The sequence below is a fragment of the Cottoperca gobio genome, chromosome 5 (assembly GCF_900634415.1).
Source record: "Cottoperca gobio chromosome 5, fCotGob3.1, whole genome shotgun sequence".
Lineage (NCBI taxonomy): Eukaryota > Metazoa > Chordata > Actinopteri > Perciformes > Bovichtidae > Cottoperca > Cottoperca gobio.
The window spans coordinates 5,576,970-5,649,058 of record NC_041359.1 but is presented as its reverse complement, the minus strand read 5'-3'; the positions used below and the strand labels follow the sequence as shown (position 1 = coordinate 5,649,058).

General features: G+C 40.7%; 5 protein-coding genes across 5 annotated transcripts; all 5 read left to right on the top strand.

Annotated features, from left to right (window-relative positions):
- The first annotated feature begins 29,197 nt into the window (after positions 1-29,197).
- LOC115008866 (NXPE family member 3-like) lies at positions 29,198-30,261 on the top strand. Its single transcript, XM_029432727.1, has 2 exons — positions 29,198-29,258; positions 29,708-30,261. The coding sequence occupies exons 1-2, from the start codon at positions 29,198-29,200 to the stop codon at positions 30,259-30,261; spliced, it is 615 nt and encodes a 204-aa protein (XP_029288587.1).
- Positions 30,262-31,409: 1,148 nt separating this feature from the next.
- On the top strand, positions 31,410-36,516 carry LOC115008610 (NXPE family member 3-like). Its single transcript, XM_029432307.1, has 6 exons — positions 31,410-31,677; positions 31,905-32,360; positions 34,313-34,617; positions 35,485-35,555; positions 35,686-35,889; positions 35,963-36,516. The coding sequence occupies exons 1-6, from the start codon at positions 31,672-31,674 to the stop codon at positions 36,514-36,516; spliced, it is 1,596 nt and encodes a 531-aa protein (XP_029288167.1). The 5' UTR covers positions 31,410-31,671.
- An 8,714-nt stretch (positions 36,517-45,230) lies between these two features.
- Positions 45,231-50,167, top strand: LOC115008633 (NXPE family member 3-like). The gene is made up of 5 exons (XM_029432344.1): positions 45,231-45,319; positions 45,547-46,002; positions 47,931-48,235; positions 49,093-49,163; positions 49,614-50,167. The coding sequence occupies exons 1-5, from the start codon at positions 45,314-45,316 to the stop codon at positions 50,165-50,167; spliced, it is 1,392 nt and encodes a 463-aa protein (XP_029288204.1). The 5' UTR covers positions 45,231-45,313.
- A 1,148-nt stretch (positions 50,168-51,315) lies between these two features.
- On the top strand, positions 51,316-57,384 carry LOC115008586 (NXPE family member 3-like). Its single transcript, XM_029432276.1, has 6 exons — positions 51,316-51,583; positions 51,811-52,266; positions 54,211-54,515; positions 55,344-55,414; positions 56,515-56,718; positions 56,793-57,384. Exons 1-6 carry the CDS (start codon positions 51,578-51,580, stop codon positions 57,344-57,346), a joined length of 1,596 nt encoding a protein of 531 aa, XP_029288136.1. The 5' UTR covers positions 51,316-51,577; the 3' UTR covers positions 57,347-57,384.
- Positions 57,385-58,494: 1,110 nt separating this feature from the next.
- LOC115008598 (NXPE family member 3-like) lies at positions 58,495-64,291 on the top strand. The gene is given in 7 exon segments (XM_029432290.1): positions 58,495-58,762; positions 58,990-59,445; positions 61,390-61,694; positions 62,345-62,415; positions 63,434-63,637; positions 63,712-64,085; positions 64,087-64,291. Coding segments are annotated over 7 exon segments (1,596 nt in total). The 5' UTR covers positions 58,495-58,756; the 3' UTR covers positions 64,267-64,291.
- Positions 64,292-72,089: the final 7,798 nt, after the last annotated feature.

The window sequence follows — 72,089 nt, the reverse complement described above, 5'->3', positions numbered from 1 at the left end:
AGACTTATCAACGCGAGCAAGTATGTGTGTGCAATTATGGATGTTATTCATGAGGATACTGCATGCATGCATGTAGCTCACAGCCCAATGATTAAAGACCTAGTGTGCCATTCACTCCTCTCAGAACTCTGAATTTCACCTGCCGCAGGGCAAGGCTATTACCTCTAATACTCTGTCTTCTCTCCAGATGATAATAGGACTTCCTGCCTTTTTGTCAGTGTCACTTTAATGGCTCTTTTCGTATTCATCAGACTCCCTTCCTCCCACGTAGAACTCCTGAGTACAGCGTCCACCTTACAGCTTCTCCCTGCCCGCCTTCGCTCACATCGTCTCCTGAAAAAGACTGTGATGTGTTTATTTATGTTCTGCAGGAGTAGAGTGCTCTTCAAGTATTTATTTCATATTCAGATCCATGCCTATAGAGCAGTAAGTCATGGACAGCTCAGCACATTGACCTACAGATACTGGTTCTCATCAACAAAAGATCTTAGGATGCAAATAAAAACAAAATTGAATTAGAAAAGCAGGAATAACATTGTTATATTCAGATTAATGCATATCCCCCTGTACGGCTCTCTGTTGGCTTATTACATTTATGTGACTCTTAATTCTATCAGAGGGCATCGATTAGATGCAAGGTAAAATCACATGTTTCATGCAAGCTCTGCTGCTAATAAGGCGGTTATTTGAGCTTGCTTCAATTGAATTATAGGACATGACAGGGATTCCATTTAATTAACCCAGCCTGGCTGCTAATGTAGTTCAATAATGATGACACTAGGCCCTAGTGACTAGGGGATCTGTTTGTGCTCCGATGTATTTAGTCTTGATGTCTACAGAGTAGTTTGTTGAAAAATACACACACACGCATTTTTCTGCCTTTGTTTAATCTCACATCATATTTTATGCTTTTACTTTATCAATCTGTGTAGGGTGGTCAGTTGTGAGAATATTTTTAAAGCCTGTTGACTTATCAATAGTCCATATGACATTTTTTATATTGTTTTGTTAATATTTACTGAGATTATATTACTTACTGTTCTGCCAAAACAACACCAGTGAGGTGATTTCCCTATAGTTCTTATGGAGTCTAAATGCTAGAGTACTCAATGTGAAATGTACTTTATGTTATTAGAGCCACATGAAAACATTGTCACGTTGGGAAAAAGGTGAGGACCCAAATGCAAGACGGCAGACGAGGAGATTAACTAAAAGAGGGCTTTATTCCAAAAAGCTTACTAAAGTACAAAATAAGGCAAAAAGTAAAACTTTAAACACAACGGAAAATAATATGTAATTGAAATAATAAAGTAAGCTGTCTAGCTTTTGATGTCTCCCAGCTGATGTCGTCCTTCACCTCTTTTAATTCTACCTCCAAGAATTGTATTTCTAATTCCCAGCTGAATTGTTTTTCAGCCAGGGTTTTGAAAAACTTGACTTCCATCAGCTTGATTTTGGTCTCCCAGCTGAACTGTTTTTCAGCCAGGTCCTTGGAGAACTTGTCCTCCAGGTTCTTGGAGAACTTGTTCTCCCGCTCTTTGTTCTCAACCTCCATCAGCATGATTTTGGTCTCCCAGCTGTGGTGTGTCTCAGCCAGGTGCTTGGAGAACTTCTCCTCCGGGTCTTTCTTCTCTGTCTCCATCTTTCTCACTTTCGTCTCACAGACCTGTTCTTTCTCATCCAACTCCTTCCTGAACTTCTCCACCAGGTTGGTGTATTTTTCCTTTGAAGCCTTCTCGTTCTGGATGTCGTCCTTCTCTTTGGACGTTCTGAGACTTTTTGTTTCTCTTCCTGGAGAGTTTTTGTCAAGCATGCTGCGCTGCGCGTTGGTTGTTGATCTCCCACATGATGCTGTTCTGTTCCTTCTGGAACTTGAGGCTTTTATCATGTCTGACTCGTGCTTGGAGATGATCTGCTGGCTCTTTGTGTCTCCAGCGATACACTCCTTCACCTGGGTCTCTAGAACCTCATTGAGGCCTTTTATTTCCAGTTGATCTTCCTGGCATTTCTTACGTTATTCTGCATTTTCCCACAGTATTTTATACTTCTGCTTCGTCAGCCCATTTACCTGTACCTTCAGGCGATGAATTTCCTGGTAAGCTAAATTAAGATCATTTAGCAGATGGATGACTTTATAAGCAGAATAAATATCTTTGCTTTAAATACTCTACAGATACAGTGTGAATATGTTTGGGAGACCCTGAGCACCAGGAGAAAACCCTAAAGTAATATGAGTTCATATTTCTGTCATCATTTCATTTTTAAGCTATTAATTTGGAAACAATTTAGAGTTTCCAATGACCCTAAAGTTTAGAATGTTCTGCTGTAATTATTGGGGAACTTTACCTGTTTGAGCCGGAAGGCCAGTGGTGCTGATAAAGCAAGTGACCCCGAACTTCCTCTCTGTCTGTCAGTTTAACCGACTGTGGACAGGAGTCGTCCACAACTGGCGCCTGAACAGGAACATGACAGAGGAGGGAGCTCCGCAAAGTTCGCTGGGGCTGGTCCTCCAGCGTCTGGCGGCGATGCAGGAGGGCACCGCTGCCCTATAGATCGTGTGCATGTGACGTCGCGCTTATTTCCCAACCCGGAAGTCAACCATGTTGGGTTGGTATACACAACCAAGATGGCGGCTGTTCACGTGTGCGTTGCTGCAATGCTTCGTAATTTTCTTAATATTTAAACGTCTAAGATTGAAAGAAAATGCCAATCTTGTGCGCAGTGTATAATTGTGGTAATAACGCTACTCGTGACCCAGAGAAACGGTTCTTTAGATTTCCTAAAATCATCCAAAACAACGATCCACAAAAGAGGGATGAATTACTGTCTACCGAACGCCGTAAGCTGTGGTTTAGCTACATAAATAGTAAGGATTTAACAGAAGAAGCACAATTCACCCGTGTGTGTGGCGTCTACTTTATATCTGGTAAGATATATGCTAAAGCTATGTTTTCAATGTTTACGTTAAACATTTGCGCTTATGATATACCCGAACACTGTAAGACCTCGACCACTGTATCTCGAGCTCTTTGAGAATGATTTACACGGGCATGGACCCTGTCATCTTTAACTGGTTTGGTAAGAAGACTACCAACCCAGCCAGAAACAAATACATTATAAGCATCTAAGCTCTTGTATGTCTTCATTTGTGCGTTGGTTGTTCACAATATCCGGATATTCAATCAGCGGTAATGACTCTAAATCCTCAATATAATCCGATGGCTTTAGCGTGTATGGGTCACGCCCGCAATTTTGGACACACATCCAACCAGCGCCCACCAGACAGAGTTATGACCAGCTCAGGAGGGCTGTCCTGGACCGGCTGGGCAGCACCCCGGAGGGGCACCGCCAGCGGCTCCGGAGTCTGCACTTCGAGGACACTGGCCGCCCGTTCGGCTTCGCTCAGCAGTTCCTCGAACCAACGTCGTCAGGCAGGTGCCAATGGAGTAGTTCATCGGCCGACTGCCAGCTTCCTCGGCAAACTGGGTCCAGTGCCACCGACCGGCCAACCTCGAAGCTGCCGTCGTCCTCACGGAGGACAGCGTCGCTGTTATGACTGGTAATGACCAAAATAAACACAATAGTAAACATATACAGATTGGTAGACAGTAGGCTATGCAGAGAAACCATTTTTTTTAATGTGCAAGGAAAAAATAAAACTGTCTACATAACTGTTCTAAAAAAACTTGCCCCTCATATAGGCTGAATTTAAAGTGATGGGGTCGTCCCTCTGAGAGGCCTGCGGATTGCAGGTCCAATGCAATTTGAGTTTTCAATTTTCAGCCTGCGGATTGCAGGTCCAATGCAATTTGAGTTTTCAATTTTCAGCCAAAAAGGATATTCTACAAAGCGACATGAGAGCATAGCACAGAGAAGCACAGAGCAGGGAGGATCTTTCTCTCTCTCTCAGTCAATGTGAATCAAATGAATGCTTAATGGCGATTTCAAGAGCATCACAAGGGGGCAGAGTGGTGCAAAGCATGAAGTGTACTATTAACAACACATAGAATGAGGAAGCGCAGGGAACATCAATGTGGAAATTCAAATGGAAAAATCATAAATGGTAATAGCTTTGCTCATGAAGTATGGCAAACAAACTATAAGACAAAATGACATTGGAACAGTAAAGTAAGGACGAATGCATTTCCATTCCTCAGCCAACACAGATGTTAAACCGGTGCCTCAGCAGACAGGACACGTTATTAAAAAAGCTCATAATACAACTATCCACTATTATGTGGACCAGTGTGTCCACATAATCCTCTTTTATCAGACCATTTTTTAATAAGTCCTGTTACTGGACTACAAGCCAGTAGGCAAAATATCCTACGCTCGATGTCTATCTGAAAGTGCTGTGACTAAATTTAAGGAAGTGATTCCATCAGCACTTAATTCAATACCAGGACTCAATATCAATATAATGGAGGACTTCAATGCTAACTTTAGTCGCTCCCAAATTAATCATCTTGTTGATAGCGCTGCAGCCTCACTGCGAATAACACTCGACTCTGTCGCTCCTCCATGGCTTAATTTACAAATCCGCAAACTAAAACAAAAGTCGAGAAATCTTGAAAGTAAATGGCGTTCCACTAAATTGGAAGAATCTCGTTTAGTCTGGTTAGATCATCTTAAAACGTATAAGAAGGCTCTCCGTAATGCCAGAGCAGCTTATTACTCTTCCTTAATAGAAGAAAAGAAGAACAATCCCAGGTTTCTTTTCAGCACTGTAGCCAGGCTGACAGAGAGCCACAGCTCTACAGAGCCTTCTGTTCCTATATCTCTCAGTAGTGACGACTTCATGAGCTTCTTTAACGATAAACTTATAATTATTAGAGACAAAATTAATCTCCTCCTGACCTCAATTGGTAATGACTTAACTTCAACTGCCTGAATTTTAAAAACATCTGTAACTCCTGAAATATATGTAGACTGTTTTACTCCAATCAACCTTAACCAACTAACTTCAACAATCTCATCATCTAAGCCATCAACCTGTCTTTTAGACCCGATTCCAACTAAACTGTTTAAAGAAGTTTTACCCTTAATTAACACCTCGTTATTAAATATGATCAACCTGTCTCTATTTTCTGGCTACGTACCAAAATCCTTTAAAGTAGCTGTAATAAAACCACTTCTTAAAAAGCCTAGTCTTGATCCAGAGGTTTTAGCCAACTATAGGCCGATATCTAACCTACCCTTTCTCGCTAAAATCCTTGAGAAAGCAATTGCAAAACAGTTATGTGATTTTTTACATAATAATAGTTTATTTGAGGTTTTTCAATCTGGATTTAGAGTTCATCATAGCACAGAGACGGCACTGGCGAAAGTTACCAATGACCTTCTAATGGCATTAGACAAAGGACTTGTCTCTGTTCTTGTCTTGTTAGACCTCAGTGCTGCTTTCGACACTGTTGATCTTGACATTCTACTACAGAGACTGGAACATTATGTTGGCATAAAAGGAACCGCACTAAGCTGGTTCAAGTCCTATTTATCTGAGCGATCTCAATTTGTACTTGTTAACGATAAATCCTCCATGACAGCCAAAGTCAGTCTTGGAGTTCCGCAGGGTTCTGTACTTGGACTGATTCTATTCACCTTATATATGCTTCCTTTGGGCAATATTATAAGGAACCACTCTCTAAACTTTCATTGTTATGCGGATGATACCCAATTATATCTATCAATTAAACCAGATGAAACCAATCAATTGGCTAAACTTCAAGCATGCCTTAAGGACATAAAAACTTGGATGTCTAGCAACTTTTTGATGTTAAACACAGACAAAACTGAAGTTATTATACTTGGCCCTAAACGCCTCCGAAACGCATTTTCTAATGACATAGAAGCTCTGGATGGCATTAACTTGGCCTCCAGCACCACTGTAAGGAATCTTGGCGTCATCTTTGAACAAGATCTGTCGTTTAACTCCCACATAAAACAAATCTCAAGAACTGCCTTCTTTCATCTACGTAACATTGCAAAAATAAGACACATCCTGTCTCAAAACTAGTCCATGCATTTATTACTTCAAGGCTGGATTACTGCAACTCATTGTTATCAGGTTGTCCCAAAAAGTCGCTTAAGACTCCAAAATGCAGCGGCACGTGTATTGACAAGAACAAGGAAACGGGATCATATTACTCCTGTATTAGCTGCTCTGCACTGGCTCCCGGTAAAATACAGAATAGAATTCAAAATCCTTCTCCTGACTTACAAATAAAATTAATAATCAGGCTCCAGCATATCTTAAAGATCTCATAGTACCTTATAAACCAACTAGAGCATTACGCTCCCAGACTGCAGGGTTACTTGTGGTTCCTAGAGTCTCTAAGAGTACAATGGGAGCCAGAGCCTTCAGCTATCAAGCTCCTCTGCAGTTGAACCAGCTTCCACTTTGTGTTCGGGAGGCAGACACACTCTCCACATTTAAGAGTAGGCTAAAGACTTTCCTTTTTGATAAACCTTATAGTTAGGGCTGGCTCAGGTTTGCCCTGGATCAGCCCCTAGTTATGCTGCTATAGGCTTAGACTGCCGGGGGACACCTCCCTGCTCTCTTCCTTCTCTTCCTCTCTCCTCCCCTCCCTCTCTTCTTCTCCCTCTCTATCTGTATGCATTTATGTAAATGTATGTTACTAACTCACCATCCGGGGCATCATCCCCGGAGTGTCTGTCTCTCATGTGGCAGGTTGCCACTGATAAAGTTTACGTCAGGCTCATGAATCGTTGCTGCACCTGCTGCCCTGGTCCTGCTGGACACTAAAGGGTGGTAAAAGTTGAAGAACTCGGAGCTTGAATGTCGAATCAAAACAGCAATCTTCTAGTTCAATCGATATATTTATTAACGTGATAAGTCAAACATAGAAAATACTCTCAGCTGAGGACACAATTCGCATCGCCGTTTCCACAGACTGCATGGCTCAAAGACCCCCATGTTGCTGTCTCACGGCTCCGCTCCAGTGTGTACAAAGAGTCGCAAAACATGTGGCTACATAGAAGGAGTAGGCGTTGACCTTCTCCTCATTGATCCCAGTTTGGCGCCAACACGCTCCTCCGTCAGCAGTCAGGAAGTGATGGTTTGTTGACCTGTTCTCTTAAAGGGGAAGTGCCCCTATTATGTTTGTAATACACTCAGTGCAGAAAATACATAATTGCGCAGAAACATATTCGTAGTGTAGCAATATATATTGATTGAGGTAGACAAATACATATGATAGTCTTTCCAATGTGGATTAATACAATTAGGATTAATTTACCTCACAACACCGGGAAGCCTTTTTGACATTTTCCTGGATTCATCCATACTTTCTATTTCTGTCAAATATTGTATTTGTACTATGTTGTTTATCCTGTACACACGACATCTATTGCACGTCTGTCCGTCCTGGGAGAGGGATCCCTCCTCAGTTGCTCTCCCTGAGGTTTCTTCCATTTTTCCCCCTTTAATTGTGGGGTTTCTTTTAGGAAGTTTTTCCTTGTGCGATGCGAGGGTCTAAGGACAGAGGGTGTCGTAACCTGTACAGTCTGTAAAGCACACTGAGACAAATGTATAATTTGTGATATTAGGTCATACAAATAAATTTGATTTGATTTGATTTGAACTATGTGATCCAGATCCAGATCCTACTGGATTAGTAGTGTCAGGCCTAATGCCACAAAGAGTCAGGGCTTCAACCCTTGAAGTTAATGTAAGAGTTTTATTTTATATGCTATTTATCTAAGTAAATGTGTTTTTTAAACTTGTACCTTGTTGCAAAGATTGTATAGAAGTCTATGAGAAAATATCATCTCACTTGATTTATTACCTCAGTATACATTTTCCTAAAGAGTGTATCGTCTCAATTGCTAATTTGAAGTCTACAGCATGACGTCCCATTAAGAGTAAAATAATAAATAAATAAAGTTGGTAATGCTTTAGTGCGTGTCTGCCTTGTGATTGACGGCGACCTGTCAATCCGGATGGCACCGTGTATATGGCCTAAGAATGTCTTGTTCAGCCCCCTGCCAGGCCTCGCTACTCCCTAGCTCCACCCTATCATCCAAATATTGTCACTTCTGGCTCCAAAAAACAAGATTGGGATGGTCAAAATGCTAAACTCCAGGCTTGAAAAATGGTAGTCCACAAACCAATGCATGATGTCACAATGGCTACATCTATTTCCTCTATAAAGTTGAGTATAGTAAAGCATAGTGTAGCAAGAATAGCATAGTAGGCTCTAGCATAGTAAAGTATAATACAATATAGCATAGTTTAGCATAGTACAGCATAGTATAACAACAAATAGCATAGTGTAGTATAGAATATAATAGTTGATATAATATATTATAAGAATATAATGTTTTTAAGTATTTAAGTGTTGTATTTTGGTCATTCATATTGTATTACTATCGTTGGGTTGCTTTGCCCTTTTGCTCCAAATGCTAGTGTTTGTTGTTTGTTCCTGTTGTTCACAAAAAAAAGAGCAGACTGAGACTGTCTGTGGGTCGAGAGTTTGTTTTCAAAACAGAACTTGGGCTATAAACTGAGCACCTGCTGGAGTCTTAAACAACAACTATATGAATATGTTCACAGATGATTTTGTTCTTCAAACCGTGACAGTATACATCTATCTTTTACCACCTGTCAATTATTCTTCCTCCTGTTCATATCCAACAACTCAACTGCTTCTTTGTTATGCCTCCCTGTCTTCACTCGACTGTGTTAGTTTGCTGCATAGCTTGTTTGTTCTCTCATTGTTGTTTGGACAATCATTCCTTCTTTGTCTTTGTATTTGTTTTTAGTGATTTATTCATAGACACTTGTTAAATAGACTTCAGTCTCAGGAGAATTGCTTTGTGAAGAAAAAGCGTGAATAAACAAAAACGTCTCCATGATGCAACATTGTGACACAGAACAGCAGATTTACTACAAATGTACTTGCTTTTTCTCATCCTAATAACTAATGTATTTATCAATCAAGTTCTGCCATAGCTTCTCAAATATTGTGGGAAATGTTTTTACATATTCTTGGATCGTGAATTTCTTTTTATTGGCTCAACATCCTACTCTTGCCTTCAGTGTGCGATTACATTGTTCTTGGCTGATTCCCATCTCCTGGGCTGTAAAGTGGTGTAGATACAGAGGAATGACCAGGAGGCATGACTACAATCCCTTGCACATCACTTCTCTGTCTGGTGCTGTGCCAACAACTGGCCCTTTGTGATAGTCAGCATCCTGGCTGCACATTTCACTGCAAGAGGGGAAAATGAGATGATATGGAGGAGCGATTCCCTACATCCTCTGGGGGTTTGTGCAGTGTAGTGAGTGCAGACCGAGATAGAAGATCGGTGTGAAGCTTAATGTGCATTTGTGGTCAGTTTTTCTGTTTGCTAAAGTCGAGCTAAGCTTACTATCTTTATCAAAATAAACTACTTTCTACGATTTTTTGCTGACTCATCTGTTCCTCTTTGGTTTAACGTCACCTACAGTCACTGGTATTATGTAGCATAGTTGTTGCTCTCTCACATATGATGATTTTTGTGCACACTTTAATTGTAATTTGTATCTCACCTGTCTGCATCGATATTGCCATGGTTCTCAGAGTAGTTTTTTTGCCACGCTAGCAGGTCTAGCTATGTCTGCTCTTGCAAACTACACATTCTTGCATTTTCACAATTCTGATAATGTGAAGTTAGATTTCCCTCAGAAAGACGAAAGCTCTTCCAGACACAGTGTGTTCAGAATAGAAACTGAAATATTTTATTAACTGTATAGGTCGAATTGCTCTTGTGTGAGTACTAGAGAAGAGCAGCAAAAGAGACATTTAATTGGAAGTATAGCTTCCAGATTATTACTTTAATATCTTGCTAAGGGGCTGTAGATGAAAACCTGGATGCTTATTGTAGCATATTTTGAAGAATTGTACAGGGATTGTTTCATGGGCTTTTTTGTTATAATAAACATTAAATTACCTAAATAGCCTAAAGTCTACAAGAGAATGGGTATTTGAGATTCTTGGTGTTGCAGGAAAGCTCAGAGAACATTGTGTCAAGATTTCTCAAGGACTCCCTCTCTCACCTGGAAGAGCAGTCATACAATTGGGCCTCGCTCTCCCTCTCTCTCCATCTCTGTACACACCTCGAACGCACTTTCGTGTGGGCAATGAGCCAGAGCTGTGAGTCACTCAAAATATTCCTTTGGCTTCCCAGGATCCTGTGCTGCTTCATCTTGTCTGCCTCCAAGGTATCTTGGGAAGGCGTTGGCGTCAGCACGGCTAATTGACTGGAGGATTTGTCATTGGCGAGCACTAACGGCAACCCTCCATGTAACACAGACACAAATGAACCCCGTTGTGGACCCTCTTGTCCAAAGTCAGGGATAATGATGACAGAGAGGAGGTGTAGTGTCACACACACAGCTTTATTTGCACACAGGTAAGCTTATATCACAGGCACTCAAACGCCCGCTGGCACGGCTCCGTCCACTGGACCGGATCTGAAGCACCCCCCGGAATGAACCGACGATAGTAGCAGGCCAGCCCCATAAACCTCCTGACCTCTTTTTTCATCTTAGGCGCCGAGCAATGGGGGCAGTCTTTTCCAGCTGAGGCCGCACCTGCCCGCCACCCAAGTGGTACCCCAGATACCGTACCTCCCTCCGCCCAACCGCACACTTCTTCGGGTTGGCTGTGAGGCATTGGGTACGCGTCGAATTTGGACACCAAGCACTGCTGGACTCTTCTATTACTCCCATTTCCAGCATGGCCTGAAGCTCCGCCTGAACAATTTTCCTCTTGTGTTCAGGCAGCCGATAGGGTCGTGACAGTACCGTCACGCCCGGGGGCGTCTCTATGTGGTGGTGTGCGAGAGTGGTGAGCCCGGGCAGGGGGGAGAACACATCGGCAAAAAGCCTTTGGAACGTGGCAACGTCCGCTCTCTGACCCGTTGAAAGCTGGCTGTCACAAAAGGCCGGGGCTGATTTTACCGTTTTTAATACCTCCGGTCCCAGCTCATCTTTCTACCATTACCGTAGTAGCCAGAGAGACAGAGGCCACCTCTCTCCAGTCTTTTAAGAGATTGAGGTGGTAAATTTGTGTGCGAACAACAGAGGGTTCTAACCACTTATCCCAATTGTGACTATCTTCGTGAACGAACTTACGAACCATGTTTTTCAGCGTTTTGTTGTCTGTCTGCGGGTGGTACACACTAGTCCTAATGGAGCGGACGCCGAGTAGCCCGTAAAGCTCGCGTAAAGTGCGTGACATAAAGGACGTGCCCTGGTCAGTCAAGATCTCTTTCGGGATCCCAACTCGGGAGATAACATGGAACATTGCCTGCGCCCCACTCTTTGCCGAGATGTTATGCAGCGGCACTGCTTCCGGATATCGCGTTGCATAATCCACTAGGACCAACACAAAGCGATATCCCCGGGCGCTCCGGTCTAATGGCCCGATGAGGTCCATACCAATTCTGTCTAATGGCAATGGGCGCAACGGCGCTCTTGGAGTTGCCGGCGGGTCAACCGGCTGACATTCACGGCAGGACGCACACCACCGCTTCACGTCCGAGCGAATGCCAGGCCAATAAAATCGGACTATGATCCGGTTGAGTGTCTTGTCGTACCCTAGATGACCGGACATGGGGTTATGATGAGCCGTTTCCCGGCGGCTTTTCGAAACCAACAACTGGGTATTTAACTCTCCTGTCTTTGTGTCACGGCTCACACGGTACAGTCTGTCCCTAATCACCGCAAAGTGGGGGTGTGTCAGTGAGGCGTTCGGGTGTAGTGGGGAACCATCCACACACACTACTTGCTCGAACGCGTGACGGAGGGTCTCATCTCGAGACTGCTCGAGGGGAAAGTCCTCCACCGGACGTAACGGTGGAAGCTCATCACCAGCCTCCTCCGGCCCCGCTCTCCCCTCACCGGCATTCGCCACCTCCGTCTCCCCATTGAACACCGCACATAACTCACATTTCCCTACCGCACGTGAACGCACCCCCCCATTCAAACCCCGGCCGATTTGTTCCCAGTATCAGGGGGTGCGTGAGGCGAGTACTAACTCCAGCCTTAACTCTATGCTTTTTCCCCCTAAATGAAATTACCAGGGTCACCACCCGGTACTCCTGAATATCCCCATGCACACACCTCACCTTCACTCCAGCAACGCCCCGGGCCGAACCAAGCGCTGGTGGATCATGGTCTGCGTACATCCCGAGTCCCACAGAGCTTGGTGAATACCCCCCTGTATGCATAGCGGTACACGGTACATCCCTTCCGGACCGGGGGAGGAGTCTGGTGGTGCCACAATCCGGACCAATCCGGACCACCTCCATGACTGGACAGTCCCGCCGGGTGACCAGACGCGTAGGCTGGGTCCTGTGGAGGAGAAAATAAAGAAATCTGGGGGTTAGGAAGCGGCTGGGGTCCAGCTGTCCCAGGGTTGTAGGCAGGACCCACGGAGGATGGCGTAGTGCCGGGGCCAGCGGCCCCCATGGCAGACCGGAACCTCATCGGGGCTGGAACGGGCTGGAGCTGTGGAGGAGAGATGGCCCGGGCTTCGGCCCCCAGGCTCCGCTTCAAGGCTGGCCGGACGGTGACACTGGACCCAGTTCGCCGAAGAGAGTGGGAGTCCTGCGATGAATTGCTCAAGGGCCACCTGCCCGACGATGTCCTCAACATAGTTGACTCCTGGCTGGAGCCAGCGCCTAGCCGAGTCGAGGAGCTGCTGGGCGAAGGCGAAGGGTCGGCCAGCGTCTTCAAAGGCGGTGATGGCCCTCGGTTAGGCTGCCCGGCTGGTCCAGGATCGCCCTCCGGAGTTGGTCGTAGCCTATCTGGAGGCCGCGGGTAGGCTATGGGCGGCCTGCTGGGCTTCCCCGGTCCGCCTTCTGGTACGCCACCAGGTCTACAAGCGTCTGGTTCTGCTGTTGCTGAAGGCCAGCGGTGCCCTCGTGCATGGCCGCCAGACGCTGGAGGACCAGCCCTAGCGGGCTCTGCGCAGCTACCTCCTCCGTCATGTCCCTGTTCAGGCGCCAGTTGTGGACCCTCTTGTCCACAGTCAGGGATAATGATGACAGAGAGGAGGTGTAGTGTCACACACACAGCTTTATTCGCACACAGGTATGGTGATATCACAGGCACAGCTGACAGGTCGCTCTCTTGTCGGTCGCTCTGCTGTCCGCTGCTCTCCAGGCTGCGCTGCGTCGTGGCTGCAGAAGCGTCTCCGTCCAATCTGGAACCCAGCCTACTGCAAGAGACCAGAACCAGGCCCTCACCATACATTTATTATGTCACTGATTACCTGATTCCGTTCAGCTGTCTGGCCTCCAGCTGGGACACTCCTGTCTCTCCCCAGCAGCCGGCGCCCTAAGTGGAGGTGAAGTGAGACTATGAACAAAGGGGGGTGATGCACAATTAGACTTTAATGCCAGACACCAGAGTTTTGCTTCCTGTAACAGACCTTTAACTAACATTTGTGTTTTTATGAAATGTAACCACAATCTTTGCCCAAACTCAACCAAGTGTTCAACCACACATTCAATCTATCCATATTACATTTACCAAAATGTAACCGTGCTCTTTTCTCTAATCTTGTCTGTTCTACAGCTACCATGTACATATAGAAAGCAAGAAAAAACCATGGCCCTGTACGTAAAGAAACGCTGAACGTAATCTAGAGTTTTTGCAAAATAATGCAATGAAGAGTGTCCACCATTGTTTTGCGATAGGGTTGATTTTAAAGCTTTCACTTTGTCACAAAAATATTTTTTATGGAGAAGCACAATATACCTTTTTATTGATATATTATTTATTTATTTCAAGTTAACTAATTTTCCTTCTTGAAAACTCTACAGCAGTGGTCTTAAGAACAGGCGAGTTTTTAAGAAAAATGAAATGTTACAAAAATGAAATACAAACTGTGTTTCCATCAACTGGTTTAAACTTGACTACCCAAAGAGTAGTTTTGTCATAAATTGGTGGTATAGGCCAGGGGTTCCCAAACTTTCTGTGGCCAAGGCACACCAAAGACCAAGCCAAAATCTCAAGGCACACCTGTGTTCATATCCGGGCAAAATCCCTCCATAACACATAGTGTCACCGTTATCACTCTGTGAACATTTATTTAGCCTAGTCCTTGTAAGATAGATATTCTCTTTCACACTAGCAGAGAGCCTTTGATGTGTCACACTCTAATATTTCCCACCATGCGCAAATGACTAAAACGGGTTCGCTTTGACAGATTTTTTTAATTTTTTAATTATTATTGTTTTATTTATATTTAGGCCAAAGCACATAAGACCTATTGTTTCTATATTGTGAAATAAGTGTGTAGGACAAAGTATCGATACAGTACAGTGTTTCCCTGCGCTGCGCCCCCCCCACCCCTCCCCCCCTGAAATTCAAGACGTTTTTTTGTGTTTGTTTTTATATATTCACAACTCACTTTTCACATTGAACAGGTGCTCTTTTATTAAATAAACTAAACGCTTATGTCATTTATCTCATTTATGTGCACATTTCAGTTGCTTTGCATATTTACATTCTCTCCTCTGCTCTGCTTCGTGAAGGGCGGAGCTCCGCTTCCAAACCCATACACACATGCGCGCGCGAGCGTAAACACTTACAGCCAGAGACCGACCAGAGAAAAATTAAGGAGAGAACTTAAAAAATCTGCGCCACGCACGGACCTGATCCAGCCCAGGCAGCACCCCGCAGAGCAGTAAACCTAGGGTACTACTGAAGTAAATAAAAATCATTCATAACCTTCTGTACAGTTAAATGCAATAGGCCTAATTGTTTCAAAATCCCATGGCACACCGGGATTTGTCTCACGGCACACCAGTGTGTCGCGGCACACCATTTGGGAACCACTGGTATAGGCTACACTTTACGCATGGCTGTAATCAGCAAGGTTGTACTGGGGAAAAATACGGTGGCAAAGGAGAGAGGTCTTCAGGAATGTTTCATCTGGGCAAGTTTTAATTGTTCTTTCATGTCAACTAGTATTTGACATGTGTTACGTTGTCTGGAGACAGAGACAACGCCGACAGCGAAAATTGCAGGTCAGTCATGTGAATTAAATGTTCCCTAAGTAAGAACATACTCAGCAAAGGTATTTCCATATTCCATTTAGCGCATCAACTCTTTTTCGGCCAAATCCACCTCAAGCAAGCATCAAAACAATTTTGTGCATTTAAGTTTTATCGAATTTGACGGTTTCAGACAGTGTGAATAGGCCTTTATTGTTTCCTTTAGTATTCATATTAGGTTATGCATGTCAAATGTGATATACGTATAATGACATGTATGTGCGCAAAAGAATATCTGCCAAATAATGACAGGAGCTTGAGAACTGAGGTTGTGTTTGAATGCTTTGTCACAGTGGGGTTCATGTGAGGAGATGGAGAAGCTCCTCTGTGGCTGCCACACACACACCTGGATCCCATCCTCCAGGAAACTGAAGGACTTTTTAAACATTTATCACAAAGTGACACTCACTTTCTCTGTTAAATATCATCTGACATTACCCTGCAACACTGATCCTCAAGCAACCTCTACTACACTAGCATCTACTCGACAGTGAAGCTCCCTGCCTGACACAAACACTGCCAACCAGGATTAAATGTTTGATTCGCTGCCACGCTAAAAAGTCAAGCTCTCACATAACTGGGAGGCACTTTGAATAAAAGCAACCACCAAATGGTAGTGTGTTATATTATATCCACATCAAAGAGAGGAACAGCAGCCGGTGTGTTGCATATTTACTCTTTGGATATTCCACGTCTCCTTAATTGACTTGGTTTTCACAGCTTGCCTCACAGCTCCAGCTGCAACTGACAGAGACTGCCACCACCTCCATATATGGCATCCGCATGCACGCGTTATCGCACGAGTTATCATGCATGAGATGAGTGCATAAGTGTGCTGCTTATAGTTTCCATGCATGTATGTGTTTCACATTTGTAATGCCAGTGGTGGCTGATTGCACCTCAGAGGCAGTTCAGAGAAGCAGAAGGCTGGGACCAGCACAGAGAGAGAGGCAGGGAGAAAGGCGGAGAGAAGGAGAAAAAAATAGGAATTTTGACTCCAGGCAACAGATGCCCAATTAACATATCCCCATAATGAGGAGGATGTGGAAGGATGAGGATAAAGATGTAAGGCAAGATCTGTTGTCCATCTCCTCTGAATATTCATTTGACATTTTTATGATTTAAATTTCTCGCCACACACGACGATGCTGCTATGTTCACTGATTACAGGACCTTGCTGGTTATGTTCATTAAAGCTGAAGGGGATCTTATTAGTGGTAAAGGGGCCACCAGTTGCTATATAAGGGATTGTATTGTGCAGTGATGAAACACAAAAAAAGCAAATCACCACAAAACAGAAAAAGCTTTGTCGCGGGAATATACCGTACCATCACTACACAGTTACATGTTTGCATTTTGTAAATATTTAGCTCATTACATTTTTAATTCCCCCTACTGCAATATATGTAATATGTGCAAATGTGTGCAAATGTATGTGCCAGAGTTTTAAGCATTTGTAATACTATTGTTAAATGAAATTATTCTCCAGAACAGGGACTGTGATCTTTAGCACATACAGTGGAGAATAATGGAGAACGAAAGGAGTCGACTACAAGCTCCAAATAGCTGTCAGCTTAGCAGCGGAGAACGGAGCAGTGCTGCACTCACTCCTCCGTCTTTGTCAGGAACTTCTGCTCCAGTAACTCCATCCAGCACAGCAATCAAGCTTTTCTTTGTGCCCTCGTGACGCAGTGGCCGTCTACTTCAACTTCCAGATCAATTATTTAGATGGCTCTCTTATAAATATCAGTCTGTTAAAGGGAGGAGATACCACACATCTCCATATTCTGTGTGTGCTAAACTTAAACCCACTATTTCATGTCAGGGGTTAAATTAAATGTATTTAATCTATTGCATGACATATGGCTTTTTGACAGCCAACATTTAAAATTCATTACATTTAAGTTGTGAACGCTAAAGGAGTAGAGTCATTCTTCCAATAGTTAATGTTGTGTTCTCACTGTTATATTTAAAATAGGCTAATCAGACCAATGCAATAACATCCCTAATCATCGAAGCCTTTTGCATTGTATCTTGAAGCAGAAGGTACGCGCATGGTTAACGCTGTTACACGCTACTCAGTGGCGTAGCGTGGTGAAGTTATATCGCACGTCATTGTGACAGGCCGATTAAGCACATCAGTGCTCTGAACTAAATGCTAACATCAACATGCTAAAATGCTTGCAATGGTAATGCTAACATGCTGAAGTTCTGCAGATATATTTTCTAATAGTTGCTAATTAGCTCTGATACTGATGGGAATGTTCTAAGTTTTATTTGGTCGTAAACCAAAATATTACACACAAAATATTATGCCTGATGGTGACACTAGAGGAAAAGCTAGGGGATTATAATCATATAAATCAAGCAGCACAGAGCTGCACAGGCCTATGTGTGACAAGTTAAAGGAGAAATCTGAATAACTGATCAAAGAAACATAAAAAACGCAGATGTGTCCATAAAGGGTCACTAAGTGATTCTCAACTCAATTGAATAACTGTGGGAATATCTTTTGGATGAATGGTGTTCATCGTTTTAAGTTCCAGAGACTTGAAGTATCTGTGACAAGAAGCATTATGGTGGCTCAACACAATAGTATCATACTTTCTGTAGGTTTGTCTTTTCCTTACCTTTCTCACGGCACATATTTCGACTTGTCAAAGTAGGAAAAGCACAGCTGTAACTAATAACACTAACGATGGCTCTGTGCTATTCAAGTGTCCCAGTGAGCCAGCATTCACAATACCACGACTCTGAAATCAAAGCAGCTAAGAGGATTAGAGCTTTAATTAATTAGAATATTTACACCTGTGCTTTTCCTACTGTGACAAGTCAACATTTCTTCTATGAAGTTACATCAAAACAGGGTATCTATGTTCCCCAGCTCAATATCCTCTTAATATGACACATTGAGTGGAAATTTAAAGGGTTTTATGTTTATCCAAATGTTAAATGTATGTTTCCTTTGGTCAATATGTTGGAATCAGCCATCTAGAGTTTATAGCTTGATATCTCCACAGTGGCTGAACAGATTTTTGCCATTCAAACTGCATTTGAAACATCCATCTCCATTTATTACTTTGCGATTCCAACAGTGAAACTACTAATCTCTCACATTATTCGTTTATATCAAGAACATACGACCCTTGGAACATAAAGATGACCCCCGAAGGGACTACCTTTATGTTCCGACGATAAAAAGAGGATGTTTTTTGTACCTATAGTAGCATGCAGTCTGACCGGTTCATCTTGGGATATTGGAGTTGAGAAATCTCTACAGAATTAAATCTTGTAGTAAGCAGTAACTCTCTTTGGCCATGTTGCCCTACATATACATAATCAAAGATGTTGAAATAAGTGTGAAGTCCCTATTCATATCATGTCATGTTTACATAATTAGGTATAATGCAACATCACTGCAAGTCTATTTTCAATTTTTTGGACAGTTTTTTATGTGGCTAGCTGTAGTTCAGATATTCCCAGCAACACAAGCATGCAACAGGCGGCAGACAGAAGTGACACTACCTCTACTGGTGAGAAAAGGAAGGACAGGATCTATCTAAAGAGCCTCCTGCAGACAGAAGCCTGGAGTGTCTGATGTCGACCATCAGCTGAAGACAAGTGCCTGTCAGGTCAGCTGGTGCTGAAACGGAGCGCTGACTTTGAATAACTTGCTCTGTCACACAGAGACAGACTTGAGGAATCATTAGTGGCACTCTAACAGTGTTAGGGGGATTTTCTACTCAAATATTCACAGGCTGTTTGATATTACGGTTTGATGATGAGGCATGGATCTATTCAGTGAGTTTGTGGAGCCTCAAAAAATGGCGCTGCAAAAACTCTGAGCCATCTGACAGCAGCTCTGCTTTATGCCAGAATGCTGTCAACAGACTCATAAGTGGTGCATAATGCTAATTAACACGCCAATTAGACATCTGCTGTGTTTCCAAGGCTATCTTGAGAATAATGTGTTTACAATTAAGAAGAGAGCTCAAATGAGCAAAGAGGCCACACATCATCCCCTTGATGGCCAACGTCCAACAGGATGCCGGACTCGGGTGCGACAGGTCTGCCCAGTCGCCTGTGATTGTTTTGTAAGTGATGGCCCGGGCAGCTTGTCATATCTGATTATGTGGAGGGAGATGCAGGGGCAAAATGAGCAGGATGGTGTAGCAAGCACCAGGAGCGACACATTACCACTGGGTGTCACCACTGATCACATCATATCATCACTCCGCTCAACCCCTGACAACTCAATCAATGGCCTAATTGACTGGGACTCAGGGAATAGTCCCGCTGCAGCACTGATTTATACTGGGATTAAGAAAATGGTTCATAGCTCAGAAGCATGGCTGGAGTTCAAGGGAAACTCTTGTTTAACCACAAGATGGCGGAGTTGGACTATAAAACGTAAAAAGGCTGCTCTTTTTTTTCCTGCTGGTTGTTTTTTCTGCCTTTGTTTTAACTTGCATCATAAAGGTTTTACTATTTTCCATTCATCTGTGTAGGGTGTTGATGATATTTTAAAGCCTGTAGGCTTAAATCAATAGTTCTATATGTCGACATCATGCCTGAAGAAAAGCAGAGATTTGTGTTTGTCTCTTATTGTGGACAAGCATTTCTTCACTATAAGTTAAGTTATTTCCCTTCAGTTCTGAATTGCATTTTGACTTAAGTGTTCTCTATATGAACTGTATGTTATTAGAGCAAAGAGTCCACATGAAAACCTTGTATCTCCAGTTCATCCTTGACCTTGAAAACATAAATTAATGAATTTTTAATTCCTAAATTTACAGCCAACATGGACAAGAAGTCCGCAAAGTGCTCAAATAAGTCACATACCAAGGTTTATATGATGGCAGCATTGGACTATAAAAAGGAAAAAGGCTGCTCTTTCTGTTCCTACTGGATATTTTTCTGCCTTTGTTTAATCTCACATCATATTTTATGCATTTACTTTATCAATCTGTGTAGGGTGCTCAGTTGTGGGAATATTTTAAAGCCTGTGGACTTATCAATAGTCCTATATGACATCATGCCTGAAGCATGAGAAAAGCATTTGTTATATTGTTTTGTTAATATTCAGATTATATTACTGCTGTTCTGCCAAAACAACACGAGCGATAAGAACCCTATAGTTCTTATGGAGTCTAAATGCTAGAGTACTCAATGTGAAATGTGTGGTTTGAAATGTACTTTATTTTATTAGAGCAAATAGTCCACATGAAAACCTTGCATCTCCAGTTCACCATTGACCTTGGAACCATAAATGAAGGAACTTTCAATTTAAAATTCTAAGCCAACTTGAAAGAAAAGTCCTCTGAGTGCTCAAAAATTCTAATTTGAGACGGGCAACAATCTGCTCAGGATGATTGTGCCATATGATTTACAGAACAGCCAATTTCCATCAATAATTTTGCCAATTTTCCGACTTTAAAATTAACTGAAATTGTAAATGTTTTTGTATTGACTAACACAATTTTCCCCTAATAAAAACCAGATTTTGTCAAAGGTGGACTGACCCAATGTGAGTCCTACAGTGAATTATTTTGTAAAAATATATTTTTCCAAACCTCTTAATCAATAAAACGGTTTACTTAGAAAATGTGTGCTTAAAATCAAACTGTTTATAGTGGCATGTTCATTGCTAGTATATTGCAAGGAGAATCTGGCTCTGGTTGCAGAGTGAATGTGTTTCCAGCTCTCCTGCTGTGCGTTCAAGAAGGAGCCTGGATTTCCACTGGTTGGCGGTGAAACAGATACACGGTATTTGACAGATTGAGCCTTTCCTGAGTCTGTCTGCATCATCCTTGGAAGCTCGATGGTCAGAGTTCTGCCAACAAAGTCACGTTCAAGGAAAACTCCCCATCTGTCAGGTATTCTATCTGGGTAATGCATATGTTCATCTCTTTAATAATGGCCAAAACCAAAACATAGACACAAAGCACATGCAGGCACACACACAACTGAACGTCTACAAATCCACTTTGTACATTTTTTATTTAAAAAAAAATGTGTGTATATCATGATCATAAGTGCTTATTGCAGTTGTGTTGCAGGGTAACCTATTATAAATAAATAAATAAATATATACCTAACTTGTGTTTGTTAATTATTATAACACTCAATATATAGAAAGTACATTTGTCAATATATAAATCAAATAGATAGACTACATACCCCAGGTCGAGTTCAGGATCAGGGAATTCATTTGTTGGTTTTCCTTGCATGAAATGCTCACTGCAAATCCGCGAAGATTTCTTGGGCTCCCAAGTCTTCCCATTGTAATCCTGTCTCTTTACAGCTTTGGTCCATGCTAGCCTTCTATCATCGTTCTTTAGTGCTGTTGGAAATGGAAATAGTTCGAACGATAGCTTGCAGTCGCAATTTTTCATCAAACGAGTGCAATCGTGAAGCTCACAATGAGATTCTGCCCATTTATTTAGCTTTCTCCCACTGTTTGAACATCCTTTCACCACACAATGTCGGTGTCCAAATCCCATAACTAGAAGAGCGATGATTACACACTAAAAACTAACCAAATACAATGTAAACACGCAGAGAAGAAATCCAATATGGCGTCGCTTGTAGAGTTGGTGCTCACTTTTCTAGGCTTGCCACACCAGCATGCATTGCGATTCCACCGGAAGCCCAAAACTCCGATTCCATGTATACATCAGATGTATCCTGCAAATCTGGCAAAAGAAGACCGCATTTGTCGGCTGCATTTGAAGGAGTCGCCAAAATGGGACACCCCTGTCGCGGCCGCTATGACGTAATCGGTCTACAAATACAGCCTGCGCAGGCTGCAGCCAATGCCGTCTCTCCCCAGCAGCCTGCGTCCTAACCACACCTGTCTTCCTGCTTTCAACATTGTTTACAACTGAAGATGCAAGCGCCGCAGGGTTTCTTTTAAAAATCCTTGCCACTATATGATCATGATATATCATGATAGCTTATAATGAGTGTAAGTGTAAGTATAGAATACAATAACTTCTTAGAAACCAGTAAATCACTGTTTAGAGGTAAATGTGTGCGGTACTCATCCCAGGTTTTCCAAACATGTGTGATTTATCTTTTTGGAAAGATTATAAGATTAATAATCAGTACAATTTCAGCTGTCACAAGTTCCACACTGAAACTTATAAGAGGAGACACTACAGGTGAATAGGGTCAAAATATTAACTAATAGATATCACCATGACACTTCTCCAGATGATCAATCTCTTAATAAACCTATGCTAATTTGTATACAGAAAATCTAAACAGTGTATAAAGCCAGAATAAAAATTCTTGTTTCATGTTGTTGATTTTTACAGAGGGAATGTTGGATATCTTTTTGTATCACTCCATAAATCCAAAAAACAACCATGAAAAATATGTTTTGAGTAGTACAATGTTAATAAATCAGGCTATGAATGATATATGAACAAACCCCCTAGTAAAAAAGCTTCAGAATATAAATAGAAAGGAAACTGGAAAGTTTGGTGTATGCAAGTGATACCGAAGTGGAGATTTCTGGCTCAGACTATGAGAAACAAAATCATCTAATTTTGAAAAAATGGATATGTATTGTAAAATTCCAGACACTACAAGCGAATAGGGTGCAAACAGTTAACTAATAGATATCACAATGAAACTTTCCCAGTTGATTTATGATCTGATTTTTGTATCACAAGTTTTCTGAATCATTTAAATATGTAAATTAGGCATAATTTAATGCTAACTTATTGATAATTTAGGAGAAATATATAGACGCAAATAGACATAATAAGTTAAATGAACGCCTACATTTGTATTTTGAATGTTTTCTTTCCACTAGTCTGAAAGCAAAATAGCCTAAACTCTCAAAATTGACCAGTGTATTAAAAAACAATGATCACCAAAGCATTAATCAAAGACAAACATTTGCAATATTCATTAACAGCCATTAAACAAGTAGTAACAGTATCAGCAGTCTTAAACCATGCATTTCTTTCTCACCCGCTTCTGTGCAAAACTATCCACCACCTTATTATTAAATTCCAGGGAAAGGGTGCGTGTTCCACCAAATATTATCTGCTTCATCCATACTTATGTTTTACTAAGAAGTCTACTTCTGGTTCTCATACCTTCACCATGGCTCCACTTCATCTTCCTCTCCCCTGACTTCACTAGGCTGTGCAACCGCGGTTATTAGGAGCACAGTTTAAATGGATGGCGCAGCCCACACAGTTTGGTCCAATTAATAATTAAGCAGGGAGAATATAATACAGTTCACATACTTAAAACATGGAGTTCAGTGAGTAGGTCAAGAATGATTACACACTGTCGGCTGACAGCCAGCGAGAAACCATTTGTTTGGCGTAATTAGCCTAAATTGCTAAAAGTAATGCACTCCAATTAAGGGAGAGGAGAATACAACTGCAGATTAGCCGAAACTACACAGGCAGCAGCACAGATTGAGGATGTATTCACATGAGGAAGACATCATCTCCTCAATTCTGTTTACTTTTGAGGCTGAGAAACAACACTGATTCATATGTCTTCTGATCTGATAAAGAAACTACACTCAAAACCTGCGGCAGACAATCATGTTTAATGTCTAAATCAGGGGTGGTCAACCCTCGGCTCTCTTCAGTTCATATCGAATTTTATTTGTGTGTGTGTGAGTGTGTACGTGTGTGTATGTGTGGTGTCAGTATGAGAGCATGACAGCGCGTCTAATTTTGATGTGGCCCAAGAGCCAATAACAAAAAAATTCCTGCGATGCAGTGAACCGATCTCCTTTGAGGGGGGGGAAACCTATCGTTGAATAAACACTATCTGACCATCTGAGTTCGATCCTAAAATGGCAGGGAAAAAATGCACAGCTAAGCGAAAATATGAAGTGCTGTGTCATCTGGACAGACTGAACCTGGATCTGCAGGGAAAGTAAGAAATGCTGCCTGACCTAGTGCAAATTGTATTTGCGTTTGTTAACAAACTGAAACTGTTTAAGACACTTCTTCAAAAGGGAGAATTAGCGCAATTTCCCTCTCTGCTAAAAGCAAGCGGACAAGCGGTGGCCCAGTTGGAGATGATTGAACTTTCTGAGGAAGACTGAAACCTGTTCTGAGGGAAGGGACCCTTGAGTTCTGGAAAACTGTGTCAATGGAAAAATATCAAGTCAAACGGGCTGCGCTCAAGCTACTATCAATGTTTGGGTCAACATACGTCTGTGAGTCGGTGTTTTCTACCCTGAAACACGTGAAATCAAAGTATTGATCTATTCTGACCACAACATAATACAAGCCAGATTTGAGGAGGATTGTTCAAGGCAAGGAATGTCAGAAGTCCCACTAATTTAAGGAAGCAACATGCATAGGAAGATAAAACACTTACTGACTGACAGTTTGTGTGTGAGAGTGCACACAATGTTCATTGTTGATAATAACTGGCCTCTGAATACTGGTAGGAGAGGTTTAATTCAATTTCTGTCAATATTATGATGTGTGTGACATTTACAATAAATCTGTCTGAGCAGAGCTGTGTGTGTCTGTCTGTGTGAGGGTGTGTGTGTCTTTGGGAGGGAGGGTCTTTGAGTGTGTGTGTGTGTGTGTGTGTGTGTGTGTGTGTGTGTGTGTGTGTGTGTGTGTGTGTGTAAAGTTTTCGATTTTCATTTTGTCTGTGTGTGAGAGAGAGAGGAAGAGAGTGTGGGAGCACAGAAAAAGGCTGAGAACAAAAGAGAGAAGGAGAGGGGGGGTGCGCATCTGTGACTGTGTGTATGATGTGGCTCTTTGCAGTAACATAGTAACATGCTTGGCTCTTAACCTCTGACTGGTTGGCCACCCCTAGTCTAAATGGTGTCAGAAAACAGTGAGGAGGCCCTGAGGACAAGCTGTGACAGATATCAGAGGCTGAGTTTCTGACCTCAAGGTATAACTGCTTTACGAGCCTCTCACGGCTCCTAGGTTCATCAATAATTTACTGTACTGTCGGTCATGTTAACACTATCCTTAACCGCACTCATTATTTACCTCACACCAACATTTAACGTGTAGTCACAGATTCAGATAGAAAAAAAAACAGATAGCCTATAGTGATGTGAAGTTATAAAACAATCCTCATTATCTCGTATTAACCGTTGAGCTGCAGATAATAATGAAGAGGGCATTAGCGCTCTCTCAATGCAGCACATTTACAATGAGTTAAAAAAATTAAATGTATTTATGTAGCCCAATATCACAAATTACACATTTGTCTTTTTGCTTCAGGCTAAATACCTTTCTCTTTGATAAAGCTTATAGTTAAGGCTGGCACAGGCTTGCCTTGGACCAACCCCTAGTAATGCTTAGACTGCCGGGGGACTTACACCTCTCTCCTCCCCTCCCATATCTTTCTCTTCTCCTCTCCCTCTCTATCTGTATGCATTCATGCTCCTTAAATGCATGCAGCATCCGGGGCATCATCACCAAAGTTTCTGTGTCTCTCATCTGGCAGGTTGCCACTATTAAAGGTTACGTCTGGATCAAAAATCGTGGCTGTGCCTGTTGCCCTGGTCCTGCCTGACGTTTTTTTTTTTTTTTTTTTTTAATGGCAACATGCATTGGATTTACTGAAATGAATGCTTGTTTTTATGTATTACTCTCTTGGAACAAAATAGAAAGAAAATATGCAGCATCTGTAGGCTAAGCAGAAGAAAAAAACAGTCCTCCGACAGAGCGGCTGGAAAAATGGAAGTTCTTCAACAGAGATTTACTTTTCCACTTTATGAGCACAGAGGCTGCTGCTCAATAAATACTTTATCATTGTGCTTTTATTTGGAGATCCCAGCAGCAGACCAAACCAATTAGCTTTAATTCACAACATTAACACGTATTTAATACTGCAACCATTTTACTATTATTTTATGTAAATGTAGGTATTTATGCTACTTTGACACTTTAACACATTTTGTGTACCCAGGTGGAGGACTTTTGATCTGAGGTGTTGGCTGAGCATATTGTGCGTTGGAAGCCTGTTGTTGTCCAGCTACCTTTTTGGGTGATCCCACGTGTTGAAGCCCCATACTAGAAGTAGTGAGTAGACTCACACGGCCAAAATGCATAATTTGATGATAGCATGGTGAGTCCTGTCATTCCCTGTTTTCCCTTTGTAGGTTTACCTGCTGCTGTTTTGTTACTGCTGGTTTTCCTGATTTTGAGCTTTGTCAAGTGTTCCATATTGTTGTAGAACCAACTGGTATGATTTGTATCCTGGTTTGGAGTTTTTATTTCTGTAATTTAGTGGAGCTGAGTGCCAGTCCACTGGGGGGGCTAGTCGCCCTGGGTGAGGTCCCTTCGGTGTTTGCTGTGGTTTAAGTCACCAGGTGCTTCACTAGTAAAATAGAGAATACTTTTTCCAACCACTCATCCCTTCATATGGTGTTTTTCAGTATTAACTACTACTTTGTATCTTTCTGCAACATTTGCTTGTTACCTTATTCAATTGCAGTAAATATATGTTTTTGTTTTTTTCAAACAATGTTCACGCAGTAAGCAAATGTGTGCTATGTCTAATTGTCAACTGAGTATGACACTCTAAGCATTACATGGTTAACGCCTGTCCTGCTCACTCACTCTTTATCAGATTGTAATATGATTAATGCAAAACTCTCCAGCACTTCCTTCCGGACTATTTTCCTTCAAGTTCAACAAGACAGGCCAGTGTTCAGCGTCTGTGGACCAGAACACAACTCTTGACTTGACTGGAGAACGGTACGGAGAAATACTGCCACTGCAAAGTTTTTACAGGATATGCACTATATGCAGGCATTGTTGCTTTAAATACATCAAAATCCTCAGCAAAGTTACCTGTTACAACCACAATTAAATAAAAGGTTTTCTGTGTTCTACATGTAACAACCAATTATAAGAATGCAACACTTAAATTGAATTATGAGCCATCGTTCTTATTTTGCATGCAATGATGACCTCATTTAACACAAGTACAAACTAAATGTGTTTCATTTCAATTACATTTTACATGTCTTCCAACATCAGAAATTATAAAAAAATGAATCTCCAAATGTAGAAACACCTGGATGCACAGGAGACGACAGACAGACACACAAGAGATCGGAGGCACAGAGTGTGGAGGCAGAGACAACCCGGGGCGCAACTGCTCCTGTGTCAAAAGTTCCACCTTGGTGCCGCTTACATTTAACATCTCTTCACAAAACATATGAAAATGTAAAATGACTTGATTGTCACTTACATTAATAGGGATAATATCAGGCCTGGGAAATCCATGAAATTGACTGTTCAGCTCACTAAATTAAATGAACACAAAATGGTTGCACAGTTTTGGTTGTGGGCCACACATTGTAAAAGTTGAGTTAAAGTAACAAGTAGCCCATTAAGAAAGAAAGGTCTACTAATACTTAAATTCTAATAAATTCAAAGGTTTTGTTGTGAATTATATGCCCAAACGCTACAGCGTAGTTGTAGGCAATGAAAATCTTAAGTCCCAGGCTCCTTCAACAATGCAACAAACAGTATATTTAAAACAAAAAAAATAAAGAAATAAAGAAAATTGTGCAAGAGACATAATGGAGTAAAATGCAGGAATACTAATATAAAAATAAAATATATACATATAAAATAGAATTAGATAAAACAGGATGTAACATTAAAATACTGTATAGTAGAATAAATACGGTATATTGTAATACTATATACAATTGTGGATGTGTGAATTAGGGTGAAGAAGGAGTCCTTCCGGGTTATGTTATCCGGGAGGACTCTGGAAACAGTTGCAGGGTACCGACGGACTCGAAGGGTGACAGCCTCTGCCGTGTCAGAGGCAAAGCAGTGGGTGTGGGAGAAGTTCGGAGAAGCTATGGAGAAGGATTTTTGGTCGGCACCAAGGTGCTTCTGGAAAACCGTCCGGAACCTCAGGAGGGGGAAGCGGGAAACCATCGAAGCTGTGTACAGCAAGGGTGGGACCCTGCTGACTTCGACTGAGAAGGTTATCGGGCGGTGGAAGGAGCACTTTGAGGAACTCATGAATCCGACTAACACGCCCTCTATGGTAGAGGCAGAGCTGGAAGCTGATTGGGGACCATCGTCAATTTCCCTGTTGGAAGTCACTGAAGTAGTCAAACAACTCCACAGTGGAAAAGCCGCAGGTCCTGAAAGATGATTTTATTCTGAGTTTGATCCCAGATACAGATATTGTCAACATATTTTCTAGATAAAGATAAAATACATATCTGACCGTTTTGAGACAACAAAAAAATCATACACGGTCATTCCTGTAATGCAGCAACATTTCAGCATCATAACTTTTCCATTTGTTTTTCTTCATGTGTTTTGTATTATATAAGAATAGGGCAGGGGTTGGGGAGAGCCATAAAAGCCAAATATTTTTTTATGTTGCTCTTTTATTAAATAACTAAACGCTTACGTTATTTAGTTTACGTGAGTACGTTACATCTCATTTATGTGCACGTTTCAGTGTTTACTGCACGGGTGTCAAACTCAAGGCAATTATATCCGGCCCGCGAGAAAATATCATATGTCTGTCATAACTGGCCCGCCGGTTTTGGTAATTAAATCAATGCATGGCACAACCACGGGAAAAGACATTTGAGGAAGAATCTAAATGTGTGAATGAAATGAAAAGTTTTTGGAAAGCAAAGGGAAACACACCACAGATCTCTGGGACAAAAGTGGCGATGTGAGCTGGCCTTTGTGTGCGACATAACGAAGCATCTCACTGTTAAACCTGCAGCTTCAGGCCGTGTGATCACGGACATGTGTGATGCAGTGAGAGCTTTCTAAGCCAAGCTGCCTGTGGGAGACTCTGATGCAGCAGGAAACTTTGTTCACTACGTGTTTCCAAACACTGACAACCATCTCCACTGCTGTGTTCCCGATAGCATTCTGCTGAGAAACTGAACGCATTTGCTGACTTTGCTGCTCAGAAATTAAAATTGAACTGCTGACATACAACAGGTTCTTCAGTAAAGTACTGATCCTTTTGATGAGCAAGTATGACACTCTTAGCATTACATGGTTAACACCTCTCCTGCTCACTCACTCTTTAACAGATTATAATGTGATTAATGCAAAACTCTCCATCCAGTAAGTGTGTGTGTGTGTTCGTTCTATTCAGTGGTGTCAACATGAAAGTCTTCATTGGGGCTTCAGGACCTGACAACGTCACCGTGTTGCCAAAAAACAAAGGTAAAGCATGATTTTACTACTGCCACCACTGTATTTTAATATGAATTCAGAACTGAATGTGCTACAGACAATAAGAATTAAACAAAACAAAAAACATTGGAAAGAACATACCACTTTCTTGCGGGTAGTGTTCTCCTGCAGAGAGATGTCTTCAGCCCAATTTGAGAAGAGAGGATGGAGCACTAGACTCCATGTTCATGAACGTGGCACCAACTGTTAGCAGTGTGTCTAGTCTCTTGGCAGTAAAGATAGCTCATAATATGTTCATACAATCACTTAATACCAGCTGTTATTCCCAAAAATAAGGAGGAGTTGCAACTGCTTACTTGATTTTAGCATGAAGCTGGTTTGTTTCTCAGAACTGTGTGGAGGGAGGTAGCTGATTCACATCATTTCTGGCAACTGTGTGATTTTTGTATTGACATCTGATCCTACTGTAATACTTATAGGTATTAAGCAGTTCGATCTTCAAGAAGATAAGGATTTTGGACCCTTTATGGCCGTGGACCATGCAAACAACATCCTGGTGACGTATCGCTACCACGGTCCTCCCATCTTTTATAACAATTTACCAACCAGCAAGCTGCGGTACATTGCCAATGAACTAGATGACTTAACTGGAGGAGCCAACACTGTCGTAGCTTTTGGCATCTGGGCTCACTTCACCCATTTCCCAATGGAGGTCTACATCCGGAGGCTGCTGGGCATCCGCAGGGCGGTGATGCGGCTGCTGGACAGAGCTCCACGCACGCTGGTCATCATCCGGACCGGGAACCCCAGATCTTTGACACTTCATTATTCGCTAATCCATAGTGACTGGTACTCAATGCAGCGTAATAAGGTGCTCAGAGCCCTGTTCACAGGACTGAATGTTCATTGGATCGATGCCTGGGAGATGGCCGTTGCTCACCACCTGCCACACAGCCTCCACCCACAGACTGCCATTGTTATGAATATGATTGACATTCTCCTGTCCCACATTTGCCCCAAAAAGAGTGGCTAGATGTGTAAATCTATACAAATTAGGAATGCTGTGATTCAATGATAACTTACAACTCCCATTGATGTTGTTCACAACATTATTTTAATTGAATCAATGAGTTGAACACAACAATAATACAGTTAATAAATCATTAAAACTTAATAATGAATAATTCATACTATAAAGTCTTAACAAATGTCACAAAAATTTCATTTTGAAAAAGTCACAATATTGCATGCTATATAAACCAATGAAATGTCATGACAATCCAGTTTAACAGGTTTCAGGTGATCCTTCGCAGCTTGTGAAGTTGGAAAATGTCACATGACATACCGCCCCCGCCCCCTAAGCACACGTGTGAACACACCTTAACTATAGTCAGAGACAAAGCGGAGGATAGAGAGGGGAGAACTAAAAACAAAATGTCAGCTCAAAATTGTCTGTGAGCCATATTGCGTTATCGAAAGAGCCATAGGTTCCCGACCCCTTGAATAGGGACATGTTATTAAGTAAGGTAAACAAATTTGCCAATTTCAATCATAATAATTCTTATGGACGACGTGGTTTATATTGGTTTATAGACCTGAAATGATTATCTACCAAAGGGCAGGGATAGGTGTCGGATTACATACAACAGGTTCTTCAGTAAAGTACTGATCCTTTTGATGAGGAAGTATGACACTCTTAGCATTACATGGATTAACACCTCTCCTGCTCACTCACTCTTTAACAGATTGTAATATGATTAATGCAAAACTCTCCAGCACTTCCTTCCGGACTATTTTCCTGCTGCCAACATCTGCACAGGTTTCTATAATATCCTTGTTTTCTAATATTTAAACTCAAAGACATAAAGCTATGTTGTTGTTGTGTGAGTGTAAGAACACAATGATTGGTGGTAGAAGTGGCTGCAACGTAAAGGGCACCAGCTAAAATCTTTGCTAGTGCTTGTGTCTGCCAATTTATGCTCATAAATACACGTTAAAGCTAGACTTTATCTCAACTTAGACGTGTTGAGTCACGATGATTCATTTTGTAGTGTTGATGTAAGTCTTAAGTTAATAGTGTTATTACTAATTTAATTGAATACCTTGTACTTAACAAGACAAACATTTTGTTTTAATTTATATTGTATTTACATGTTTTGAATAAGTCTCAAGTTTAGTCGATCTGCTTTAAACTTGATTGTGAGAAACGTGTTAAGATACCCTCCAAACAGGAATAACCGGAGTTAAACAAGACAGGCCAGTGTTCAGTATCTGTGCACCAGAACACAACTCTGTTTGAAGCTGAGCTCTGACTTTTAATCATAATCTGACTATCATTTAGGTCAGCGCATGTCCAAAAAAGAAGTTCTTCTTTGCCTTAATCCTCTGTCTGGTTGGGGCTGTCATAATCTTTGTGCTACATAACAAGGAGGACCTGGAGGTGATGGAGGTGAGAACATGTTTTTAGGGTGGGTGGCAGTAGCTCAGTCTGTAGAGACTTGTCTTGGGAAGCGGAGGGTTGCCGATTTTAGTCGCCAAATGGACAAAGTACGGGGTGTGGACTGGTACTTGGAAAGCGTTAAAATTCAGGATATTGTTTTCAATTTTTTTGTTGGATTTAGTTAATTTGCTTTTAGTGCATTTGTTTGATGTATCTTTGTCACCATGTCTCTCTAGACTCCCTGGCATATTCAGCAGAAAGTGAGCTCCCCCAACATCGTATCGACAGTTTCCACTGACCCTGACATGCATCACAGCTTCTGTACCTTCCAGCCACTGACCCCTAAGGAGGCTCTAGAGGAACGCGTCCTACTAGACTCCATTGCTTGGCCTGAAATTCCACCTTTGCCAGCTCCTATTTCCATAGAGCACACCAGTGATCCAGCTCACAGCACCTTCACCATTCTCCCAAGGAGGGGAGGAGGAAAGTGGCAAGTAGGGGATCAGCTGGAGGTTATGATCAAAATGTCTGACTTCCAGGGCCGTCCCAAGACATCTCCGGGAGACTTCCTACTCGCGCGGATGCACAACCAGAAGCTTGGTGCAGGTGTGGCTGGGAAAGTGGTGGATCATCTCAATGGGAGCTACTCTGCTGTATTCTCTTTACTCTGGGATGGAGAGGCACATGTTGAGGTAATAATACAAACTATCATCACAAATATAATGTTACTGTAGGTGTTTGATCAGTCTTCTAAACAATTGTTTTTGAAGCCTTAGTTCTCCCTTAGTAACTCCCTTAGTTACTGCTTCTTGTAATGACAACTCAAAATTCTTAGTCACTCTAGAAACAGTGGAACTTTTTAATTCCAGACTAAAGCAGAAGTTAAAGTAAAAGTACCATTAGCTCCAGGAGTTGGGATAACTTTGTGTCGTTGTCAGCTGACAACACCTTTTTAAAAATGAGTCTAAAGCTGATGTAGGAAATTTATTTTAGAGCACTTTTTTGTTCACCGCAACGACAATCAAACAAATCTAACTCTGACAAAACAACAAGAAAAGAAAATCGACAATAATCTAAAACTGTACTTGCTCCTGTACATTTGGGAAATACTACTCACTAAATCTAGATTACTACTGTAGGTAGTAAAGGCCCTGTCAAACATATCCGTATGGCGGAAATGTATATGGAAAACAGCCCACAATCAGTCCAAATACGTCAAACTTTTCAACGGATCAGAAAGGTGAACATTTACAGATACGCATGTCTAACCTGTTGATAGCGCATCACTTACTAATACAAAATGTATCAGACAAATGCCTAACGAATGCATAACTTATACAAAAATATTGCGTATACAAAATATTGGCAACACGCTGGTTTACGTTGATGTAAGGTAAGGCATAAGTAGTATTCGTTAAGAGCTTGCTGTGTTACGCTGGGGTGCGTTGTTGAACGCTGATGTTTTGAGCATGTTCAAAATTACCGGACGTACCCAACATGTGTTTTCTAGTTATGCAGACGTTACATATAAGTTACGTGACGTTAGACATACGTGAATACGGAATACGTACGGGAATACTTACCTAAGTAAATACAGTACGTGAATAAGTACGTGAATACCAACGTAAATAAATTAGAGGTACAGAGATATAGGCTTCGTTGGCTGACGGTGAGCCCTACAGCCAATTTATTGATAACGAGTGGACAACGTATTTGTAACCTATGTTAAGATTATGCCCGACGACGGAATAATTTATTAAACGTGTTTCTACAGTACAGCTAGCGCTAGCTAGCGTTTTGGGAGCTAATTGGGGTTTGAATATAGTATATAGGTTTAGGGTTAAACGCTGAACATGAACTAAACTATAATATAAATACATGACATAACATTAAATAATCTGACGGGACATAACATAGTATCAGTAATTCCTTTTTCACCAGTAAGAATAATGACTGCAGTACATCATTACACATCTACAATTGAAAAAGGATTTTCACTAATGGAGATGTCATTTCCATTCCAAAAAATATTATTTGGAAATTACCATATTCATTTTGGATATGTACGTATGTCATTGAAGCTACAATGATTGATTTTGACAAAAGGAGCTTCCTTTTTTTTTATATCTAAAACTCAATTCTGAAATTCAGACTGAAATGCTATTCTATATATGTGCAATTACATTTTTACTAATTACAATTCCAAGCCAACAAATCAAAAATTTAAATTTGACGAGTCAGAATTTAATGTTACACATCTAGAATTCCATTTATGATATCTGCAATGTAAGAACAATTGTAGATTTCTATAATAAAGATTGCCACTAGTAAGATTAGAGTTGTAGAGCAGTCAAAATTACATGATGGACATGTCGACTTGGAATTATAACACATCAAAATTGAGATATAGTTATCTGTAATTGAGTTTGAATAGAAGTCGATGGTAAAAGGAACTAAATGTAATTAAGTTATACTAGTAAAACATTTATTGTTAAATCAACATTTTGTCTGGTGAAAATACATTCTAGATATCTATAATTAGAATTGTATAAATTGGAATTATATTTTGTTATTAAAAAGCTGTCGACATCCACAATTGCTATTACCGCAGTATTTACTTACCACTGATTCTCTATCCAATCAGGTGACACTGGTTCACCCTGGTGAGGCTATCGCAGTGCTGATAAGGATGAACAAGGAAGAGCCTGACAGGGTTAAGTATAATAGCGTCTTCCGCTCAGGCTCACTATCTGAAAGTACCATCTGTGACGTCTGCCTACGTCCAACGCAGCAGCCGCTGTGCAACTTCACTGACTTTCGTACAGGCGATTCTTGGTTCTGCTACAAGCCACAGAATCTGAGCTGTGATACCAGGATCATCCACAATAGGATTGTCAACCCAGATATCATAAGAATATTCAAGCCCAAGGAGGATATGCTCTTTAAAAGGTGAGGGGACAAGGAGATCAGAAGGCAACCTCCCAGGTGACTCCACAGTTTGCACAAAGAAGTCGGATTGTATAGAAGTCTGAGAGAATGATGATTCTAATGGCTTGTGACTGACAGGGATCGTAAACATTTTTAAAACATTAGGTAATAATTTTTTCAATAAAAAATTATGAAGCTAAAATCAAGAGATTCTTTTATTTACAATATACAGTTTTTCTGCAAAAAGTAAACATCCAGAGAGCCTCTGTCTTACTTTGGTTGTAGTCTTTTCAGAAAAATATATTTTGCCACTTTTGCTCAAAACAGTTATAAACATAACATCACTTGACTTAAGGTTTATATGAGTGTTAGCAATTAGTGGCCTATTTACATCCAGTGGACATTGAGCAACATTAAAATGCATTTGGAGTTGTGTTAATGTGAAATGCCCAAAAGTCATATTTTAGCTCTAGTTTGGTCTTTGAAAACAAATATCTGAGCTACTTGCAAACTTTGTCTGTCTACTGACTAGCATCAGGTAATGCACAATTGGTTAATCAGAGCTACCTTTTATAAAAAACAAAAAACAAAACAGCTGAATCTAATATAATATGTTGATGAGAGCGCTGTGGCTCAACCAAAACGGTTCAGTAAAATAAAAACAACATGCTGAAAAAGGCTACAACGTTCTGGAGAGTTGAGGGGAACTGCAAACGTGGGTATTAATTATCTGTGGCTTCATGGTTTTGCGAACGACACCTTGCACGTCAGTCATTGGACCCATTTATTTATTTTTGCAGATTTACATTGTATGTGTGTGTGTGTGTGTGTGTGTGTGTGTGTGTGTGTGTGTGTGTGTGTGTGTGTGTGTGTGTTCGTTCTATTCAGTGGTGTCAACATGAAAGTCTTCATTGGGGCTTCAGGACCTGACAACGTCACCGTGTTGCCAAAAAACAAAGGTAAAGCATGATTTTTACTACTGCCACCACTGTATTTTAATATGAATTCAGAACTGAATGTGCTACAGACAATAAGAATTAAACAGAATATAGCATAATAATCTCGTCCTTTTCCTTAACTTCCTCTCAGATCACCCAGAGGTGAAGAGCATCAGTGTGACATCTGCACCCTCCGGCTATTACTACCAGGGTCTGTGGCGAGCACTAGGTAACACTAGAGTTCGCCAAATCAACATGTCTGCCGCCAGTCAGTGTCTGAAACACAAGCTGGTCCACCTATATGGAGACTCCACCATCAGGCAGTGGTTTGAATTCTTCATGAGAACCCTACCAGGTAGCTTATTCACATCATTTCTGGCAACTGTGTGATTTTGTATTGACATCTGATCCTACTGTAATACTTATAGGTATTAAGCAGTTCGATCTTCAAGAAGATAAGCTTGTTGGACCCTTTATGGCCGTGGACCATGCAAACAACATCCTGATGACGTACCACTACCACGGTCCTCCCCTCTTTTTTGCCAATGTCCCAATCAGCAAGATGCGCTACATTGCCAATGAACTAGATGAGTTAACTGGAGGAGCCAACACTGTCGTAGTTATTGGTGTCTGGGCTCACTTCACCTTTTTCCCAATGAAGGTCTACATCCGGAGGCTGCTGGGCATCCGCAGGGCGGTGATGCGGCTGCTGGACAGGGCTCCACGTACTCTGGTCATCATCCGGACCGGGAACCCCAGACCTTTGACACTTTATTATTCCCTAATCCAAAGTGACTGGTACATAATGCAGCGCAATAAGGTGCTCAGAGCCCTGTTCAAAGGACTGAATGTTCATTGGATCGATGCCTGGGAGATGGTCCTTGCTCACCACTTGCCACACGACCTCCACCCACCGACTCCCATTATTATGAATATGATTGACATTCTCTTGTCCCACATTTGCCCCAAAAAGAGTGGCTAGATGTGTAAATCTATACAAATTAGGAATGCTGTGATTCAATGATAACTTGCAACTCCCATTGATGTTGTTCACAACATTAATTTAATATAATCAATGTGTTAAACAGTAAAAATGATGGATGGATATATCTCAAGCTTGTTAAACAAATAAGTTATTGGGCTTGTTAACACATCAACTAACGTTAGTTAGAAAATGTTATCAACTTTAATTGACTGAATTTATTAACAAATGTAGCTTATTAACATGAACACTGTGTAATATATGTTTTAACTCCTATAATGCGAACAGCGTTGCACTCAGTGGGAGCAGTGATGCTTTGGACTGAAGGATGCTGCAGGTCAGGAGTAAGTTTGGTGTTTGAGATACGAAGGACATCACAGAGATGCTGTCACTCATTTTGGTTCTCAATCTGCTTTTGTTCAGAGTTAACAGAACATGTTTGCTCACATATGAGCCGAACACACTCATCATTCTTTGTGTGTGGCGTCTCATCAGAGGAAACCTTTCCAAGCTCCAGTAGAAGTCGGGGAGGGAGAGAAGCTGATGTTGATTCTTCAGGGAATTATCGTATACAATTATTATTATATAAGTTTATATAGTTGCAGACTCTCTTAAACTTCTTTTGCATTAATCAGCTCGATTTATTTCTCAACAATAGAAAAATCTTGGAAGTGCTGACTGAATTCTGTCATGAGACGTGACATGAGATGAGAGACGTGATCACAGACACATATTTCCCCTTGTTCTCAGAAAGGTTGGCCTTTGGAAAAGCACATTTGATTTCGGACAGCGTGGGGAAGTGCGCAACATTGAAGTTGAGTAGTTGTGTCTCAAAGAGACGGAGCTTCACACAGAATGCTTTCATGTGCGCAGTCGGCTCTTGTTCAGTGTTGAGATGACCAGTAAGATCAAGTAATAATGGCAGGTCTGCCAAACATGGAGAGTCTCTCAGCTCATGAAGAGGTCGCTCCTTCTCTTTCAAAACAGATCGATTTCTGATCTCAGGGAATAAAACCGCTGCAGCACGGAGCCGGGACTCAGCCAGCGCACAACAGAACTGTGGAGTGCGTCCCCGTATTCAGCATCGACTTCAGACAGGAAAGCTTGAAATTCTCTGTGGGAAAGTCCTCGTGCTCGACTTATGTTGTGCCTTTTAGACTCCTAAGACCAAGCAGCTCTTCCGTAACGCAAAAGTGATCATCAACTCCCCATAAAAGAAATGAACAGCTGTGCGGTGTCTGTCGCATCTGTGCTCTCATCACATGCAATCAGTAAAAACCTAAAGCACAAGCTTTATCTGACACTTGATGTTTTAAGTTAGCTGACAAGTCAAAACTGTGTTTCTGTGTTAGAACCAAGAAGCGCAAACATTCAAGCGCAAGTTTCTATCTGGGCCATATTCCATTATACTTTTAGAATTTGCTGCGGGCCAATTAAAAATGGGCCGCGGGCCGCAGTTGGCAAATGTCACATGACTCATATATTCATAGGATATTTATTAACCCTTTGATACACAAGCTATGCAAACCCCTTCTAATGCGCAACATGGGTCCAAATGGACCCGTATTCGTTTCCTATGTTACTTCATGCATGGGTGTGTTTCTTTGCTATATTTTTGGAAATGTATTTATTTAATCATTTAATATTCCAAATATTCATTAAATATCTTGTTTTTGATTACCACACATCATTATTTCCATTCCCACTTTCTTAATTTATGAACTAAAATAATTTAATATTTGAAATCGTTATTTGTCACACTCACACATAACATACATCATACAGCCGATAACACTGAGATATTGAACTGTAAGTGTATCTGTATTGTAACTTTATTGAACTGTGGTGAATGTATAACATGATTACTGAAAAGAAAACTGATCAAATAAAAACATATGGGTACAGCGCAAACTGCCATCTCAGTGTATACATGCCTCACAGATGTCACATGTCTGTGCTTATTGCACTCGGGGCTGGTGCACCTTTTCAGTCTTTGGCAGCTGTGCAGATCTTCCTCTTCACTTGGCCCTCCTGTTGCTGTGTGGTGGCTACGTTGTTTTTTTAGCCCACATCTTTCCTTTGCCCCTGTAATGTGCTTTTGGAGGTGGGGCGTGCCCTCCATGCACCTCTTCATGTGTGGCATGATAAGCTCTTTGCCCAGCTCCTTGATAAATAGCCGCCGTGCATTGGTCACACCACCCATGTAATCCGGGTATTGTGCAGTGAAGTTGGTATAGGCATTGAGGGTGGCAACATCCAGAACATTGTGCCAGAGCACCATGAGCCACCTGCATGTTCTCCACTTACATGTGTAGGTGCGAACCATCTGATCCATTGTGTCCACTCCTGATTTTGTTTTGTTATGATACTGGATCACTTCTGGTTTCTTCTTCACACTGTTGTCATCCACTGCTCTGTCATCATGCATGGTGCTCAGGAGGACAACAGCCTTCCCCTTCTTCGGCACATAGCTCACCATGGTCATGTTGCCACTGAATCCAAATTCTGAGCTATGCTTCTCCCTCGATTTGGATGGCTTCATGGTGGTGATGGCCTAGTGGTACACCTTCCAAACAGGCTGAGAAGGTTGTGAATTCAATACCAGGGCTGCCACCATTGTACCCCTGAGCAAGGTACTTCACCCTGAGCTGCTCCAGGAGGACTGTCCCTGTAGTTAGTTCACTGTAAGTCGCTCTGGATAAGAGCGTCTGCTAAATGACCTGTAATAATAATAATAATAATAATAATAATAATTATAATAATAATATTAGTATTATTAATAATAATAATAATAATAATAATAATTATAATTATAATTATAATATTAGTAATAATATTAATAATAATAATAATGACAGGCGGCATGTCTGGCTTGTTCTGGCGAAGAGTCCCCACAATGGTCAGGTTCTTCTCCAGGAGCTTCTCAGCCAGAGGGATACTGCTGAAGAAGTTGTCCATTATGATTGTCATTTGTGAGGCATGTATGCACATGGAGGGCACGCCCCACCTCCAAAAGCACATTACAGGGGCAATGGAAAGATGTGGTCTAAATATAACAAACACAGCCACCACCTGGCTACAGGAGGACACCTGACAGGAGGAACAAGTGAAGAGGAAGCTCTGCACAGCTGCCAATAACTGAAAAGGTGCAACAGCCCCGTGAAGGACCACAAACATGTGACTGTCATCTGTGAGGCATGTATGCACTGAGATGGCAGTTTGCGCTGTACCCATATGTTTTTATTTAATCAGTTTTCTTTTCTTTTCTTTATTCATTTTATACATTCACCACAGTTTACCACAGATACACTACAGATACACTTACAGTTCAATATCTCACAGTGTTATCGGCTGTATGATGTATGTTATGTGTGACAAATAAAAATTTCAAATATTAAATGTATTGTTTGGTCCAAATGTCTTTTTTTCATTGTTATCACACTTAACACACACGGGTCATTGTAGACCCATGTGTGTAAACCTGATTAAGTAATACAAAAACTATTTTAGTTTATAAATTAAGAAAGGGAGAATGAAAATAATGATTTGTGGTCATCAAAAACAAGAAATTTAATGAATACTTGGAATATTAAATGATTAAATTAATTGATTAAAAAGAATATAGCTCAGCCATGCATGAAATTACATAGGAAACAAATATGGGTCCATTTGGACATTAGAAGGGGGGAATACAAAAAAGATTTTTATTTAAAAAGTTAGAAAGTAAAAATGAAAATAAGAATTTGTGATGATCGAAAACAAGTTAATTGAGGAATTCCTGGAAGTAATTTATTGCAAAGATATTTACAATTAAAACTCACTCGGGTCTATTTGGACACATGTTGTGCATCAAAGGGTTGAACTGGTAAATATTTAACTTGAAACAGCACAATGAAAGGCTACGGCAGGATGTAAATAATGAATGCTGAATATAAGTCCTCTGTTTGTGCTTGTTAGCAGCTTTTACATATTTTTTGCAAGACGTGTGGGTAAGTGAAAGTTATATGGATATATGTACAATCAGCTGCGTAAAATATGTAACAGCCTTAATATTCAATAATATCTCAACAGCCAGATATTTATGAACATCTCCCTCACCAGATATGAATGTGTTTTATGGCTCTAAAGAACAGAAACTGACTATTTTCATGATGCAATAATAATATATTTACATGTGGTACGAAGTTTATCAGAGTATAACCTATACCAGGGGTCACTAACAGGCGGACCCAGATATGTTTTTAGCTTTAAGCATTCACATTCGCTCCGCTCTGTATCTCGAAGGGCGGCGCTTCGCACACACCTACACACACAGACAGAGGGGAGGAAAGGAGAGGAGTGAACTAGAGAATCACTGCACTCGTTTTTACGGCACTGGTTTAGCGGTTCAGTAAACTCACAGACCAATTACATGCGAGTGAAGCCATCCCATGTGATGCTACGCAGCCAATCAAATCTGTGCATTCCAACCGGCAAACATTGCGACTCTGAAGTGAATACAGACAGATGAGAGACGAGAGGCGAGTGACAGACGGAAATACGAGTTAGCGATACAGAGAGAGAAGATGGAGAAAGGGAGAGAAACACTGACGAAGAGACGAGTGAGCAGCAGACAGGGCGAGAAAAATAACTACTCATGGCGCTCTCCAAGAAGAGAAAAGTCAACAGCTTTCAACCCAGAATGGACTCATTCATGTTCATCCTTCCCACTGGAGCACAACACCAGTGTCTCATATGCTCAGAGACCGTGGTGCTCATTAAAGTGGTAATGTGAAACGCCACTATGAGATAAAGCACAACGTTTTTGACCAAACAAACCCACTCAAGTCTGAAGTGTCTGAGGGCACAGAAAATAAGCACTCAGAGCCCAATATCATTTTGATTTGTGACAAAATAGAGCAAATAGGCCACCTGTCAGCATCATCAGTCACAGAGAACCATTTAACCCAGAATGTGCTAGCCTGGGTTAAACTGTTCAATTGTTAAGATGTGTTGAGACTGATTTATTTTAACATTGGTTGAGACTGTTAAATCAAGATGTGAAACAGTTAAAGAAAAAGGGAAACTCAAGCTGCTGCTACACTCTATTTTATTTTTCTAAGATTAACCCTTTCATGCATAGAGGTCACTACAGTGGACAGCTATCCAAAAGCTGTTTTCTTGTATATCCCTTTAACACCGAATGTGTCGTCGACGACACATTTTGCAAGCAAAACTTTGGATTACCGTAACTATGTCAAAGTTTGCGCAATCGAAAAAATTTCAACGGTTTCTGAAAGCTGAGACTCTGCGCTTTACGGCATATATCGACTCATTACGGTAACTTCACTTACGGCCCTCCGGAAGCCCGCGAAACAGCGCCTTCGTTGTGAGCGAATACACACAGAGCGCTGGAGAGACACAAACAACACCGCGGAGAAATAGAGCCGGAAAACAGCGGATTGAATTCAAATGGAAGCAAGATGGTATGTAAATCAACACTTGTATAGCGTTGTGACTTGTTTAGAACAGTGTACCAAGTCTGTAAGATTGTACTAGGTGTGTAATTGTACTTTATATGCGTAAATGTGCGCGGCGTCTTCAAGTAGCTTGCGTCCTAGCCGAGGCTGTGTACAAGCTTTAGCTGGAGAGGAGGAGGTGTTACCAGAGATCACGAGGTGTTACCAGAGATCACAAGGTGTCACCAGAGATCACATTCAGGCCTGTAGATGGAGCTGTGGGGATGCTGGATGATCTGGTGACGCTGTCAGACACAGAAGCCCCTCACCACATCACACCACAAGATGGCAGACTGAGGCAGAGCCCGATGATGAGTCCCTCAACCACCCCAGGCGCCCAACCCCCTCTCGATATGGGAAACCCAGCACCAGGTGACATTTATTCCCACTTTGATGCTGCAGTTTTCAAACTCCTCTCTGAATACACAAACAAGAATGCAGCCAAAAGCCTGGAGAGAGGGAGACAGTTCATCTGGACTGAAATAACTCCAGAAGAAATGAAGAAGTCCACAGGCATGTTGCTGTACATGTCATTTTTGGACCTGCACAAAGATGAGCAACTTTTGGTGTAAGCAAACCATTTTCCATGTGTCATTCCCTGCCACTGTCATGTCCCCAGACAGTTCATGGCCATTTGATCTAATCTTCATGTGAGTGACCCAGAGAAAACAGGAGCAACAGGAACAGTCACTGGCAGTACCACCAAGACCTCTGCATGTGAAGGGACACTCAGAGAGGAGAGAATTACCCTGTGTGGGGAAAAACGCCTGGACATATTTTCCATTTTATGGCCTGTTTTTGCAGATGTAAGAGTAAAAGACTCAAAACTTTTACTGGATATAGTTGTATACATTTCAAACTTCAAATGTAACATGTTAAATCTCTTATTCATGTACATTTGCTGTGTTTTTTGTTCACTAAACCACTAAACTCAAATTCCGCTTTTGTATTTCTCTTCATTTTAAACTGTTATTACACTCTCATAACATGCAATAAATTGTAAATGACTGCCAGATATGGAAAGTTCCAGTTATTGTTGGAAAATGGGCAAAAGCACTTACTCACAGGACATTTCCTGACCTTTTTTATAGTCAAAATAAGCAAAAAAGTCCAGGCGAAAATGTTGAGGCTTTTTTGCCTTAGGTGTTAAAGGGATATGCATGGATTTTGGTGCCCTGGCTATTCAAGACTGTTTAGATTCCTTTCCTCTGGGAAAAGAACACCATTAGAAACACAAATATAACCATATGATCCACAGTCATACTCGTGTAATACCAAATACCTATATACGAACGAAAGTGGCGATGTGAGCTGGCCTTTGTGTGCGACATAACGAAGCATCTCACTGTTAAACCTGCAGCTTCAGGCCGTGTGATCACGGACATGTATGATGCAGTGAGAGCTTTCTAAGCCAAGCTGCCTGTGGGAGACTCTGATGCAGCAGGAAACTTTGTTCACTACGTGTTTCCAAACACTGACAAACCATCTCCACCGCTGTGTTCCCGACAGCATTCTGCTGAGAAACTGAACGCATTTGCCGACTTTGCTGCTCAGAAATTAAAATTGAACTGCTCAGCAATCCGTTTGCAGTTGACTTAAATGTGTTCCATATCTTTTTGCAATTTATCCAATATGTGTATCCTGTTCAATAAATGAACGAGATCACGGGTACAAGCGGCCGAAATGTGTTTTCTCAGACGGGTGGTTGGCGTCTCCCTTAGAGATAGGGTGAAAAGCTCAGCCATCCGTGAGAGACTCGGAGTAGAGCTGCGGCTCCTTTACGTTGAAAGGAGCCAGTTGAGGTGGTTCGGGCATCTAGTAAGGATGCCACCTGGGCGCCTCCCTAGGGAGGTGTTCCAGGCACGTCCAGCTGGGAGGAGACCCCGGGGAAGACCCAGGACTCGGTGGAGAGATTATATCTCCTCACTGGCCTGGGAACGCCTCAGGATCCCCCAGTCGGAGCTGGAGGATGTGGCCCGGAGAAGGGAAGATTGGGGTTCCTTACTGGAGCTGCTGCCCCCGCGACCCAATCCCGGATAAGCGGTAGACGATGGATGGATGTTCAATAAATGTGGACCGTGTTTGGCCCTCGACGTAGTCCCAGTTTTTAATGTTGGCCCTCTCTGTGATTGAGTTTGACACCCCCGGTCTACTGCTTGCTTTGTGCAGTTTCTCCTCTGCTCGGTTTCGCGAAGGGCAGGGCTCCACCCCCTAAGCACACATGTGTGAACACACCTTAACCTACAGTCAGAGACAAAGCGGAGGATAGAGAGGGGAGAACTAAAAACAAAATGTCAGCTCAAAATTGTCTGTGAGCCATATTGCGTTATCTAAAGAGCCATAGGTTCCCGACCCCTTGAATAGGGACATGTTATTAAGTAAGGTAAACAAATTTGTCGATTTCAATCATAATAATCCTTATGGACGACGTGGTTTATATTGGTTTATAGACCTGAAATGATTATCTACCAAATGGCAGGGATAGGTGTCGGATTACATACAACAGGTTCTTCAGTAAAGTACTGATCCTTTTGATGAGGAAGTATGACACTCTTAGCATTACATGGTTAACACCTCTCCTGCTCACTCACTCTTTAACAGATTGTAATATGATTAATGCAAAACTCTCCAGCACTTCCTTCCGGACTATTTTACTGCTGCCAACATCTGCACAGGTTTCTATAATATCCTTGTTTTCTAATATTTAAACTCAAAGACATAAAGCTATGTTGTTGTTGTGTGAGTGTAAGAACACAATGATTGGTGGTAGAAGTGGCTGCAACGTAAAGGGCACCAGCTAAAATCTTTGCTAGTGCTTGTGTCTGCCAATTTATGCTCATAAATACACGTTAAAGCTAGACTTTATCTCAACTTAGACGTGTTGAGTCACGATGATTCATTTTGTAGTGTTGATGTAAGTCTTAAGTTAATAGTGTTATTACCAATGTAATTGAATGCCTTGTACTTAACAAGACAAACATTTTGTTTTAATATATATTTTATTTACATGTTTTGAATAAGTCTCAAGTTTAGTCGATCTGCTTTAAACTTGATTGTGAGAAACTTGTTAAGATACCCTCCAAACAGAAATAACCGGAGTTAAACAAGACAGGCCAGTGTTCAGTATCTGTGCACCAGAACACAACTCTGTTTGAAGCTGAGCTCTGACTTTTAATCATAATCTGACTATCATTTAGGTCAGCGCATGTCCAAAAAAGAAGTTCTTCTTTGCCTTAATCCTCTGTCTGGTTGGGGCTGTCATAATCTTTGTGCTACATAACAAGGAGGACCTGGAGGTGATGGAGGTGAGAACATGTTTTTAGGGTGGGTGGCAGTAGCTCAGTCTGTAGAGACTTGTCTTGGGAAGCGGAGGGTTGCCGATTTTAGTCCCCAAATGGACAAAGTACGGAGTGTGGACTGGTACTTGGAAAGCGTTAAAATTCAGGATATTGTTTTCAATTTTTTTGTTGGATTTAGTTAATTTGCTTTTAGTGCATTTGTTTGATGTATCTTTGTCACCATGTCTCTCTAGACTCCCTGGCATATTCAGCAGAAAGTGAGCTCCCCCAACATCGTATCGACAGTTTCCACTGACCCTGACATGCATCACAGCTTCTGTACCTTCCAGCCACTGACCCCTAAGGAGGCTCTAGAGGAACGCGTCCTACTAGACTCCATTGCTTGGCCTGAAATTCCACCTTTGCCAGCTCCTATTTCCATAGAGCACACCAGTGATCCAGCTCACAGCACCTTCACCATTCTCCCAAGGAGGGGAGGAGGAAAGTGGCAAGTAGGGGATCAGCTGGAGGTTATGATCAAAATGTCTGACTTCCAGGGCCGTCCCAAGACATCTCCGGGAGACTTCCTACTCGCGCGGATGCACAACCAGAAGCTTGGTGCAGGTGTGGCTGGGAAAGTGGTGGATCATCTCAATGGGAGCTACTCTGCTGTATTCTCTTTACTCTGGGATGGAGAGGCACATGTTGAGGTAATAATACAAACTATCATCACAAATATAATGTTACTGTAGGTGTTTGATCAGTCTTCTAAACAATTGTTTTTGAAGCCTTAGTTCTCCCTTAGTAACTCCCTTAGTTACTGCTTCTTGTAATGACAACTCAAAATTCTTAGTCACTCTAGAAACAGTGGAACTTTTTAATTCCAGACTAAAGCAGAAGTTAAAGTAAAAGTACCATTAGCTCCAGGAGTTGGGATAACTTTGTGTCGTTGTCAGCTGAATTGTTTTAGACATCTTTTTAAAAATGAGTCTAAAGCTGATGTAGGAAATTTATTTTAGAGCACTTTTTTGTTCACCGCAACGGCAATCAAATAAATCTAACTCTGACAAAACAACAAGAAAAGAAAATCGACAATAATCTAAAACTGTACTTGCTCCTGTACATTTGGGAAATACTACTCACTAAATCTAGATTACTACTGTAGGTAGTAAAGGCCCTGTCACACATATCCGTATGGCGGACACGTATACGAAAAACAGCCCAAAATCAGTCCAAATACGTCCAACTTTTCATCGGATCGGAAAAGTGAACATTTACAGATACGCATGTCTAACCTGTTGATAGCGCATCACTTACTAATACAAAAATGCAATATTTTTAAACAAAAATATGGCGTATACAAAATATTGGCAACACGCTGGTTTACGTTGATGTAAGGTAAGGCATAAGTAGTATTCGTTAAGAGCTTGCTGTGTTACGCTGGGGTGCGTTGTTGAACGCTGATGTTTTGAGCATGTTCAAAATTACCGGACGTACCCAACATGTGTTTTCTAGTTATGCAGACGTTACATATAAGTTACGTGACGTTAGACATACGTGAATACGGAATACGTACGGGAATACTTACCTAAGTAAATACAGTACGTGAATACCAACGTAAATACGTTAGAGGTACAGAGATATAGGCTACGTTGGCTGACGGTGAGCCCTACAGCCAATTTATTGATAACGAGTGATCAACCTATTTGTAACCTATGTTAAGATTATGCCTGACGACGGAACAGTTTATTAAACGTGTTTCTACAGTACAGCTAGCGCTAGCTAGCGTTTTGGGAGCTAATTGGGGTTTGAATATAATATATAGGTTCAGGGTTAAACGCTGAACATGAACTAAACTATAATATAAATACATGACATAACATTAAATAATCTGACGGGACATAACATAGTATCAGTAATTCCTTTTTCACCAGTAAGAATAATGACTGCAGTACATCATTACACATCTACAATTGAAAAAGGATTTTCACTAATGGAGATGTCATTTCCATTCCAAAAAATATTATTTGGAAATTACCATATTCATTTTGGATATGTACGTACGTCATTGAAGCTACAATGATTGATTTTGACAAAAGGAGCTTCCTTTTTTTTTATATCTAAAACTCAATTCTGAAATTCAGACTGAAATGCTATTCTATATATGTGCAATTACATTTTTACTAATTACAATTCCAAGCCAACAAATCAAAAATTTAAATTTGACGAGTCAGAATTTAATGTTACACATCTAGAATTCCATTTATGATATCTGCAATGTAAGAACAATTGTAGATTTCTATAATAAAGATTGCCACTAGTAAGATTTGAGTTGTAGAGCAGTCAAAATTACATGATGGACATGTCGACTTGGAATTATAACACATCAAAATTGAGATATAGTTATCTGTAATTGAGTTTGAATAGAAGTCGATGGTAAAAGGAACTAAATGTAATTAAGTTATACTAGTGAAACATTTATTGTTAAATCAACATTTTGTCTGGTGAGAAATAAATTCTAGATATCTATAATTAGAATTGTATAAATTGGAATTATATTTTGTTATTAAAAAGCTGTCGACATCCACAATTGCTGTTACCGCAGTATTTACTTACCACTGATTCTCTATCCAATCAGGTAACAGTGGTTCACCCTGGTGAGGCTATCGCAGTGCTGATAAGGATGAACAAGGAAGAGCCTGACAGGGTTAAGTATAATAGCATCTTCCGCTCAGGCTCACTATCTGAAAGTACCATCTGTGACGTCTGCCTACGTCCAACGCAGCAGCCGCTGTGCAACTTCACTGACTTTCGTACAGGCGATTCTTGGTTCTGCTACAAGCCACAGAATCTGAGCTGTGATACCAGGATCATCCACAATAGGATTGACAACCCAGATATCATAAGAATATTCAAGCCCAAGGAGGATATGCTCTTTAAAAGGTGAGGGGACAAGGAGATCAGAAGGCAACCTCCCAGGTGACTCCACAGTTTGCACAAAGAAGTCGGATTGTATAGAAGTCTGAGAGAATGATGATTCTAATGGCTTGTGACTGACAGGGATCGTAAATATTTTTAAAACGTTAGGTAATCATTTTTTCAATAAAAAATTATTAAGCTAAAATCAAGAGATTCTTTTATTTACAATATACAGTTTTTCTGCAAAAAGTAAACATCCAGAGAGCCTCTGTCTTACTTTGGTTGTAGTCTTTTCAGAAAAATATATTTTGCCACTTTTGCTCAAAACAGTTATAAACATAACATCACTTGACTTAAGGTTTATATGAGTGTTGGCAATTAGTGGCCTATTTACATCCAGTGGACATTGAGCAACATTAAAATGCATTTGGAGTTCTGTTAATGTGAAATGCCCAAAAGTCATATTTTAGCTCTAGTTTGGTCTTTGAAAACAAATATCTGAGCTACTTGCAAACTTTGTCTGTCTACTGACTAGCATCAGGTAATGCACAATTAATCAGAGCTACCTTTTATAAAAAACAAAAAACAAAACAGCTGAATCTAATATAATATGTTGATGAGAGCGCTGTGGCTCAACCAAAACGGTTCAGTAAAACAAAAACAACATGCTGAAAAAGGCTACAACGTTCTGGAGAGTTGAGGGGAACTGCAAACGTGGGTATTAATTATCTGTGGCTTCATGGTTTTGCGAACGACACCTTGCACGTCAGTCATTGGACCCATTTATTTATTTTTGCAGATTTACATTATGTGTGTGTGTGTGTGTGTGTGTGTGTGTGTGTGTGTGTGTGTGTGTGTGTGTGTGTGTTCGTTCTATTCAGTGGTGTCAACATGAAAGTCTTCATTGGGGCTTCAGGACCTGACAACGTCACCGTGTTGCCAAAAAACAAAGGTAAAGCATGATTTTACTACTGCCACCACTGTATTTTAATATGAATTCAGAACTGAATGTGCTACAGACAATAAGAATTAAACAAAACAAAAAACATTGGAAAGAACATACCACTTTCTTGCGGGTAGTGTTCTCCTGCAGAGAGATGTCTTCAGCCCAATTTGAGAAGAGAGGATGGAGCACTAGACTCCATGTTCATGAACGTGGCACCAACTGTTAGCAGTGTGTCTAGTCTCTTGGCAGTAAAGATAGCTCATAATATGTTCATACAATCACTTAATACCAGCTGTTATTCCCAAAAATAAGGAGGAGTTGCAACTGCTTACTTGATTTTAGCATGGACGCTGGTTTGTTTCTCAGAACTGTGTGGAGGGAGGTAGCTGATTCACATCATTTCTGGCAACTGTGTGATTTTTGTATTGACATCTGATCCTACTGTAATACTTATAGGTATTAAGCAGTTCGATCTTCAAGAAGATAAGGATTTTGGACCCTTTATGGCCGTGGACCATGCAAACAACATCCTGGTGACGTATCGCTACCACGGTCCTCCCATCTTTTATAACAATTTACCAACCAGCAAGCTGCGGTACATTGCCAATGAACTAGATGACTTAACTGGAGGAGCCAACACTGTCGTAGCTTTTGGCATCTGGGCTCACTTCACCCATTTCCCAATGGAGGTCTACATCCGGAGGCTGCTGGGCATCCGCAGGGCGGTGATGCGGCTGCTGGACAGAGCTCCACGCACGCTGGTCATCATCCGGACCGGGAACCCCAGATCTTTGACACTTCATTATTCCCTAATCCATAGTGACTGGTACTCAATGCAGCGTAATAAGGTGCTCAGAGCCCTGTTCACAGGACTGAATGTTCATTGGATCGATGCCTGGGAGATGGCCGTTGCTCACCACTTGCCACACGACCTCCACCCACAGACTGCCATTGTTATGAATATGATTGACATTCTCTTGTCCCACATTTGCCCCAAAAAGAGTGGCTAGATGTGTAAATCTATACAAATTAGGAATGCTGTGATTCAATGATAACTTACAACTCCCATTGATGTTGTTCACAACATTATTTTAATTGAATCAATGAGTTGAACACAACAATAATACAGTTAATAAATCATTAAAACTTAATAATGAATAATTCATACTATAAAGTCTTAACAAATGTCACAAAAATTTCATTTTGAAAAAGTCACAATATTGCATGCTATATAAACCAATGAAATGTCATGACAATCCAGTTTAACAGGTTTCAGGTGATCCTTCGCAGCTTGTGAAGTTGGAAAATGTCACATGACATACCGCCCCCGCCCCCTAAGCACACGTGTGAACACACCTTAACTATAGTCAGAGACAAAGCGGAGGATAGAGAGGGGAGAACTAAAAACAAAATGTCAGCTCAAAATTGTCTGTGAGCCATATTGCGTTATCGAAAGAGCCATAGGTTCCCGACCCCTTGAATAGGGACATATTATTAAGTAAGGTAAACAAATTTGCCAATTTCAATCATAATAATCCTTGTGGACGAAGTGGTTTATATTGGTTTATAGACCTGAAATGATTATCTACCAAATGGCAGGGATAGGTGTCGGATTACATACAACAGGTTCTTCAGTAAAGTACTGATCCTTTTGATGAGGAAGTATGACACTCTTAGCATTACATGATTAACACCTCTCCTGCTCACTCACTCTTTAACAGATTGTAATATGATTAATGCAAAACTCTCCAGCACTTCCTTCCGGACTATTTTCCTGCTGCCAACATCTGCACAGGTTTCTATAATATCCTTGTTTTCTAATATTTAAACTCAAAGACATAAAGCTATGTTGTTGTTGTGTGAGTGTAAGAACACAATGATTGGTGGTAGAAGTGGCTGCAACGTAAAGGGCACCAGCTAAAATCTTTGCTAGTGCTTGTGTCTGCCAAGTTTATGCTCATAAATACACGTTAAAGCTAGACTTTATCTCAACTTAGACGTGTTGAGTCACGATGATTCATTTTGTAGTGTTGATGTAAGTCTTAAGTTAATAGTGTTATTACTAATTTAATTGAATACCTTGTACTTAACAAGACAAACATTTTGTTTTAATTTATATTGTATTTACATGTTTTGAGTAAGTCTCAAGTTTAGTCGATCTGCTTTAAACTTGATTGTGAGAAACGTGTTAAGATACCCTCCAAACAGGAATAACCGGAGTTAAACAAGACAGGCCAGTGTTCAGTATCTGTGCACCAGAACACAACTCTGTTTGAAGCTGAGCTCTGACTTTTAATCATAATCTGACTATCATTTAGGTCAGCGCATGTCCAAAAAAGAAGTTCTTCTTTGCCTTAATCCTCTGTCTGGTTGGGGCTGTCATAATCTTTGTGCTACATAACAAGGAGGACCTGGAGGTGATGGAGGTGAGAACATGTTTTTAGGGTGGGTGGCAGTAGCTCAGTCTGTAGAGACTTGTCTTGGGAACCGGAGGGTTGCCGATTTTAGTCGCCAAATGGACAAAGTACGGAGTGTGGACTGGTACTTGGAAAGCGTTAAAATTCAGGATATTGTTTTCAATTTTTTTGTTGGATTTAGTTAATTTGCTTTTAGTGCATTTGTTTGATGTATCTTTGTCACCATGTCTCTCTAGACTCCCTGGCATATTCAGCAGAAAGTGAGCTCCCCCAACATCGTATCGACAGTTTCCACTGACCCTGACATGCATCACAGCTTCTGTACCTTCCAGCCACTGACCCCTAAGGAGGCTCTAGAGGAACGCGTCCTACTAGACTCCATTGCTTGGCCTGAAATTCCACCTTTGCCAGCTCCTATTTCCATAGAGCACACCAGTGATCCAGCTCACAGCACCTTCACCATTCTCCCAAGGAGGGGAGGAGGAAAGTGGCAAGTAGGGGATCAGCTGGAGGTTATGATCAAAATGTCTGACTTCCAGGGCCGTCCCAAGACATCTCCGGGAGACTTCCTACTCGCGCGGATGCACAACCAGAAGCTTGGTGCAGGTGTGGCTGGGAAAGTGGTGGATCATCTCAATGGGAGCTACTCTGCTGTATTCTCTTTACTCTGGGATGGAGAGGCACATGTTGAGGTAATAATACAAACTATCATCACAAATATAATGTTACTGTAGGTGTTTGATCAGTCTTCTAAACAATTGTTTTTGAAGCCTTAGTTCTCCCTTAGTAACTCCCTTAGTTACTGCTTCTTGTAATGACAACTCAAAATTCTTAGTCACTCTAGAAACAGTGGAACTTTTTAATTCCAGACTAAAGCAGAAGTTAAAGTAAAAGTACCATTAGCTCCAGGAGTTGGGATAACTTTGTGTCGTTGTCAGCTGACAACACCTTTTTAAAAATGAGTCTAAAGCTGATGTAGGAAATTTATTTTAGAGCACTTTTTTGTTCACCGCAACGACAATCAAACAAATCTAACTCTGACAAAACAACAAGAAAAGAAAATCGACAATAATCTAAAACTGTACTTGCTCCTGTACATTTGGGAAATACTACTCACTAAATCTAGATTACTACTGTAGGTAGTAAAGGCCCTGTCAAACATATCCGTATGGCGGAAATGTATATGGAAAACAGCCCACAATCAGTCCAAATACGTCCAACTTTTCAACGGATCAGAAAGGTGAACATTTACAGATACGCATGTCTAACCTGTTGATAGCGCATCACTTACTAATACAAAATGTATCAGACAAATGCCTAACGAATGCATAACTTATACAAAAATATTGCGTATACAAAATATTGGCAACACGCTGGTTTACGTTGATGTAAGGTAAGGCATAAGTAGTATTCGTTAAGAGCTGGCTGTGTTACGCTGGGGTGCGTTGTTGAACGCTGATGTTTTGAGCATGTTCAAAATTACCGGACGTACCCAACGTGTGTTTTCTAGTTATGCAGACGTTACATATAAGTTACGTGACGTTAGACATACGTGAATACGGAATACGTACGGGAATACTTACCTACGTAAATACAGTACGTGAATACCAACGTAAATACGTTAGAGGTACAGAGATATAGGCTTCGTTGGCTGACGGTGAGCCCTACAGCCAATTTATTGATAACGAGTGATCAACCTATTTGTAACCTATGTTAAGATTATGCCTGACGACGGAATAATTTATTAAACGTGTTTCTACAGTACAGCTAGCGCTAGCTAGCATTTTGGGAGCTAATTGGGGTTTGAATATAGTATATAGGTTCAGGGTTAAACGCTGAACATGAACTAAACTATAATATAAATACATGACATAACATTAAATAATCTGACGGGACATAACATAGTATCAGTAATTCCTTTTTCACCAGTAAGAATAATGACTGCAGTACATCATTACACATCTACAATTGAAAAAGGATTTTCACTAATGGAGATGTCATTTCCATTCCAAAAAATATTTTTTGGACATTACCATATTCATTTTGGATATGTACATACGTCATTGAAGCTACAATGATTAATTTTGACAAAAGGAGCTTCCTTTTTTTTTATATCTAAAACTCAATTCTGAAATTCAGACTGAAATGCTATTCTATATATGTGCAATTACATTTTTACTAATTACAATTCCAAGCCAACAAATCAAAAATTTAAATTTGACAAGTCAGAATTTAATGTTACACATCTAGAATTCCATTTATGATATCTGCAATGTAAGAACAATTGTAGATTTCTATAATAAAGATTGCCACTAGTAAGATTTGAGTTGTAGAGCAGTCAAAATTACATGATGGACATGTCGACTTGGAATTATAACACATCAAAATTGAGATATAGTTATCTGTAATTGAGTTTGAATAGAAGGTATGGATGGTAAAAGGAACTAAATGTAATTAAGTTATACTAGTAAAACATTTATTGTTAAATCAACATTTTGTCTGGTGAGAAATACATTCTAGATATCTATAATTAGAATTGTATAAATTGGAATTATATTTTGTTATTAAAAAGCTGTCGACATCCACAATTGCTATTACCGCAGTATTTACTTACCACTGATTCTCTATCCAATCAGGTGACACTGGTTCACCCTGGTGAGGCTATCGCAGTGCTGATAAGGATGAACAAGGAAGAGCCTGACAGGATTAAGTATAATAGCATCTTCCACTCAGGCTCACTATCTGAAAGTACCATCTGTGACGTCTGCCTACGTCCAACGCAGCAGCCGCTGTGCAACTTCACTGACTTTCGTACAGGCGATTCTTGGTTCTGCTACAAGCCACAGAATCTGAGCTGTGATACCAGGATCATCCACAATAGGAATTTCAACCCAGATATCGTAAGAATGATCAAGCCCAAGGAGGATATGCTCTTTAAAAGGTAAGGGGACAAGGAGATCAGAAGGCAACCTCCCAGGTGACTCCACAGTTTGCACAAAGAAGTCGGATTGTATAGAAGTCTGAGAGAATGATGATTCTAATGGCTTGTGACTGACAGGGATCGTAAATATTTTTAAAACGTTAGGTAATAATTTTTTCAATAGAAAATTATGAAGCTAAAATCAAGAGATTCTTTTATTTACAATATACAGTTTTTCTGCAAAAAGTAAACATCCAGAGAGCCTCTGTCTTACTTTGGTTGTAGTCTTTTCAGAAAAATATATTTTGCCACTTTTGCTCAAAAAAGTTATAAACATAACATCACTTGACTTAAGGTTTATATGAGTGTTAGCAATTAGTGGCCTATTTACATCCAGTGGACATTGAGCAACATTAAAATGCATTTGGAGTTGTGTTAATGTGAAATGCGCAAAAGTCATATTTTAGCTCTAGTTTGGTCTTTGAAAACAAATATCTGAGCTACTTGCAAACTTTGTCTGTCTACTGACTAGCATCAGGTAATGCACAATTGGTTAATCAGAGCTTTCTTTTATAAAAAAACAAAACAGCTGAATCTAATATAATATGTTGATGAGAGCGCTGTGGCTCAACCAAAACGGTTCAGTAAAACGAAAACAACGATGCTGAAAAAGGCTACAACGTTCTGGAGAGTTGAGGGGAACTGCAAACGTGGGTATTAATTATCTGTGGCTTCATGGTTTTGCGAACGACACCTTGCACGTCAGTCATTGGACCCATTTATTTATTTTTGCAGATTTACATTGTGTATGTGTGTGTGTGTGTGTGTGTGTGTGTTCGTTCTATTCAGTGGTGTCAACATGAAAGTCTTCATTGGGGCTTCAGGACCTGACAACGTCACCGTGTTACCAAAAAACAAAGGTAAAGCATGATTTTACTACTGCCACCACTGTATTTTAATATGAATTCAGAACTGAATGTGCTACAGACAATAAGAATTAAACAAAACAAAAAACATTGGAAAGAACATACCACTTTCTTGCGGGTAGTGTTCTCCTGCAGAGAGATGTCTTCAGCCCAATTTGAGAAGAGAGGATGGAGCACTAGACTCCATGTTCATGAACGTGGCACCAACTGTTAGCAGTGGGTCTAGTCTCTTGGCAGTAAAGATAGCTCATAATATGTTCATACAATCACTTAATACCAGCTGTTATTCCCAAAAATAAGGAGGAGTTGCAACTGCTTACTTGATTTTAGCATGAAAGCTGGTTTGTTTCTCAGAACTGTGTGGAGGGAGAGTTCACTATTTGTATGTACCCGTGGATAAAATGCCTTTAATTTACCTGTTCCCATTGTGAATCGTTGATTCAGAACTCCATTGATGGTGGCTTTTTATGTTCAGGTTCAACCTACTCAGAGTTGATTAGACTAACTTTGTTCAGCTGTTCTGGAACCAGAAACTGTTTCCCATCTCAGGGTTAGTGAACTCAGAGTTCAGGGTTAGGCTCAGAGTTAGTTAAACCTGCTTCCTGAAACGGGCTCCTCGTCAGGTAGATAAGGTTGATAAAGTCCAGTAAGGTTTTGATCCCAGTAAAGGTGCACACTACGAACATTTTCACACCATTTAGGTCTATTTAGTCAGTTTGATTGTCAAATGTTGGACAGAGTAATAACTAAAGGATGATGCTGATGGTATTCCATATTTTTCAAACTGTTAACAAGTCAAATGAAGAGACCAAAACCAACAATGAGTTAATTGCGTATTACGCCTATTTGACTAATGTTAAAAAAAACTACAGGGAACAGCTCTTTTTGGAGATCATTAAGACTTAAAAATAAAAGTTTTTTATTTTTTAAACATTTATAATGATTGATGTATTTTGTAGTAACAAATTGATTTGAGGTTGAGTGCCACAGATTATGCAGTTTAGGGCGGGACCATGTTTTTTCTCCTATTTTCATAGGATTTGTTGACTAAAAAAAAAAGAATAATCTCGTCCTTTTCCTTAACTTCCTCTCAGATCACCCAGAGGTGAAGAGCATCAGTGTGACATCTGCACCCTCCGGATACTACTACCAGGGTCTGTGGCGAGCACTAGGTAACACTACAGTTCGCCAAATCAACATGTCTGCCGCCAGTCAGTGTCTGAAATTTAAGATGGTCCGCTTATATGGAGACTCCACCATCAGGCAGTGGTTTGGATTCTTCATGGAAAACCTACCAGGTAGCTGATTCACATCATTTCTGGCAACTGTGTGATTTTTGTATTGACATCTGATCCTACTGTAATACTTATAGGTATTAAGCAGTTCGATCTTCAAGAAGATAAGGATTTTGGACCCTTTATGGCCGTGGACCATTCAAACAACATCCTGGTGACGTATCGCTACCACGGTCCTCCCATCTTTTATAACAATTTACCAACCAGCAAGCTGCGGTACATTGCCAATGAACTAGATGACTTAACTGGAGGAGCCAACACTGTCGTAGCTTTTGGCATCTGGGCTCACTTCACCCATTTCCCAATGGAGGTCTACATCCGGAGGCTGCTGGGCATCCGCAGGGCGGTGATGCGGCTATTGGACAGAGCTCCACGCACGCTGGTCATTATCCGGACCGGGAACCCCAGATCTTTGACACTTCATTATTCGCTAATCCATAGTGACTGGTACTCAATGCAGCGTAATAAGGTGCTCAGAGCCCTGTTCACAGGACTGAATGTTCATTGGATCGATGCCTGGGAGATGGCCGTTGCTCACCACCTGCCACACAGCCTCCACCCACAGACTCCCATTGTTATGAATATGATTGACATTCTCTTGTCCCACATTTGCCCCAAAAAGAGTGGCTAGATGTGTAAATCTATACAAATTAGGAATGCTGTGATTCAATGATAACTTACAACTCCCATTGATGATGTTGACAACATTATTTTAATTGAATCAATGAGTTGAACACAACAATAATACAGTTAATAAATCATTAAAACTCAATAATGAATAATTCATACTATAAAGTCTTAACAAATGTCACAAAAATTTCATTTTGAAAAAGTCACAATATTGCATGCTATATAAACCAATGAAATGTCATGACAATCCAGTTTAACAGGTTTCAGGTGATCCTTCGCAGCTTGTGAAGTTGGAAAATGTCACATGACATACCGCCCCCGCCCCCTAAGCACACGTGTGAACACACCTTAACCTATAGTCAGAGACAAAGCGGAGGATAGAGAGGGGAGAACTAAAAACAAAATGTCAGCTCAAAATTGTCTGTGAGCCATATTGCGTTATCTAAAGAGCCATAGGTTCCCGACCCCTTGAATAGGGACATGTTATTAAGTAAGGTAAACAAATTTGCCAATTTCAATCATAATAATCCTTATGGACGACGTGGTTTATATTGGTTTATAGACCTGAAATGATTATCTACCAAAGGGCAGGGATAGGTGTCGGATTACATACAACAGGTTCTTCAGTAAAGTACTGATCCTTTTGATGAGGAAGTATGACACTCTTAGCATTACATGATTAACACCTCTCCTGCTCACTCACTCTTTAACAGATTGTAATATGATTAATGCAAAACTCTCCAGCACTTCCTTCCGGACTATTTTCCTGCTGCCAACATCTGCACAGGTTTCTATAATATCCTTGTTTTCTAATATTTAAACTCAAAGACATAAAGCTATGTTGTTGTTGTGTGAGTGTAAGAACACAATGATTGGTGGTAGAAGTGGCTGCAACGTAAAGGGCACCAGCTAAAATCTTTGCTAGTGCTTGTGTCTGCCAGTTTATGCTCATAAATACACGTTAAAGCTAGACTTTATCTCAACTTAGACGTGTTGAGTCACGATGATTCATTTTGTAGTGTTGATGTAAGTCTTAAGTTAATAGTGTTATTACTAATTTAATTGAATACCTTGTACTTAACAAGACAAACATTTTGTTTTAATTTATATTGTATTTACATGTTTTGAGTAAGTCTCAAGTTTAGTCGATCTGCTTTAAACTTGATTGTGAGAAACGTGTTAAGATACCCTCCAAACAGGAATAACCGGAGTTAAACAAGACAGGCCAGTGTTCAGTATCTGTGCACCAGAACACAACTCTGTTTGAAGCTGAGCTCTGACTTTTAATCATAATCTGACTATCATTTAGGTCAGCGCATGTCCAAAAAAGAAGTTCTTCTTTGCCTTAATCCTCTGTCTGGTTGGGGCTGTCATAATCTTTGTGCTACATAACAAGGAGGACCTGGAGGTGATGGAGGTGAGAACATGTTTTTAGGGTGGGTGGCAGTAGCTCAGTCTGTAGAGACTTGTCTTATGAAGCGGAGGGTTGCCGATTTTAGTCGCCAAATGGACAAAGTACGGGGTGTGGACTGGTACTTGGAAAGCGTTAAAATTCAGGATATTGTTTTCAATTTTTTTGTTGGATTTAGTTAATTTGCTTTTAGTGCATTTGTTTGATGTATCTTTGTCACCATGTCTCTCTAGACTCCCTGGCATATTCAGCAGAAAGTGAGCTCCCCCAACATCGTATCGACAGTTTCCACTGACCCTGACATGCATCACAGCTTCTGTACCTTCCAGCCACTGACCCCTAAGGAGGCTCTAGAGGAACGCGTCCTACTAGACTCCATTGCTTGGCCTGAAATTCCACCTTTGCCAGCTCCTATTTCCATAGAGCACACCAGTGATCCAGCTCACAGCACCTTCACCATTCTCCCAAGGAGGGGAGGAGGAAAGTGGCAAGTAGGGGATCAGCTGGAGGTTATGATCAAAATGTCTGACTTCCAGGGCCGTCCCAAGACATCTCCGGGAGACTTCCTACTCGCGCGGATGCACAACCAGAAGCTTGGTGCAGGTGTGGCTGGGAAAGTGGTGGATCATCTCAATGGGAGCTACTCTGCTGTATTCTCTTTACTCTGGGATGGAGAGGCACATGTTGAGGTAATAATACAAACTATCATCACAAATATAATGTTACTGTAGGTGTTTGATCAGTCTTCTAAACAATTGTTTTTGAAGCCTTAGTTCTCCCTTAGTAACTCCCTTAGTTACTGCTTCTTGTAATGACAACTCAAAATTCTTAGTCACTCTAGAAACAGTGGAACTTTTTAATTCCAGACTAAAGCAGAAGTTAAAGTAAAAGTACCATTAGCTCCAGGAGTTGGGATAACTTTGTGTCGTTGTCAGCTGACAACACCTTTTTAAAAATGAGTCTAAAGCTGATGTAGGAAATTTATTTTAGAGCACTTTTTTGTTCACCGCAACGACAATCAAACAAATCTAACTCTGACAAAACAACAAGAAAAGAAAATCGACAATAATCTAAAACTGTACTTGCTCCTGTACATTTGGGAAATACTACTCACTAAATCTAGATTACTACTGTAGGTAGTAAAGGCCCTGTCAAACATATCCGTATGGCGGAAATGTATATGGAAAACAGCCCACAATCAGTCCAAATACGTCCAACTTTTCAACGGATCAGAAAAGTGAACATTTACAGATACGCATGTCTAACCTGTTGATAGCGCATCACTTACTAATACAAAATGTATCAGACAAATGCCTAACGAATGCATAACTTATACAAAAATATTGCGTATACAAAATATTGGCAACACGCTGGTTTACGTTGATGTAAGGTAAGGCATAAGTAGTATTCGTTAAGAGCTGGCTGTGTTACGCTGGGGTGCGTTGTTGAACGCTGATGTTTTGAGCATGTTCAAAATTACCGGACGTACCCAACGTGTGTTTTCTAGTTATGCAGACGTTACATATAAGTTACGTGACGTTAGACATACGTGAATACGGAATACGTACGGGAATACTTACCTAAGTAAATACAGTACGTGAATACCAACGTAAATACGTTAGAGGTACAGAGATATAGGCTTCGTTGGCTGACGGTGAGCCCTACAGCCAATTTATTGATAACGAGTGATCAACCTATTTGTAACCTATGTTAAGATTATGCCTGACGACGGAATAATTTATTAAACGTGTTTCTACAGTACAGCTAGCGCTAGCTAGCATTTTGGGAGCTAATTGGGGTTTGAATATAATATATAGGTTCAGGGTTAAACGCTGAACATGAACTAAACTATAATATAAATACATGACATAACATTAAATAATCTGACGGGACATAACATAGTATCAGTAATTCCTTTTTCACCAGTAAGAATAATGACTGCAGTACATCATTACACATCTACAATTGAAAAAGGATTTTCACTAATGGAGATGTCATTTCCATTCCAAAAAATATTTTTTGGACATTACCATATTCATTTTGGATATGTACATACGTCATTGAAGCTACAATGATTAATTTTGACAAAAGGAGCTTCCTTTTTTTTTATATCTAAAACTCAATTCTGAAATTCAGACTGAAATGCTATTCTATATATGTGCAATTACATTTTTACTAATTACAATTCCAAGCCAACAAATCAAAAATTTAAATTTGACAAGTCAGAATTTAATGTTACACATCTAGAATTCCATTTATGATATCTGCAATGTAAGAACAATTGTAGATTTCTATAATAAAGATTGCCACTAGTAAGATTTGAGTTGTAGAGCAGTCAAAATTACATGATGGACATGTCGACTTGGAATTATAACACATCAAAATTGAGATATAGTTATCTGTAATTGAGTTTGAATAGAAGGTATGGATGGTAAAAGGAACTAAATGTAATTAAGTTATACTAGTAAAACATTTATTGTTAAATCAACATTTTGTCTGGTGAGAAATACATTCTAGATATCTATAATTAGAATTGTATAAATTGGAATTATATTTTGTTATTAAAAAGCTGTCGACATCCACAATTGCTATTACCGCAGTATTTACTTACCACTGATTCTCTATCCAATCAGGTGACACTGGTTCACCCTGGTGAGGCTATCGCAGTGCTGATAAGGATGAACAAGGAAGAGCCTGACAGGATTAAGTATAATAGCATCTTCCACTCAGGCTCACTATCTGAAAGTACCATCTGTGACGTCTGCCTACGTCCAACGCAGCAGCCGCTGTGCAACTTCACTGACTTTCGTACAGGCGATTCTTGGTTCTGCTACAAGCCACAGAATCTGAGCTGTGACACCAGGATCATCCACAATAGGAATTTCAACCCAGATATCGTAAGAATGATCAAGCCCAAGGAGGATATGCTCTTTAAAAGGTGAGGGGACAAGGAGATCAGAAGGCAACCTCCCAGGTGACTCCACAGTTTGCACAAAGAAGTCGGATTGTATAGAAGTCTGAGAGAATGATGATTCTAATGGCTTGTGACTGACAGGGATCGTAAACATTTTTAAAACGTTAGGTAATAATATTTTCAATAAAAAATTATGAAGCTAAAATCAAGAGATTCTTTTATTTACAATATACAGTTTTTCTGCAAAAAGTAAACATCCAGAGAGCCTCTGTCTTACTTTGGTTGTAGTCTTTTCAAAAATATATATTTTGCCACTTTTGCTCAAAAAAGTTATAAACATAACATCACTTGACTTAAGGTTTATATGAGTGTTAGCAATTAGTGGCCTATTTACATCCAGTGGACATTGAGCAACATTAAAATGCATTTGGAGTTGTGTTAATGTGAAATGCCCAAAAGTCATATTTTAGCTCTAGTTTGGTCTTTGAAAACAAATATCTGAGCTACTTACAAACTTTGTCTGTCTACTGACTAGCATCAGGTAATGCACAATTGGTTAATCAGAGCTTTCTTTAATGTGTGTGTGTGTGTGTGTGTGTGTGTGTGTGTGTGTGTGTGTGTGTGTGTGTGTGTGTGTGTGTGTGTGTGTGTGTGTGTGTGTTCGTTCTTTTCAGTGGCGTCAACATGAAAGTATTCATTGGGGCTTCAGGACCTGACAACGTCACCGTGTTGCCAAAAAACAAAGGTAAAGCATGATTGACATTGGAAAGAACATACCACTTTCTTGCGGGTAGTGTTCTCCTGCAGTGAGATGTCTTCAGCCCAATTTGAGAAGAGAGGATGGAGCACTAGACTCCATGTTCATGAACGTGGCACCAACTGTTAGCAGTGTGTCTAGTCTCTTGGCAGTAAAGATAGCTCATAATATGTTCATACAATCACTTAATACCAGCTGTTATTCCCAAAAATAAGGAGGAGTTGCAACTGCTTACTTGATTTTAGCATGAAAGCTGGTTTGTTTCTCAGAACTGTGTGGAGGGAGAATTCACTATTTGTATGTACCAATGAATAAAATGCCTTTAATTAACCTGTTCCCATTGTGAATCGTTGATTCAGAACTCCATTGATGGTGGCTTTTTATGTTCAGGTTCAACCTACTCAGAGTTGATTAGACTAACTTTGTTCAGCTGTTCTGGAACCAGAAACTGTTTCCCATCTCAGGGTTAGTGAACTCAGAGTTCAGGGTTAGGCTCAGAGTTAGTTAAACCTGCTTCCTGAAACGGGCTCCTCGTCAGGTAGATAAGGTTGATAAAGTCCAGTAAGGTTTTGATCCCAGTAAAGGTGCACACTACGAACATTTTCACACCATTTAGGTCTATTTAGTCAGTTTGATTGTCAAATGTTGGACAGAGTAATAACTAAAGGATGATGCTGATAGTAATCCATATTTTTCAAACTGTTAACAAGTCAAATGAAGAGACCAAAACCAACAATGAGTTAATTGCGTTTTACGCCTATTTGACCAATGTTAAAAATAACTACAGGGAACAGCTCTTTTTGGAGATCATTAAGACTTATAAATAAAATAAAAACATTGAAACATTTATAATGATTGATGTATTTTGTAGTAACAAATTGACTTGAGGTTGAGTGCCATAGATTATGCAGTTTAGGGCGGGACCTTGTTTTTTCTCCTATTTTCATAGGATTTGTTGACTAAAAAAAACATAGTAATCCCGTCCTTTTCCTTAACTTCCTCTCAGATCACCCAGAGGTGAAGAGCATCAGTGTGACATCTGCACCCTCCGGCTACTACTACCAAGGTCTGTGGAGAGCACTAGGTAACACTACAGTTCGCCAAATCAACATGTCTGCCGCCAGTCAGTGTCTGAAATTTAAGATGGTCCGCTTATATGGAGACTCCACCATCAGGCAGTGGTTTGGATTCTTCATGGAAAACCTACCAGGTAGCTGATTCACATCATTTCTGGCAACTGTGGGATTTTTGTATTGACATCTGATCCTACTGTAATACTTATAGGTATTAAGCAGTTCGATCTTCAAGAAGATAAGGATTTTGGACCCTTTATGGCCGTGGACCATTCAAACAACATCCTGGTGACGTATCGCTACCACGGTCCTCCCATCTTTTATAACAATTTACCAACCAGCAAGCTGCGGTACATTGCCAATGAACTAGATGACTTAACTGGAGGAGCCAACACTGTCGTAGCTTTTGGCATCTGGGCTCACTTCACCCATTTCCCAATGGAGGTCTACATCCGGAGGCTGCTGGGCATCCGCAGGGCGGTGATGCGGCTGCTGGACAGAGCTCCACGCACGCTGGTCATCATCCGGACCGGAAACCCCAGATCTTTGACACTTCATTATTCGCTAATCCATAGTGACTGGTACTTCAATGCAGCGTAATAAGGTGCTCAGAGCCCTGTTCAAAGGACTGAATGTTCATTGGATCGATGCCTGGGAGATGGCCGTTGCTCACCACCTGCCACACAGCCTCCACCCACAGACTCCCATTGTTATGAATATGATTGACATTCTCTTGTCCCACATTTGCCCCAAAAAGAGTGGCTAGATGTGTAAATCTATACAAATTAGGAATGCTGTGATTCAATCATAACTTACTCCCATTGATGGTGTTGACAACATTAATTTAATTGAATCAATGAGTTGAACACAACAATAATACAGTTAATAAATCATTAAAACGCAATAATGAATAATTCATACTATAAAGTCTTAACAAATGTCACAAAAACATAATTTTGAAAAAGTCACAGTATTGTATGCAATACAAACCAATGAAATGTCAAGACAATCCAGTTTAACAGGTTTCAGCTGATCCTTCGCAGCTTGTGAAAATGTCACATGACTCATATATTCATAGGATATTTAGTAAACTAGTAAATATCTAACTTGAAACAGCACTATGAAAGGCTACGGCAGGATGTAAATAATGGATGCCAAATATAAGTTATCTGTTTGTGCTTGTTAGCAGCCTTTAAATGTGTTTTATATGACAGTTTGGGTAAATGAAAGTTATACAGTGATAATATTCAATAATATCTCAACAGCCACATATTTATGATCTCCCTCACCAGATATGAATGTGTTTTATGTCTCTAAAGAACAGAAACTGACTATTTTCATGATGCAATAATAATATATTTATATGTGGTATGAAGTTTATCAGAGTATTGATCCATCTATTAAATTATATATACGATACTTTAACTTTGAATTATGAGCATTGTATGAATTGTTAATTTGGTTATGCTTTTGGTTGTGGGTTGATGGAAAGTGGGGAAATGTAGTTTTCTTTTGTTGCGCAAAACATTTGAAATACATGTAAAAAGAACAACTGGAATATTCATGAAATTGGAAGTATTTTTCTTAATGTGAAGTGTACTCACTGTTAATCACATGGTGTGTGTTTATTATAACAGGAAGGACAAAACGTGTTGTGCAAACAAAACCATTGAATAAAAATGTATTTATACCTGGGTGTCATACAGAAGTAAAAGCTAATTTTTGCACATTGTTAGTAATAATATTAATAATACATGTTATTTGGAAGCGTCTTTCAAGACACCCAAGGACACCTTACAACATACAAGAGATAAAAACAGACAAACAAAACCAGAGATATAGTGCAGACACGTAAAGAAAACAAAAAAAGGGGGAAGGACACAGAATGATGAAAACTACAGAGTAGGCCAGTTTGAACAAGTAAGTTTTGAGGTGGGATTTGAATGTTGTAATAGTTTCAGACTGTCGGATGTGTGGAGGGACAGCGTTCCAGAGCCTGGGAGTAGTGCAGCTAAAGGCCTTAGCACCTATGGTGATGAGGCGTGATGTGGGGATTGTCAGTAGACCAGCTGAGGATGAGCGGATGCAGCGGGAGGGGGTAGACTCCTGGAGGAGGTCAGATAGGTATGTGGGGGCGAGTTTGTGGAGGGCTTTGTAGGTGAGCAGAAGGTTTTTATAGTTGATCAGGGATTTGAACAGGGAGCCAGTGTAGTTTCAGGAGAATGGGGGTCATGTGTTCAGAGGATTTGTTGCGGGTAGTGATCCGGGCAGCGGAGTTTTGGATGATTTGAAGTCGGTTGAGCAGTGTGTTCAGAAGGCCAGAGAGAACAGCATTGCAGTTGTCGATCCGGGATGTAACAAATGTGTGGACCAATACTGTACTGAATTGGGACAGGGACGGGCGGAGTTTGGAGATGTTGCGCAGGTGGAAAAAAAGCAGTGTTGGTGATATTCTTTATGTGGGGTGCAAAGGAGAGGGTCCTGTCCAGAGTGACACCAAGACTCTTGACTTGACTGGAGAATGATACGGAGAAGTACTGCCACTGCAAAGCTTTTACTGAATATGCAATATATGCAGCTATTGTTGCTTTATATACATCAAAATCCTCAGCGAAGTGAACTGTTACAACCAAAATAAAATAAAAGATTTTCTGTGTTCTACATGTTTGCTCGAACTTCATTTATGTAACAAACAATTGTAAGAATCTGAATCAGAATTGTGTTTATTTCCAAGCAGGTTTTCATATACAAGGAATTTGCTTTGGTGTGTAATGGTGCAAACATAAACACAGTAGGAGAAATTTAAAATAAGAGCAAATACAGAATTTTAACACTTATATTATTAAAAAGGAAGACTTTTATAAAATAAAAATTGTGTACAAGAAATATAAATATAGAAAAAAGAATGTACAGAATGTAATGAAAAATATGTACAGTATATCTTAAAGTGGAGGAGCTGTGCAATAGTGGTCGTCGCAGAAATGTGTCATGACGCTGGATTTGCGTTTCCTGTTTTATATTGAAATGTTCCCTTCCCCTTGTGTCATGTCTGGTATTACTTCCTGCCCTTGTGTTTTTTGCCTTTCTCCCCCAGGTGTGTCTCGTTCCCTTCATTAGTTTCCTCCTTTGTGTTTGCCTTTCTCTCCCAGCTGTGTCTCGTTCCCTCATTTAGTGTCTGTGTGTATGTATCCCTGTCTGTCTCAGTGTTCTTTGTGGGTTTGTCATTTTTGTTACTCTCCTGTGCGGCTCGTGCTATCCATGTTTCCGTGTGCTTCCCTCGTGAATCTTCGTGCTATCCTGTGTCAACCCTGGTTCGTGTTTTCAGTTCTATTTGTTACCTTGTTTTATATATTGGTAAGCTTTTGCTAAAATAAACTCTCTTGTTTAACCTCATCTTGCTTTCTGCCTCCTTATTAAAAAATTTAACAAAATGTGCAAAATAGTCAGAGGGATGTGCAAAGGTTCCCACATATGGAGTATAAGGAAGAGTTTGTAGGGTACAGATGTATGATCACAAATGACAGGGGGGAGTGAGAGACGGTGTCAGTGGAGGTCTCTGGCCTTGTTGATGAGGCCAACTGCAGAGGGTAAGAAACTGTTCATATGGCGTGAGGTTTTGGTCCTGATGGACCGCAGCCTCTTGCCGGATGGAAGTGACTGAAAAAGTCTGTCCACGGTGGGAGAGGTCAGCTGCAATCTTACCTGCACGCTTCCGGGTCCTGGAGGCATGGCAGATTGCAGCTGATAACCTTCTCCGCAGAGCAAATGACACGCTGCAGTCTGACCTTGTCCCGGTCAGTGGCAGCTGCGTACCAGGAGGTGAGGATGGACTCGATGATGGCAGTGTAGAAGTGCACCATCGTCTTTGGCAGGTTGAATTTCCTTAGCTGCCACAGGAAGTACATCCTCTGCTGTGCTTTTTTGATGAGGGAGGTGATGTTCAGCTCCCACTTCAGGTCCTGGGCGATGATGGTGCCCAGGAAGCGTAAGGACTCCACAGAGTCCACCGGGGAGTCACACAGGGTGATTGGGGCAGGTGTGGCTGGGCTCTTTCTGAAGTCCACTATCATCTCCACTGTCTTTAGAGTGTTGAGCTCCAAGTGGTTCGCACTGCACCAGGTCACCAGTTGGTCAATCTCCCACCTGTAGGCCGACTCATCCCTGCCAGAGATGAGTCCGATGAGGGTGGTGTCGTCCGCGAACTTCAGGAGCTTGACTGACCGGTGACTGGAGGTACAGCTGTTGGTGTATAGGGAGAAGAGCAGAGGAGAAAGAACGCAGCCTTGGGGGGGATCCGGTGCTGATGGTCCGGAAGTCAGAGACATGTTTCTCCAGCTTCACGTGCTGTCTCCTGTAAGAATGCAATACTTGAATTTAATTCTGAGCAATCATTCTTATTTTTAATGTTTTTGATACAAGTACCTAATATAACACACGTACACACCAAGTGTCACCATACTGTCATTTCAATTACATTTTACATGTCTTCTTCCCAACATGACCAACTTCAGAAATGATAAAGAATAATTAATCTCCAAATGCAGAAACACCTGTAAAAGTACTAATTTATCACATTTTGACTGTGATGGTGTTTTCTTAGTCTTTAACACCTTTTAAACACTGCAATAAAAGCATTTTGGTCACACAAACATGTTTTCTATGATGATACTGGGGAACACTGAAACACATTTGATTACATAATGGACCTACAGATCTACAACAATAAAGTGACACAAATCTTTTGTGTCCAGGCAGGAGGTTTGCTGATGTAGGCAGATTCCATCCCTCTCTGCTATCATGTCATTATGAAATTCCTTTGGTCCTTCAATAAATAAAACTAAGATATCATATACACATTTATTCTTTATACAATGTCATACAGGAAGGAAATGTTGGTCTAGTATCAGCTAAGGTAGAAGTGAATTAAAACCTTTAAATATACCTTGCTGTTCAAAAAAATTAAAGAACATTTTATTAACTACTGTAATATTTAAATTTAAATTTAAATTAATCTTTTTTTGTGTGAATTGTCAATATTTTGCAAATTGTTCACGTCAGTTTGTTTTCTAGGATATTTCAGATTGAGAGAATGAAAATTAAAAAGTTGTCTTCAGGACCACAACGAAAAGAAGGAGGACGCGAGGAAAGGGACGGGACTCTCAGAACGACTAATCATGCCCCACAGAGAGCTCCCCTTTAGGCATGGAGGTCTATGCTCTCGGAGCCGGAGCTCTAGTGCTGTTGTTCGGAGCCTGCGCCGGCCGTGACGGTGGACTAGGACGTGGAGAAGGAGCGGGTCTTCTGTTATGATCACTGTCACGATCACTACGGTGATAGCCAACATTGACTAGAGCACCGCCCAGCAGTTGGCTATCACCATAGGGAACGTTGTTCTTCAGTTTGGACCTGAGGGGCATTGCCAAAGACAAAAAAACATTAACAACCAGAAATGGCAACCACAATGTGTCTAAGCAAAAACAAATTTGAATTATGGCTGCGCCTGTTGCCCTCGTCTTGCCGGAAGGCCAACTTGATATTGTATTTATTTATTTATTTAACCTCTTACTGTGTGGACAGCCCATCGGCGAGCCCGCAATGTACCCAATGCCACATACTCTTAGCAAGCTTAGAGTCTCGTCTATTTAGTGAGCAAAACGGTTTTGAGATCAGATTCACAACAGCAAGTACAATAGGCATCTCACATTAGCAAGTAAATCTAAAATCAAAATAATAACTTTGAGCCAACTCACCTATGAAGTCTCATCATAATCCTGTAATCAGTAATAATAAAAAAGGTCCAAAGGTCCAAATGATTGCGTTCTGTCCAAACGATTAAAATGTTTTGATCATACACGGTAAAAATGCAATAGCTCGCACATCAGCGCTGTTTTGGCGCTTCTAAGATGGATGCCGAAGTCTGACCTTTCGATTGAAACTTCATTTGAGCCAATCGGAGCTTCCATGCGTTATCTACAGCCATCAGCCAATGAGTGTCAACTTCATAAGGAGGTGCCAGCCCTCTTCTTTTGTTTACAGACTGAGCCAGCAGCAGCCGAGTCTCCCATTGACTGGCGTATCGTATAGCCAATGAAACGCTGAAGATTTAGACATATCAGTTGAATGGGTTTTATTTTACAAATCAAATCAAATCAAATTTATTTATATAGCCCAATATCACAAATTATACATTTGTCTCAGTGTGCTTTACAGACTGTACAGGTTACAACACCCTCTGTCCTTAGACCCTCGCATCGCACAAGGAAAAACTTCCTAAAAGAAACCCCACAATTAAAGGGGGTAAAATGGAAGAAACCTCAGGGAGAGCAACTAAGGAGGGATCCCTCTCCCAGAACGGACAGACTTGCAAGAGATGTCGTATGTACAGGATAAACAACATAGTACAAATACAACATTTGACAGAAATTATGTTGTGTTGAAAAAGAGAAAGTATAGATGAATCCAGGAAAATGTCAAAAAGGCTGTCCAGCAGGACCAGGGTAGCAGGCGCAGCCACGATTCCTGATCCTGACATAAACTTTATCAAAGGCAACCTGCCACATGATAGACACAGAAACTCCGGGATGATACCCCGGATGATTAGTAACATACATTTACATAAATGCATACAGATAGAGAGGGAGGGGAGGAGAGAGGAAGAGAAGGAGGAGAGCAGGGAGGTGTCCCCCGGCAGTCTAAACCTATAGCAGGATAACTAGGGGCTGATCCAAGGCAAACCTGAGCCAGCCCTAACTATAAGCTTTATCAAAACCCAGCAGTCTGGGAGCACAATGCTCTAGTTGGTTTATAAGGTACTATGAGATCTTTAAGATATGCTGGAGCCTGACCATTAATTGCTTTGTAAGTCAGGAGAAGGATTTTGAATTCTATTCTGTATTTTACCGGGAGCCAGTGTAGAGCAGCTAATACAGGAGTAATATGATCCTGTTTCCTTGTTTTTGTCAATACACGTGCCGCTGCATTTTGGATCAACTGAAGAGTCTTAAGCGACTTTTTGGGACAACTTGATAACAATGAGTTGCAGTAATCCAGCCTTGAAGAAACAAATGCATGTGTAACCGATGTATAAATGATAACATGTTTTATATTTCACAAACATCCAATTGTTCATATTTTGTTGTAATAATACTCCTTTTTGTATATTTATTTTGAGGAGTCTTATTTTGTTAAATATGCTTTTATTTTGATACTCCTGAAACCGGCACTTTCTGAGGGTTCGCGCCACTTTTCGGGAGACTGTTGGAAGGATCCGCTGAAGAGAGGTGTGCATGTCCAAAAACCCTGACCCTGTCTTTAAATATTTCCACAATAAGTATTCATTTTCACAGAAATATATAATGTGCTAAAGCAGGGGTGGGGAACCTCTGGCCTCCGGGCCGTATACGGCTCGCGAGACCATTTGTTACGGCCCTCAAGGTAATTCATAAACGCATGCAAAGAAAATCCACTAGCTAAAACAACTAGACGGCAATATTTTAAACGGGCGACTGACTGTTTTTCCTGGCCATGGTCAGGGTCCTTGAACACAACACGAGTGGAACGTGTCATCACGTGGTCACGTCATGTCAAAAAACTTCAACTTTAAACGAGACTGTCACTGACATCAGCAAACGCAGCTTGGTGAGTGTAAAACAGAGAAAGGTGGATGCGGAATGTCGTACTTTCCAGGAGAAATTGGAAGAACGATGATTTCTTTGTGGAAGTAAAAGGCCAGTGTGTCTAGTATGTGTGGACGTACTTGCGGAGATGAAAAATCATCTTGAGCGTCATTACACCATGAGACATGCCGAACTGCACGAGCTGTAAGGACGAGTGAGTTTGGATAAAGTTTGATAAAAGTTTGCTAAGAGTTTGGCCCAACAAGCAGCTCTCTCCAGAGCGTAACATGAAAACATGGAAAGATAGAGAGGTAGACCACCACACCAAGAACAGACTATTCCATCACTGCTGTGCAATTATCACTGCCATTTACAATACTCAGTTTTGATCATTTGTGCAATTATCACTGCCATGTGCAATATTCACTTTATTTTCTATTAACCACTTGGTACTTATATTATTTTTTATTCTATTTAATTGTTGTGTGCTGCCTTTTTACTTCATATGTTCTTTTGCTGTGACAAGATACATTTCCCCGTTGTGGGACTGATAAAAGATTGCTGATTTCTGATAAAACAGAAAGATATATGGATAAAAAAGTTGCTTTTTTGCACAGCATAAAAAAAAGTAAAATGAATGGGCTGTGTCTTAAAGAAAACTTGCAGAGGTTATGAGTTCAATAATTAGTATGGCCCTCGAAGAATGTTGTAAAAAAAAATGGCCCTTGATAGGAAAAAGGTTCCCCACCCCTGTGCTAAAGTGTCTGAAGCAACATTTTACATGAAGTAGGCTTATTCAGTTTAGTTTGCTCCTGAAACTTGGCATCTTTTAGCATCACAAGTGCACCAATATCAGGCGTCAAATCCTGAGTAGCAGCCAATTTCAGGATATCATTTAAGTGCTTGTGTGTGAGCCTAGAGCGCAGCTTTGTTTTATTGATGCTCATTACAGAGAAAAGTTGTTCACAAAGGT

Coding starts and splice junctions, on each gene's coding strand:
- LOC115008586 (XM_029432276.1), top strand. Junction 55,415..56,514: donor CGTGTTACCAAAAAACAAAG/GTAAAGCATGAT, acceptor ACTTCCTCTCAG/ATCACCCAGAGGTGAAGAGC. Junction 56,719..56,792: donor CTTCATGGAAAACCTACCAG/GTAGCTGATTCA, acceptor TAATACTTATAG/GTATTAAGCAGTTCGATCTT.
- LOC115008610 (XM_029432307.1), top strand. Junction 32,361..34,312: donor ATGGAGAGGCACATGTTGAG/GTAATAATACAA, acceptor CTATCCAATCAG/GTGACACTGGTTCACCCTGG. Junction 35,556..35,685: donor CGTGTTGCCAAAAAACAAAG/GTAAAGCATGAT, acceptor ACTTCCTCTCAG/ATCACCCAGAGGTGAAGAGC.
- LOC115008866 (XM_029432727.1), top strand. CDS start 29,198: ATGAAAGTCTTCATTGGGGCTTCAGGACCTGACAACGTCACCGTGTTG. Junction 29,259..29,707: donor CGTGTTGCCAAAAAACAAAG/GTAAAGCATGAT, acceptor TAATACTTATAG/GTATTAAGCAGTTCGATCTT.
- LOC115008633 (XM_029432344.1), top strand. Junction 46,003..47,930: donor ATGGAGAGGCACATGTTGAG/GTAATAATACAA, acceptor CTATCCAATCAG/GTAACAGTGGTTCACCCTGG. Junction 49,164..49,613: donor CGTGTTGCCAAAAAACAAAG/GTAAAGCATGAT, acceptor TAATACTTATAG/GTATTAAGCAGTTCGATCTT.